The sequence below is a fragment of the Manihot esculenta genome, chromosome 13 (genome assembly GCF_001659605.2).
Source record: "Manihot esculenta cultivar AM560-2 chromosome 13, M.esculenta_v8, whole genome shotgun sequence".
Lineage (NCBI taxonomy): Eukaryota > Viridiplantae > Streptophyta > Magnoliopsida > Malpighiales > Euphorbiaceae > Manihot > Manihot esculenta.
The window spans coordinates 32,462,652-32,534,740 of record NC_035173.2 but is presented as its reverse complement, the minus strand read 5'-3'; the positions used below and the strand labels follow the sequence as shown (position 1 = coordinate 32,534,740).

Genomic DNA, 72,089 nt, shown 5'->3' with positions numbered 1-72,089 from the left:
TCATCCGCAGGCCCAAGCCCAGTAAGGAGGAGGCCGGCCTAAGAAGGAGACATAGAGATAAATGGGCAAGTCCCGTCCTTTCGCAGTCCTATCCATATGCACACTGGGAGAAATTAAATGGTCGTCTGACATAGGTATGGCACCTGACAGTACGGGCCCACCTGACAGAGACATACGTCACTGTATTAGAAAGGCTGTCGAGCGCCACTAGCAAGCAAAAGGAAAAGAATAAAAGGGATGGAGGATCCCCGGAAAAGGGGAGAGGCTAATACACATACTAGAATCCTATTCTCTGGATCTCAGAATATCAATTGGCGTCGTCTGTGGGGACAAAGGAGATCTTTCAATCACCGGAGTTCCACCCTTGCTACACCCACTGAGATCCACGATAACTAACCACAATGAAGACCACACTACCAATGCTCCAAATGACCTAAACTCTGCTCAAGAAGGGTAGCAGTTCTCTTTCTCTAGCCCCACAAATCAACCACCGATACTGTTTAATCCCTCGCCGAGCTCGGCAGGGAATGCACCCGTAGCCACTATGTCTAACCAAGACCTTCAAACTATTGCCCTTCAGCTACAAAGCACTGCCCAATGGCTAGGACAAATAATACAGCACAGGAGCCTCAATACCCCGTCAAACGTGTCACCTATAGTAGACAAATAATACAGCAAAGGGGCCTTAATACCCCGTCAAACGTGTCACCTATAGTCGAAGGGATTCAAACCAATGAATCTCAGCCAACTTTCAACCAACCAATCCATCAGCAAAATAGTAGAGAGACGGGAGAAAGAGATAGAAGAGTCGATAGGGAAGAAGAACCGATTGCCAGAGCTCATGGAAGAAGGGTGAAAGAGCTTATAGAACACGATGAAGCAGAAAGCTATTTTACGGGAGCAACCGGAAAAACCAGAAGTGAAGAATGGAGGGAAGAATACTGCCAAGAGAAGAGGCCAAGGCAAGAAGAGGAAGACGTGGACCGAAAGTTCCACGAGATGAGAAAACAACTCTTGGCTGAGCTGGGAGCGAAAGACCAGAGCCAGACCCTTTTCCCACTTCCTCATCTTTCTTGGGGTGGATCCAACAAGAAATAATTCCCAAAAAGTTCATAATGCCTTCCATGGCGGCGTATGATGGAACAGGAAACCCGAGGGAGCACATTCTCAACTACAAAACATTTATGGAGCTGCAAACCCTATCCAACGCCTTGATGTGCAAAGTATTCCCTACTACACTTACGGGACCAGCGAGAGCCTGGTTTAATGGTCTGGAAGCCGGAAGCATCAGGAGTTTTGGCGACCTCGCCAATGTTTTCATTAGTCGGTTTATAGCAGGAGTACCGGCTGACAGGAAAACCAGTTACTTGGAAATAGTGAGGCAAAGAAGGAAAGAGTCTCTAAGAGAATATGTGGCCCGTTTCAATACGGAGACCCTACAGATCCCTGAACTAAATGAAAACAGGGTAGTGGAAGCCATGCAGAAAGGAACTACCTCCCTCGAGTTCTTTGGCTTGTTGTGCAGAAAGCCTCCTACCACTCTGGCGGAGCTGATGAAAAGGGTAGAAAAATACATAAGGCAAGATGATGCCTTGATGACAAGTAGATTCGCCAAGGAGGCAACAGACAGGGGAAAATCCCCGGAAGAAAGGAGGTCGGAGAGATATGAAAAGAGGCAGAACAAAAAACCTGAGATGTACAGACAGCCCTGGGACCGGAGGGAGCAAAGACCATTTTCACCTCGGGTGTAACAGCCCGGAAACCGGTACCCTACCGTAACGGCCCGAACCATCACCGGCGCTAGGATCCAGATCGGCTTAAGGCCGCCGGGACCCGTAGCAAGCCAAACATACCTCCTATCACCTGGTCAAATCCCATACATGAACAAAACTTAAACATAAAAACTGAAACATCTGATGTAAATACCGAGCCTGACCTGTATGCGACATAACTGAAAACATAAAAGGAACCCCCTACTAGAGCCCTCATCACAACTCTAGCTGGGTCAACATAACATACATCAAACTGGTATTACATCCAAGAAACTAGAACCTAACCTGTGCATGCATCAAACCACAAACATCAGACCTCCACTAGGGTCCTCATCCATAACATAACGTGGTAAACAACACATACCACAAGATTAGTTCAGACATAACTCAACATCTAGCATAACATACATCATGTATTAAACAGGGACTAACCAAGTCTCAGGGCCAAGCACAGTACTAATCCATGAACATAACTCTGCTCTACTTTACATTACATTCTCTTACAAATCATTATCTCAATTTATAATACATGTTCACACTAAAAGTGCTAATCTAAAACTATTACATAAGCTTAACCTTTACTCTTGAGACTTCCCGATCAGCCTCGAACCTGCAACACTGGGGTTAGGGGAGAGGGGTGAGCTAAAAAGCCCAGTGAGTAGAAACATAGAAAACAGTTCATTAATTACATGCTCTCATGAAATGCGTCATAACACAAAGAAATCACATAACTGTAGCTTGTCCGTCTCAGGGTTCATGCAAATAAATATTCCCCACGGACTGTTTTTGAGAGTTCCTTTTTGCTAGCATCCTTTACTCTCAAGGATCGGACATGACCTTAAAATTCCCTCTGTCGGTGCCCGGCTCCCCCAAAGGAGCTCACACAGGACTTTCACATACATGACGGGGTACCTAGTCCACAGAGAGCTCACAGGGATTTTCCTACATGTACTCGTCCGGCTCTCAAAGGACTTACCCAAGACTCAATGACAGAAATGGGCTATTGAAGTCGCCTTGATCCAAACCTCCTGAATCAACATCAAATAATGCAATGCGCCATATTCGTGAAACTAGTGCAATCAACCTATTACATATAAACATGATGCATGGACATGCTTTAGGCATTTGATTTCATAAAATAAAGGATTAAGTTTAGTTCTACTCACCTCCTGGCAGACGCTGACTGACTCTGCAATTGCTAGCACTACTGGCCTCCTCGGTCTCTCGGGTCCGATCCTACACAGGTGGACTCGAATGAGGTGCCAACACACTCTAAACAACTCATAAACAACTCTCAAAAAAAAATCCCCTAGAACATCACATAAACATGCATAGAAAACAACCTTGAAAAGGCTGGACAGGGCACTTTCGGCGGCACCTTCGGCGGCCGAACCCTCCCTCCAGAGACGAAACTCGGGCACTTTCGGCGGCACCTTCGGCGGCCGAAAGTCCCACTCCAGAGATGAAAGTCAGGCGCTTTCGGCGGTCGAACCTTCCTTCGGCGGCCGAAAGTCTGCTTTCAAGCCAAAACTCAACTTTCAGGGGCAAGGTTAGGCGGCCAATCCATGCATCCAAAGGCAGGTTCGGCGGCCGAAACCACCTTCGGCGGCCGAACCTGAGTTCTTCCCAGAAGGGCAGAACTCAGCTTCACATGCATTGAAGCCTCCCAAACCTTCCAACACCCCAAAACAAACACCCAACCTTACCAAAACATGCATAAACACTTAACCATGCATAAAGGAGCTTAACAACTAGATTAAACTCCAAAAACAACATCAAAACATACCTAGATAGTTTATGACCCACATAGGCCAAAACCATCAAAACAACCCAAATCCTCACATACTCTCTTCCCATCATGCATACACTCTCCCTCAAGCTTAGACCTCCAACATAGCATCATATAAACATACATTGGGCATAAAACCCACATAAAGCCTAACATGCATACCTACCCAAACACATACATCAAAACCTTCATAAAACTTCATAAAAACACTAGGGAAGCAAGGATCTACACTTACCTCTTGAAGATCGAGGGTGGTGTAATCCCTAACTCGGAGGTGTGGAGGATCCAAGCTCCAAAAGCTCCAAGCTCCCAAAACTCCTTTTAAGCTTTAAATCTTCAAACACAAGGGTAGAAATCATGAAAAACTTGAGAGATGGGTAGAGAAAACACGAAAACGACCAAAGGAAGGCATAAACTCACCTGAGCTCGAGAATGGGGAGAAAACTCACCCATTTCCGATCTGAGGGCCCTTTATAGGCGGCCAGCTAAACCTCCTTCGGCAGCCTAACGTGCCCCCTAAACTCATGCAAGTTCGGCGGCCGAACTTGACTTTCGGCGGCCGAACATTGGCTCGTTCAAACAAGACTTTCGGAGGCCAAAGGCGCTCCCGAAGCCTTTCCATGTTCGGCGGCCGAACTTCACTTTCGGCGGCCGAACCTGGCAAATGCCTCCTTGGTCTTTTTCTTTTCAAACTCAATTCATTTTCATTTAAAACCATGAAATCAGTAAAAACATTTTAGAAGACACATTTTACCCTTCTAGAGAGGTCCAACACCCTAGATTCCGCCGGAAGGCAGGAATCCCGATGCCGGATTCTAGCCGGGTATTACATCGGGTCCCTGAAACCCTGACCTCTCTCAATGCCTCTCGAGCTGAAGTGCTCATAGCTGTCCAAGACAAGGAGTTCCTCCAATGGCCCAAACCCATGAGAACCGAAGCGAGCCAGAGAGACCCTGACAAATACTGTCAGTACCACTGCACACATGGCCATGACACCATAATTGTTACCAGCTGATCAGTGAAATTGAAAGGTTGATAAAAAGAGGGCATCTCCGAAACTTCGTAAAGAAACTGGAAGGGGAGAGGCCCCCATCGCGATAGAGAGGCCTCAAAGATTGGGGGCAGGACCAGTTAATGATGGTTCCAGTGGAACCATCAATATGATTGTCGGAGGGACCGGAGGCAGGATGAGCAGAAGGGGAAAGAAAAGAAGCCGGGAGGGAGAGGGAAGCAGCAGCAAAGTTCTGCAGGTGATAGAACACTCCTCAACCAGCATCTCTTTCTCTCTGGAGGACGCCCACGGCATCCAGATGTCGCATGATGATGCCTTGGTCATCGAAGCTATCATTCACAACTTCCGAGTTCGAAAAATCCTGGTTGATGATGGAAGCAAGGTGAATCTGCTGCCGTATATGGTCTTCCAGCAAATGGGGATACCGGAAGAACAACTAGTAAGGGATCAGGCTCCAGTGAAAGGAATAGGGGGAACTCCAGTTGTAGTAGAAAAGAAGATAAAAATGGCCTTGACTGTGGGCGAGCCACCCCTATGTCGAACTCACTACGCAGTGTTCTTGATAATGAAGCTCCCTTTGAACTACAATGCGATATTAGGAAGGCCTATGCTGTACGACTTCGAGGTAGTGACCAGCATTAGGTACTTGACCATGAAATTCCCGACCGAAGCAGGAGTGGGAGTAGTTCGAGGGTGTCAAGAAGAAGTCAGGGCAGTATACTTAGCCACGGTAACAGAGCCGAGCTCAGCGAGTGAAGGAATCGACTCAAAAATCATGGAAGTCAGAGATGAGAAGAAGGAGGCGAGAACAAAGCCTGTGGGAGAACTAGAGACTTTCCCCTTGTCGGAAGAAGAAGCAGACAAATGTAATACCCGGCTAGACTTCGGCGTTGGAGTTCCAATCTTCCGACGGAATCTCCGTTGGGATCTGGAATCTCGGATACTGAAACCTCTAGAAGGGTAAAATATATTTTTACAAAATGATTTTCATGGTTTTATTGTTTGGTTTTGAGTTAAAAGTTTTAAAGAAGAAAAGAAAAGAGATTGAGGGAAAGGCCTAGGTTCGGCCGCCGAACCTCATGTTCGGCCGTCGAACCTCATGTTCGGCCGTCGAACATGGGGCGGTTTCGGAAGCTCCTTTGGCCCCCGAAGGTGGTCTGGCCAGCCACCAGTAAAAGGCCCCCTGTCCGAAAATGGGCGAGTTTTCTCTCTCCATTTTTGGGCAAGGTGAGTCTCCGCCACCCCTTGATGATCTTGTGTTTTTCCTTCAAATCTCTCAAGATTTTTATGAGTTTTTATCTTGTTTTTGAAGTTTTTAAGCTTAAATCAAAGTTTTGAAGTTTTGGAGACCGTTTGACTCATCTCCACGTTGGGGTTGTTGTCACTCCTAGATCTCCAAGAGGTAAGCCTTAATCCTTGCCTCTCTCATATTTTTAATTAAGTTTTGTGAAGGTTTAAGGGGTTATAATGCATGTTTTGGTTAGATCCATGTTTTAGGATTTATGTTAGCTTTATGCTAAATGTATGCCCTTGTGATGTTTTTGTTGATTGTTTGTTGGGGCTTAAATTAATTTTGTGCCCCCTTATGCATGTGGGTGTGAGAATGTATGTTGTAGGAAGTTGAGTGTAAGTTTCAGGAGTTTTGAGTGGCTGGTTATGTGAGGCAGAACCGGGTTCTACCCTTCGGGAGAACCCAGGTTCGGCCGTCGAAGCCAGTTTCGGCCACTGAACCTGCCTGGGGAGGCAGCCTTTGGCCGCCTAAACTGCCCCCAAAAGCATGGACTTTCAGCTCTGGAGGGGAGTTTCGGCCGCCGAATCTGCCTCCGAAGGTTAGTGACTTTCGGGTCTGTGAAGGCTTTCGGCCGCCGAACCTTGCCCCCGAAAGTGCCTAACTTTCGGATCTGTAGGGACTTTCGACCACCGAACCTACCGCCGAAAGTCCTCTGCCCAGCCTTCTTTTGCCTGTTTTCAATGCATGTCTTATGATGTTTTGAGGGGTTTTTGGGGAGATGTTTAAAGTCCTTATAGAGTATGTTTGGTCCCTCATTTGAGTCTACCTGTGTAGGATCGGACCTGAGAGACCGGAGAGACCGAAGAGACCAGCAGTGAGTCAGCTACTTCAGAGTCAGTCAAGCGTCAGCCAGAGGTGAGTAGAACTGAACTATGTTTTAAAGTAACTAAACTTTTAAGCATGTTCATGCACCACGATTGCCATGTTTATAGGTTGTTGCATTAGAATTCACGAATATGATGCATTGCATATTTTACTGTTGATGTGGATGGATATTGGATGACCCATTAGCCCTCGATATGACATGATACGATATGATATGATATGGAAGTCCAGGATTGCCCATTCTACGCCCCTGGCATGATGTAAGGGAAAGACCAAGGTTGCCAATTCTATGCCCCTAGCACAGTTGGACATGTTATGTTATGTTTAAGAGGAAGTCCTGAGGAGCTCCGTCGAGGGCCGGGCATTATTTGGATATGTAGAGGGTTACTGGTGACAAGTCCATCCTTGATGTGTATTGTTTGTGTTGTGATGCATTTCATATGAGCACAATTTATTAAACTGTTTTTACTGTTCTGCTCACTAGGCTCTTGTAGCTTACCCCTTTCCCCTAACCCCCAGGTTTGCAGGTCAGAGATAGCACGGAAAGTCGGCAAGGGTGATATTTATGTTTTTGGTAATAGTTAGTAGTGGACATGTAATATGTAATGGATTAGAATTGTGCTTTGCCCTAGTTTATGTTGTAAATCCCAGTGAACATGTTTTTATGTAAAAGTTTTAATGATGAGATATGTTGAACCAAGCTTGATGTTTATGATGTTGACCCTACTGGAGCATTTGATGAGGGCTCTAGTATGGAGTTTTTATGTATACAGTTATGATGTATGTACAGGTCAAGCTTGGTATATGAAAAGTTTAAATTTTTTATGAAAATGTATGTTCATGTTTGGGATTTTATCAGGTATACAGGATGCATAGTAGGCTTGCTACGGGTTCCGGCGACCTTAAGTCGATCTGAACCTTAGCGCCGGTAGCGGTCCGGTTTCTAGGTCGTTACAATAAAGTTTTCAACCTTAACACTGGCTAGACTGGAGAACAGAAAATGACAGCGATGGCTTTAATCCGAGGCCATGCCTCTAGCTTCGCCTGGAAGCCATCAGACATGCAGGGAATAGACCCCAAAGTAATGACTCATAAACTAAATGTCCTCCCCGAAGCCAAACCAATCAAACAGAAGAAGAGGGTAGTAGGAAAAGAAAAGCAATAGGCCACCAGGGAGGAGGTTCGAAAGCTAGAAGAAGCAGGGTTCATTAGGAAGGTCATGTACCCACAATGGTTAGCAAATCCTATACTAGTGAAAAAAACCAATGGCGAGTATAGGATGTGTATAGACTTCACAGACCTGAATCATGCTTGTCCCAAAGATTGTTATCCCCTCCCCGACATTAATAAAATGGTCGATTCCATGGCCGGCTTTGATTATATGTCATCTTTAGATGCTATGTCTGGTTACCACCAAATACCCATGGACAGGTTAGACGAGGAGAAGACCTCGTTCATAACGGAAGATGGGACTTATTGTTATAGGGCTATGCCTGTAACGACTCGAAAATCGGACCGCTACCGGTGCTAGGATCCGGGTCGACTTAAGGCCGCCGGGACCCGTAGCAAGCCTAACATACATCCTGTGAACCTGCTTAATCCCATACATGATCAACAACATATATAAAAATTAAAACTTTTCTTTCATACATTCTATCATACGCCAAACTCAACCTGTGCATGCACTAAACATATACATAATCATATCTTGATCCCTCTGTGGGATCTCATCAATGCCCCCAATGGGTGGCATAACATGTATTGAGTTGGCTAAACATAGTTATCAATAAACCTCTAGGATCATGTAATAAAAAGGGATTACAACATTCATAGGGTCAAGCACAACTTCTAATCCTCAATATCATTATACATAACATAACTACTTAACTTTACATCATTACACAATTTACCATGTCCACTATCTATCTATTACAAACATAAGACTTCAAGACTCTCGCTGACCTCCTGGTCTACCCTGTACCTGCAAGCCTGGGGGTTAAGGGAGAGGGGTGAGCTACTAGAGCCCAGTGAGCAGAATAGTAAAGCATTTAAAACATATGATAACATGAAATGCATCACATCACAACTAATCATATCAAGGATGAATTTGTCACCAATAGTCCTCTACATGGGCCAACTGTGCCAGGGGCGTAGAATGGGCCTCACTGGTCTTTCTCTTTCATAACATAACATAACATTCCATAATGCCAGGGGCGTAGAATGGGCCTCACTGGTCTTTCTCTTACATAGTGCCAGGGGCGTAGAATGGGCCTCACTGGTCTTCCGTACCGTATCATCATCATATCATAACATATGAGGACTAAAGGATCATTCAACATTCATCCACATCATCAACATATTATGCAATGCAACATATTCGTGAGTTCTAATGCAAGCACCCTATTATATCTCATGGCATTCATGATGCGTGAATCATGCTCAAACGGGTTTATTTATTTAAAAGCATAAGAGTTATTCCACTCACCTCTGGGTAGCTCTGACTAGACTGGAGCAGCTGAACTCACTGCTGGGGTCCTCGGTTCCTCAGGTCCGAACCTACACAGGTGGACTCAAATGAGGGACCAAACAACTAGAACATAACTCTAAAAACATCCCCCAAAAACCCCCTGAAACATCTCAAAACATCCATGCAAAACATGCAAGAAAAGGCTGGACAGGGCACTTTCGGCGGCAGGTTCGGCGGCCGAAAGTCCCTCCAGAGCCGAAAGTCAGGCAGGTTCGGCGGCACCTTCGGCGGCCGAAACTCCCAGACAGAGGCGAAACTCATGCATGTTCGGCGGCACTTTCGGCTGCCGAAACTCCCAAACAGAGACGAAAGTCTCCTTTCGGGGGCAAGCTTCGGCAGCCGAAGGCTGCCTCCACAAGAGGGTTCGGCGGCCGAAAGTCCCTTCGGCTGCCGAACCTGGTTTCTCCCAAAAGGGCAGAAACTTGGTTCAAACATGCACAAAACCCTCAAACTCATACCATCCTGCATTTAGCTCAACCAAAACATGCACACAAGCTCCTAGGGGTCTCAAACTAACTTAAACCCCAACTACAACACACATACACAAGCATTTGCAAGCCACATTGTTCATGAATATACATTTATACCCATAAACATAACTAAAATCTAAACAGGCATTCTACCCCCATGAACTTCATAAAACTTGCTTAAAACAAAATATAAGCTAGAGATCGACTCTTACCTCTTGAAGATCGAGAGTAGAGGCGACCAAACTTGGGGTTGGGAGAGATTTGAGTTCTTGAACCTCAAAGCTCCAAAACTTTTGCTCAAAAGCTCAAATCTTCAAAACAAAATTAAAACAAGTGAAAAACTTGAAGGATCTAGAGGAAAAGCATCAAAGATCGGTGAGGGGCGGCGGAGAGCTCACCTTGGCCGAAAATGGGGAAAAACTCGCCCGTTTTCGGCTAAGGGACCCTTTTATAGTGGCTGGCCAGGCCACGTTCGGGGGCCGAATGTGCCTCCGCATGCATGCCATGTTCGGCGGCCGAACTTGAGGTTCGGCGGCCGAACCTGGACTTCCCTCACTTATGCTTTCGGGGGCCTAAAGCACACCCGCAACGCATGCATGTTCGGCGGCCGAACCTGAGCTTTCCTCCAAGGTTGTTTTTATTCAAAAACTCATTTCCTTCTTACTTAAAATCATCAAAAACATTAAAACATTTCATGAAAACATGGTTTTACCCCTCTAGAGATCTCCGACATCCGAGATTCCACCGGACGGTAGGAATTCCGATACCGGAGTCTAGCCGGGTATTACAATGCCCTTTGGGCTAAAAAATGCTAGAGCAACATATCAAAAGCTGATGGATAAGATCTTCAAGGGGCAGATAGGAAGAAATGTGGAGGTATATGTGGAGGTATATGTGGATGATATGGTGGTAAAAAGCTAGACCTTTCAGCAGCACGTGGCAGATTTAAAAGAAGTATTCGGAATATTGATGCAGTATAGAATAAAGTTAAACCCGACTAAATGCGCTTTCTTCATCAGAGGGGGAAAATTCCTGGGATACATGGTCAACAGAAAGGGAATCAAGCCAAATCCGGAGAAGGTAGAAGCCATATTAAAAATTCCTGAACCGACCTACGTAAGAGATGTGCAGAGATTTACAGGAAGAGTGGTAGCACTTAACAGATTTATGTCAAAATCCACAGAAAGGTGCCTGCCATTCTTCAAGAAGCTGAGAAAAGTCCCAAACTTCGAGTAGACTGAGGACTGCCAGCAAGCCTTCAAAGAGCTTAAGCAGTACCTTAGTTTGCCACACCTACTCAGTAGTCCACTAGCCGGGGAAGAACTCTTAATCTATTTGTCAGCCTTAGAGCAAGCCGTCAGCGCCGTGTTAGTAAGAGAAGAAGGGGGAGAGCAGAAGCCGATATTCTACGTTAGCAAAGTGCTTAAAGACGCTGAGGTCAGGTATTTAAACATAGAAAAGTTAGCATATGTTTTATTATTAGCAGTAAGAAAATTCAGAGTATATCTCGAGAGCCATCAAGGAGTAGTGATGAAGGACCAGGCTCTAAAGAGGATCCTCCATAGACCCGAAACTTCAGGATGGATGCTGGCCTAGTCTGTTGAGATCGGCCCCTATTGTCTGGAATACCGACCTCGAACAACCATCAAAGCACAGGCCCTTGCCGACTTTATAGCGGAATGCTCCTTTAACAAAGAACAGGCAGAGCTCAACGAAAAACCCTCAGGAGCAATGGAGGAAAAAAGCGAACAGCAGCCCCTGCGAGAATTCAGTTGGAAGCTATATGTGGACGGAGCATCAAGCACTGCGGGTAGTGGTGCAGGACTAATGTTGAAGGGACCAGAAGGGTTCAAAGTTTATTATGCCTTGCGATTAGAGTTCGGTGCGTCCAATAATATAGCGGAGTACGAAGCCCTGATAAACGGAATGTTGATAGCAATGAAAATAGGAGCAACCGACCTCGGAATAAACAGTGATTCTCAGTTGGTGGTCAACCAAATAACGAAGGCATACCAAGTGAGAGACCCTATTATGCAGAAATACCTAGCAAAAGTAAAGGCCATCAAAGCAGAACTCAGCAAGCAGGGAGTCATTGTAAAATATCAGAAAATACCTCGAGAAGAAAATGAAGAAGCAGACCTGCTTAGCCGATTATCTGAAGAGGAGTTGGAACAACTCCCAAACGAGGTATACATACAACATATTAATACTCCCGCCTTTGACAAAATGGGTGCCATAATGCAGGTTGAAGAAGGACAAAGTTGGATGACCCCGTACCTGGAATACTTAGAGAAGGGAAGGCTTCCAGAAGACAAAGCTGAAGCAAAGAAAATAGCAGCCACACTATACAGAAGGGGGAAATCTAGCCCGTGGCTCTGATGTGTAGGGCCAGAAGAAGTAACCAGAGTTATGGAGGAAATTCATCAGGGAATATGCGGGGCCCATGAAGGAGCAGGAACGCTGGCGAATAAAATCTTTAGGCAAGGATACTACTGGCCTACGGTCAAGAAGGAGACAGAAGAATTTGTTAGAAGATGTGATGTGTGTCAAAGGTTTACCAAGGCAATCAACATTCCAGCCACCCCTCAATCCAGCATATCCAGCCCGTGGCCATTCTCCCAATGGGGCATAGACATCCTGGGACCTTTTCCTAAAACCACGGGCCAAAAGAAGTTCGTAATAGTAGCTGTGGAATATTTCTCTAAGTGGCCAGAAGCTGAAGTCGTCCCCACCATCACAGCAAGAAAAATGATAGATTTCGTTTGGGAGAACATTATCTACAGAATTAGAATACCGAGGGTGCTTATATCAAACAACGGCAAGCAATTTGACTACAAAACCTTTAAAGAATTCACGAAAAACATGGGCATCTGGCACAAGTTCTCCTCAGTAGCCCACCCTCAAACCAACAGCCAGACAGAGATAACAAACCGAGCCATTCTCCAGGGATTGAAAAAGAGACTAGATGGGGCAAACAAGAATTGGACAGATGAACTTAATAGCATCTTGTGGGCATTCCGGACCACTCCCCGAATGCTCACAAAAGAAACACCTTTTACATTGGCATTTGACACTGAAGCCGTGGTCCCCGTGGAGTTACAAGTTCCCAGTCACCGAGTTCAATTTAATAGCGAAAATACCAGCGATGATAAGCTGAGGAGCAACCTAGATGCCTTAGAGGAAGTCAGAGAAGAAGCTCAACTCCGCACCACCGCTTATCAACAAAGGGCAGCTCGCTACTACAATCAAAGAGTCAGAGAAAGGAGCTTGAAGATAGGAGACCTGGCGCTAAGAAAGCTGAAAGCCATGGAAAAAAGAGCTGCAATAAGGAAGTTAGCAACTACCTGGGAGGGCCCTTTCAGAATAATTAAAGTGATCAGACCAGACGTATATTGAATTGAAGACATGCAAGGGAATCTAGAGCCTCACGCGTGGAACATTTAGCACTTAAAGAGGTACTTCCTTTAGAAAATAAATAATGTAAATACAAACACTTGTATTTTGAAACGATATGAATGAAGTAGACCATGCAAATTCAAATCAAACAATGTTGTTTTATGGCTTGCCTTATTTCCCCTTGAGGTAGGTGACCGGGCTCCCCAAGAGACCCCGGCACCACAAAACCGGCTGGGATGATGAAGCGCCAGTAAGGCCAAAGAGCCTGAATCTTGTTCAAGTTGGGATGATAAAGCGCCAGTAAGGCCAAAGAGCCTGAATCTTGTTCAAGACCTCAGTGAGGTAAGTGACCGGGCTCCCCAAGTGACCCCGGCACCACAAAACCGGCTGGAATGATGAAGCGCCAGTAAGGCCAAAGAGCCTGAATCTTGTTCAAGACCTCAGTGAGGTAGGTGACCGGGCTCTCCAAGTGACCCCGGCACCACAAAACCGGCTGGGATGATGAAGCGCTAGTAAGGCCAAAGAGCCTGAATCTTGTTCAAGACCTCAATGAGGTAGGTGACCGGGCTCCCCAAGTGACCCCAGCACCACAAAACCGGCTGGGATGATGAAGCGCCAGTAAGGCTAAAGAGCCTGAATCTTGTTCAAGACCTCAGTGAGGTAGGTGACCGGGCTCCCCAAGTGACCCTGGCACCATAAAACCGGCTGGGATGATGAAGCGCTAGTAAGGCCAAAGGCCAAAGGTCAACCTGCCAAGACAGCTCGGGATACCCTTTTAGCTCCACCACAACGAACCCCTCTGCGCAGCCTTTGATTGAGTCCTTATGACCCGAGAAAATGGACAGCCCTCCTCGGGGGGCAAAATAGTAAAAACCTTGTACCGCCCGGACCAGCCGGAAGAAGGTGACGAACAAGCGAGCTGTGGGCGAGATACCCCAACTCAGAGTGACAGACTCAAAGGAGCACATAAAAAGAATCAAATTGGGAGCAAGCATCCGAAGAGTTAGTCCAAAATACCGGAAAACCTCGATGAAAAAAGGTGAAAAAGGGAAGATTAAACCATATTCACGTTGTTTGACAAAGAAAACCAAACTACGGTCCTTTTGAGGGTCAATTAAACCAGAAGGAGGAGGATCGGGAAGAACGATCTTCTTATTACGAAAGGGAGCCCGGATATGGAAAAGAGGAGTATCCAGGTACTCTCGGGAGAACAAATTTCTCAAGGTAGAAGGAGTGACATTAGACTCAAGGTTCATTACATCAGGAAGCTTCGAGCTATCCATGGCAATATAAGAAGCGTATCTTAAAGGTGATTGGGGCAGAAAGGCAGAATGAACGGAGCACGCAGAAAGCAGACGGAGATTAAGGGTTCTGTGAAGATGGGGAAGATTTGAATTTTGAGAATAATAAAGTAAAGAAAAGACATTTTGATGGGAACTGTCCTCGGACCGCGTAGTCATAATGGGTCCTCGGTATTTACCCCCTCATCACTCATGCAATAACTGTTGAGGAGGTAAAGGGGCATTTGATAATTGACTGGCCTCGTGCCCCCTTTGGGCTAAATCAGGGCCCACAGGAGCAGATCCGGCCCTGAGCTCGGAGTGCCCCTAAGCCGACCTACCCAGTAGTTTCGACCCAGCGTGAACGATAGATCGGGTCGTCCGCGGGCCCAAGCCTAGTAAGGAGGAGGCCAGCCCAAGAAGGAGACATAAAGAGAAATGGGCAGGTTCCGTCCTTTCGCAGCCCTATCTGCATGCGCACTGGGAGAAATTAAATGGCTGCCTGACATAAGTATGACACTTGACAGTACGGGCCCACCTGACAGAAACAGACGTCACTGTATCAGAAAGGCTGTCGAGCTCCACTGGCAAGCAAAAGGAAAAGAATAAAAGGGATGGAGGACCCCCGGAAAAGGGGAGATGCTAATACACATGCTAGAATCCTATTCTCTAAATCTCAGAATATCATAATCTATTAGCTAATTGACATATTTCGTTGTGCAGATTAATGTGTAAATAAATTTATCTCACTAGTGTTCAAATCAAGTGTCCCACATACTCGAATAAGTGTCAAGTCTGAGCTGCTGGTATTTCCATTAATAATTAATAGCTATTAAAATAATTAAAACAATTAACTGTGGTATTTCCATTAATAATTAATGGCTATTAAAATAATTAACTGCTAATCAAATTGAGGCTGGGAGTGAGAATAGGACACAGCTCAAAATTAAAAGTAAAATTTTAATTTAGGCAGATGTTGCAAATCATTGGCCTTTTCTAGATGCGTAATGCTCATCAAGTGGTGGGAAAGAAAATAAATGGTTTCCCAAGGGGAAAAAAAAAAAAAACACACAGAATATATTAATGTTGATACCCCACTATGTGGCCCTGGCTTTTACGTTAGTAAAGCTCAATTATGCAGAATGCAAATGTTATAGCTTATTGGCTTAATTAATATGTTGTCTAATCTTGTCTCCCCCAACAATTTCTTGAGAAAATCGTTACAAATTCAGATATTAAATTCAATACGAGTGAATAGATAATGTTATAAGGTTGTTTTGTCCTTTTCAACAATTTCTAGGAACTGAATTTATGACCTTGCTTTAAAAATATCTGAACATGATAATCAAGGATTGCTTAGTATCCTTCTCGTGATTGGTGGGGCATTATATATATTCTCTACTTTTGTCTCAGGGAATCATCCCCAAATTGCAATGACTTAAATAGTCACCTCACCTAATCAAACACCCACTTTATCAAACAACAGCAAAGAAAATTTCATATGGGCTTGTGAAGTGCAAGACCACTAAGAAAAGAGCAGATGCTTGCTGTGAAACAAGAGAACAATTTTCTTGAGGCAGCATGTGAATGCCACACGATGTTTTAAAAGAATCTATTCTTCAGGCTTTTGCACAAAGGTTTACAATCCTTTCCTTGGATTGAAGCAAAGGAGCTAGGATAGTGATTAATTCTAATTTAGGATTTTAGTAAAAATAAAAATTCAATTTAAATAAACTGGAACTCATTAAAATTTTATTTAAGCAAATAAATAAAAAAATCAACCATCTAATTATTTGTTTGTAAATATGGAGAGCTAAAAATAAAAATATATTAAAAAAAAACTTATATTCAATATACATTCATTTAAAATAAAACTTATATTCAATATACATTCATTTAAAATAAAATTTCAGGAAAAATGAAATTAAATTTTGATTTTTCTATTTTTAGAAATACAGTCGCTTTTAAATTATGGTATATATTTAATATATATTATTAAAAGAAAGTAAAGTTTTCAACATATAAAAAATATACAGTATAAATATTTTAATATATATTATTTATATGTGATATTTTATATAATATAAATTTATTTGTAATAAATATTTATTTAATATAATATATTTAATATTATATAAAATATAATTAATTTCAATATAGAATATAACTTAAGAATTATATGTTTTATTAGTAATATAAAATTCTAAAAACAATATTATAATTTATTCATTAACTTTTTTAAATTTAATTTAATTTAAAAAAAAATTATTTTATTCTCTAAAATTTAAAATTTAAAATATTAAATATAAATATAAACTATCATAAATATTTAAATTTTTTATCCAATCTCTTTTAAATATACTGGTTAAACAATATTTAAAATACTGTGTTTTTAAATTAAAATTTTAATTTAATATATATATATATATATATATATTCCATGAGGCTTAAATAAATAATTTTTTTTTTAAAAAAAAGCAAAAAATTTTCTTTACCATTGGAGCGGAGGTAGACTTCTGGGTGTATGGGCCATCTTCACTGGGCCGGATAATAACTCAGAAATAGTGCATGAACCGGGTGTCAAAGCTCCAGGATCTATAGGCTCCGACTCGTTGGTATACCAATTTTTTTAAAAAAGAAAAACTTAAAATATGTAGTTTAATTTATATTAAAATATTTTAAATTTTTTATAATTTATGATTGAATTTATATTAAAATAATATTTAATAGTATTATACTGTTAATAAAAACTTAAAATATTTTGATACAATTTCATATCACAAAATACTAATTTTAATATAAAATTAAAAAAATCATAAATTACTTTTTTTTATATATTTTTTTTAAGAGATAAAAGAATTTTCATTAGAAAATTGAATTCAAATACATTCCGTAAAGACAAGCCCAGCCACAGCTGAGAATACGATAAGTCCAAACTAATAGTCTAGTTATTTTTCCCCAAAAGCCTTAGCGACATATGAATTGGAAATCAAACACCCAAGGCAATCTAATAACATAGAATATGATCTACCGCTTCCAATAATCCACGAAGATGACACGCCAATGAAGCATAGGAGAGCAAATCGCCACAACTGAGACAGTTCTCATTCAAAGCATCTCCGAGAAAAAGCACCCGAAAAAAAAAACATAGATCAAACACTAGACAGGAAGGATATAATACATTCATTGTACATTTTAATATAAGTTAATTTCTACATATACTTTACTCAATTATATTCTCCTTATACTAATATGTGTGATAATCGTTGAATTTCTAATAACTGAACTGATATTGAATCTTTTTTAAAAAAAAAAGTTTAAAATCCAGTAGATTCTATCAAGTAGACTGACTCATTAGTGCGTCATTCAGCTGGTAACTGAAACAGACCGATCTGATCCAAGACTTGAATCCATCAGTAAAAAGTCTAGCACATGTGATGGAATGAGGAGTTGAAAGAAAGGAATGAGGAGTAGAAAAGCATGTCTGACTACAACATAACCCTATTAGCATGAACGCCGAAGGAGAATTAAATAGTCGCCTAACGAAAAGAAATAAACGGATATTTCTATATATACGAATTTACGTGATAAAAACTGATGGTACTGTAAAAGGATGCGTCAAGAGAACAAGGAAAAGGAAAAGGGGAATAGAGGGAAATAAGTTCTCTTTCTGGATCTTTAACTATGCAAACTACACATTTTAAACGGATGATGCAATGCCATAATCACTTTGGTATTTTGGGTTAACTAAAAATCATGGCACAGTGTCACAAAGTGGGATATGACATATCTAGAAAATGATCTCGTAACATATTTTTCTAATGAATTAGATAAAGATTTGGTTTAAATCAAGTCGCAAAGCAAATGCTAAGGTAAAACAAGAGGAGTGGGACAGAATGGATAGTGTCGTCTAATAATATAGTTGTCGTTTTATGTGTTAGGAGCAGTGTTGCCTAGGGCTTCATACTGGCACTAGCGCGACAAGAACTCCTCAGTATTCAAGTGTGTTAGGTTAATTATTATTGCTTTTTGTCTCTAATTGGCCATTGCTTTTATTTAGTGCTTCACATTTCAACTACATCATGTCTTACTCCATTTTGTTTTTTCTTTCCTAATTATCATACTTTTTCTTCAATTTCTTTTAATTTTGAAAGTCGACAAGATAAGTTTAAAGGTTTTAAGATATTACAATTGACAATTTTGGATAAATTCTACAAACAAATCTATAAGTTGCATATATAACTATTCTCTACCCTATATTTTAAAAGTTAATGGCCAGATCTTAACACTTTCTATGATAGAGTTCTGAGACGGTCCACTCGGTCGATAATAAAAAATAAGAAGTATTTAAATTAAATATGTTGATATGTTTATTCTGCAGCATTTATTCGTTATTTTTTTAATAATAGTTATTTACTTATTCATATTTGGTGTTAACAAATCATGGCTAAAATCTCTCATGAGTGCCGTTTGTGGCCATTAAGTTAGGAATAAGTTGTTGAGTCTTTTCCTATTTAAATTCTTTGTAGCTACAGCAGTAAAAATAAAAAAAAAATCAAAAACTTCTTATTCTTGATGATCGACCGAGTGGACCGCTTCAGGGTCTATCATCCTATAAACATATAGACTTATAAAACCAAAAGAATCAAATATCTAAAAGCTATTCACACACTAATATTGAGTGGAAAGGGTAAGCCCACAATCAGGCCAGAAAGGACTATGAGCCTCTTTGCTTAACAGGAGCAAGAGAGACGTAGAAGAAACAGTAACATGAGCAAGACAATGGAAAATTTTCTCTAAAATTGAACCCATGTTACTTTATTTTCCCACAACTTGAGGATTACAATAGACAAAAAGATGAAAAATCAAATGAAACCAAGTTGCAAGTTGTAAGAATCCAAATCCTATTTCTCCTTGTTTTACTTGTATGATTTGTAAACTTTGTAGTCACCCATTAATTAGTTAGAGGTCAAATGAGGTCAATTTAAGTGGCCTTCCTTGCTTCATTCTTTATTCATTGTTCTTCCTTATCTAGCCCTACCTAGCTTCTCACTTTTAATTTATCTCCATCTTTGACTTGGTCAACCACTTCACCGATATAATCACATCTTCGTCCATTAAATCACATCAGTTTGAAATAAAATTTTAAAAAAAATTACCTATTTTTTCTTAAATTAAAATGAAAAAAAAATAAAAAGAAAAGAAGAAAGAAAGGAGAGAGAGAGATGGCGGCCAGAAACAAACAAGAAAGAACAACCCTCACAGATGTAGACCCTACATTATGATGAAAAAGGCAAAGCAAAGAAGACTGAAAAGAAGATAATTGCAAAAATTCAGTGTGTTCACATTCCATGAATGCAAATGCAGATGCAGTATATATAGGCAAATTTAAAGCACACCCCACAAGACCACACCTTCACCTACCTTCCATTAATTCAGTTTTGAAATCATCAGCAACAAGTTAGGTACTGTTAGGAATTGGAAGGAAGACAGACAAGATTCTTTACTCTAATTTCCGTTATTTTCTCCTTTTTCACTTTGGTTTCCTGGAAAACTACAGGTTCATCACAAAGGAAAGAAAATTATTCCCACATGTATGGTCTTGTTGAATCATGTCACCTTCAAATTTTGCTATTAGGTCAGGCAAATTCTCAATTCAATTAGGTATCCCCTTTTATCAGTGCATCAAAATTATGTCTTTCACTTTATATGATTCTAAAATAGATGTATCATTACATATTCACATTAATAAAATTGCTATTTATATTTAATGATTAAAAAAATTTTTAAAGCGTCAGAAATATTTTAATATATTTTTTAAAATTAAAAAATTAATTAAAATTTTTTTTATATTATAGTGATTAATTAAGTAATTTTTTTAAATTTTTAAGGAGAATGAAAAAATCTGGTGTATATGTAAAGGAATAGGCATATTTGTAAGAAGAATATCCAGCTGGGATTATGATATGATTTATGACTGCTTTCAAAGGGTTATTATTTGGATTACCTTAGTACTAACTCTAAATTGATTTGCCCAAATTAAGCTTTCAAAGCTCTAACAGAAAATGACCCCTCACCTAACCACACCCCCATATCAAAGTGCGACAAAGGGCTCCATCACTTTGACAAAAATCCCAAGTCATTGGGTGGCTATGGTCTATGGAGAGGTAAAATTCTTTAAAATTCCAGAAAATGGGTCCATTTAGAAAATGATATAATTTTTTCTTTTTTAAAAAAAAAAAATAATAATTATCATATAACTTCTGAAATGATTTTGTATTATTGTTCATCTCTAGTTTGCATTTATCTTGGGTTTGGAGGACAATCATTGATGACCCATACACAAACTTTCTAAGGCCAAGCATATGATTTCTTTTGGTTGTTTCATATCCACTAACTCATGCCAGTTCATGGAAAGGACATGTCCACTACCCTTTTGCTGTTTCTAATTTTGTCTTTTAATGTCTCATGGATGGCTAAATTTATCATGAAATATATTTATATATATTTAAAGTTAAATATAATAAATTCTAATTTTTAATTTAAATTTGATATTGTGAAATTTAAAAAAAAAATAGAATTTTTGTGTATAAAAAAGTTTAATCCGAAGAGATCACATAATAAAAAAACTGATTAGACTCCATCAAGAATGTTAACCAATATCATTTGGTTAAAACGATATAAGAGAAACGATAAGTTAGGAATCGAAAAATTTTATTAAAATTTTTTAGAGATGGAAAAGTGAGTTCCAAATAGAAAAGAAAGACTATTTATAATAAAAACAAATTTAATATGTAAAATTATAAAAATATTCAAAAAAAATAAAATATAAAATTAATTCTCTAAAGAGTGAAATTTTTATCTTGAATTTTGTGATAGGTTTCTGGCTCTCGTCACATTTTTGAAAGTCGTGCATCTCGAAATTTCTTTTTTAAAAAGTTATTGTGGGTCTTCATCGGACGTCGGCAGCAAAAATTAGGTCCGGTCCAAGTCTATTATAAAATCTAAGACTAGTTGCTCCGTGTCATCACGTTTCCCTCTTTTATTCATTTTTTCTCTTACTCTCTAGTGACACATGCTATCATTCTACAGTATCACATATCTCTGTCACGTAGAGTCGTACGTATGGGTGTACCTGCCTTTTATTTCTTTTTTTCTCTTGTTTTCTAGTGACGCATAACTGCCACCCTACTACTGTACCACATATCTCTGTCACGCAGAACTGTACGTACGGACGTACCTGCCTGTCCATCCTTATCAGGAGGTCATTTAATTTTTTTCCAGTGTGTGTTAATAGTCGCATCATAGCTGAGTCTACTCTTCTACTCCCCATCATTTCAAACGAGTTAGACTCTTTTCTAGTAGGTTTGAACTCTCGGTCAGCTCGGCCTAGTTTAGTCGCAAGTTGAATGGTGTGTCGATGGATCGGTTTGATTAGTGAGTTCTAATAAGTTTTGAGTCTATCTCTTTTTTCAAAACTCAATCTCAATTCGAACACCAGAAGTTCAGCGGTGATTGAAATTTATTTTTAAATTATTAAAATATCAAATAAACTTGAGATGTGATAGTAATTCTTTCAATTTTAGTATAAATAGAGAAGTCATTGGCTTGCATAGTATATTAGAGATTAAAAACAAAAAAACTAGTAGTCTTTAGTTGAAAGTTTGTTTACTTAATTTGCAAGAGGGAACACATGGGCACAAGGTTTGATTTGGAAGTAAAGAAGAAAAGATAAAAAATTTGACAAAAAGAGTATTCTTAATAAATTATTATTATTATCCTATTTTAAATCACAAGAATATTACTTTACTTTTGCTAAGTGTGTATTATATTCATCACCCACTTAACTAAATCAAAAGCTTTGCAATAGTAACCTTGAAAAAGAAAGCACAAAGCCAAAAAAGACTGACTGCGCCCTCAAATTCTTCTTTGAGTGGATAATACATAAGCTGCATGCGTTATTTATTTTATAATAAAATAAAATATTTAAAAATAAAATAAAATAAAATAATCTTATTCCTCAATGTTAGACAAAGTACCACAGTAATTTTTTTTATTAATTTATAATTTTTTTTCAATTTAATTGTTAATAATCGCCTTATGAAAAATGATACCATTAATCTATTTTAAATTAGTAAAAAAATTAACTTTGTCTTAAAATTATGGCATGAGTTAAAAATATTAAATGTTATTTTTTTATTTAAATTTACTTTAAAAATTATTATAAAACATTAAGACAATGTCCAAAAATATATGTATGAGATAAATTATTAAAGTTTTTGAAAAGTTAGTGCATGGAGTAATCAAAGAAAAATGTCTAATCCATTTAGCTATATATCTCATCCCATTTACCAAAAACTAATTTCACTAATCATAGTGATGGGATTAATTATATAAAATCAAAATGGGTGTTTGAAAAATTTTCACAAACAAGAGATTAGGGTTAGGGTTAGGGTTAGGGTTTTCTCTATAATTTCACATACTGGCAAGAGTAGGTAATGTTTTGGTGCACAAGGTATTTGATGTGATTGGAGAAAGCTTTGAGAATAATTCTCCTTTCTATTCTCAGTAAATTAATTGCATTTTTTCTCTTTTTGAGTTGGTTAATGTATTCACTATTTATCGCTTATAATTCACCGTATTTTAAAGTATTCATTGCATCTTCATATTAAAAACAGTTTTAATTTGGTGATAAATATATCTAAATAAATTTAAAAGTTTTTATATTTTATTAATTTAATTTTTAATTTTTATTAAAAAAAATAATACTCTCTTTATTTGTAAAAAAATAATTTATGTCTGTAAAAAATATTTTTAATAAAAATACTAACAATGGGAAAGAATAATATTCTGCATAAAACATTAAAGAAATATCTTTTGATAGTTGACATAAAACATGGTGATATATATCTCAAAAGGACAAAAAAAAAAGTGAAAAGAAAAAGAAGAGAAAATAAAAGAAAAGAGGAGTTAGGTAGGAAAAAATCAAAGCAACTCTTTGATTTAAACAATAGCCTCTTATTTCATGTCCCCATTTCTTTTGATTGTCAGTTGGCTGATGGCCGTCAGTTTCTAATTAATTAAAACGTCTTTTTCCATTTCATCTCTAAGAGAAAATTCTCAGACACTTAATTAATAAATCAATTATAAATATAATAAATTTTATAATATAATATAAATATAATCTAAAAAGCTTAATAATTAATTTGGAGTCATACACTATTCATATTAACTATAAATTATATTCAATTTATAATTAGTATTTAATGTAAATTATAATAAAATTTATATATAAATTAAATACATACAAAAATTTTCCCTCTTTTAGAATTGAATTTCTCCACATATTAAAATGATGAAACTAATCTTATGAGTGCCTTGCTCAGCACGCTTTGAATCATAATGTCCATCAGAGTGTTTTTATAAATTTAACATCCACAAACAAACAAATCCCTATTTATGCGCGATAGCTGGCTATACGCCCCATGACGTGGCATCCTTTTTTATTTTTTTCCTCGTTCATCTTATCCCATCCACGGTTCTAAAAAACTTAAACATATAAGAACCCAATTAGAAATATAATTAAATAGAGTATCGCAAAAATTAAATTATTTAAATTTAATTTTGAATTAATAATATTTAAATTTATCATAAATTTTATTTAAATTTAATTATTATTATTTTAATAAAATTTAAATTCGTTTAATTTTAAATACTTTAATTAATAATTTATATAAAAAATATTTTTTATTAAATAATTTTTATTTTAAAATTTTAATATTTCTTAAAAGTATTTAAATTTTATTTTTTAAATTAAAAAATATAAAAAATTTATAAATATTATCAAAACGTATAATTTTTTATATTAAATTAATTATTTATGTAAACAGATACAAATAATAAATACTTATAAATAAAATTAAAATTTAATTTCAATCCACAATAAATAATATTTTTTAAATTTAAATTTATTCTAAACCCGATTATAATAATTTAAATTTATTTTATTAGAATTTAGTCGGATCGAATACTCATAAATATTTATCTCTTTATTATTCTTAAATCCAATTAATTTATATTTTACCAATTGAATAAATATTATTTTTTAAATTTAAATCAATCTTAAACTCGATTATAACCATTTAAATATTTAATTTTAAATATTTTTTTATATTTTTTAAAAATTTTATCAGGTTATTTTTAACTTAACTTTTATTTTTTATTACAGACTTGTAATATTTTTTTAAAAATAAAAAAGTCAAAATATTTTATTGCCAATAATAAATTTCTTTAACTTTTTATTATTATAAATGTTTTTTATTTCCACTTTTAATATTTTTATTTATTATTAATTTCTTTTAAATCCAACAATCAAGGTAGAAAGAAATTCACATATCGAAAAAAATTCACATATCGAAAAAAAATATTATATAACCAAATATTAATAACTAAACATATTTTTAAAGGTATGAAAATTAAATAATTAATTTTGATATAATTATTTTTTTTAAATGCCAAGGCATGATAACTGCTAATGGCCCTCCAGCTTTGGACATCTGATGACGTGGTCTACAAAACTAGACACTGGACATGAGAGAAAAATAGGGACGCGTGTGTTGATTTCTTAGGTTGAACTATCAACTCTAGTGTCAACGTGGCATCTTTGTTCATTTAACACGTGTTCACTTATCTTCTTTTAGAACAACTGTCATCTTTGTCTCGACGCGGTGCCTAATAAATCTCGTTTTCCATGTGACTAAAATTGCTGTACTAATAATTCAGGAGAAAGGAGAACTTTTTGGACGGTGAAAATTTTGGGACTCGCATGTTCTAATGTTCATTGAATTCTGTGGTCAATTTATCTCTTTTTTTTTATGTAACGAATAACTCCAATAAAATGTAAAAACAATGTGTAAAAATAATTTTAACTTTTATTCCACACGTTATACTTATTGCTCAACGAGTATTTACCGAAAAAATGAAGGCATAATTATTTTATTTAATTTTAATATTGTTCTTTAATTATTGGAGCAATAAAATTACTGGTTTCGAATTAATTTAAAATTGAATTGTGAATTTAATTTGATTTTATTAATAATTATTTTATTAATAAAAATATACAAAATAAAAATATAATAATATTATATAAAAATAAATTTAATAACTGAAAGTATAGTTAAAATAATATATTATTATACTCTTAGAGTGTGGAGGTTAGGTTAATGACACTACAAAAGACAGTGGGAAAATAATAATAATAATAAAAAGAAGGAAAGCAGCCTGTCACGTGAGACGTGCAAGATATGGAACCGACAGGCGACGGTATAGCAAATCAGCAGATTCTAAAACCTTGTCTAGACCCAGTATGTATTTTATTTACGTATACTCCCAATTTTGTCGCTTCCAAAATTTGTTTTTTTTTTCTTAGTAATTAAAGTTTTTTTTGTTTCAGCTGAGGATGCAACTCACACGTGTGTCTCCTTCATGAGATGTCTCACCACGTGATAAAGTCATGCGTGCACGTGCATTTCCTATCATGTTACCCTCTCACTGGTCTGCAAGAAATCAAATTAACCCAAAAAGGAAATTAAGATCGAGTTCTTTTGAGTGCTTGCTTGTCGAGGTTAGTTTGGATTCTCTTGCTCTTAGTTTTCCTTATCCCGTGTGGAGATATATTACAAAATACAATATATACTTTATTATTTTTAATTAGATTAATTATATTTTTCTATTCTATATAAAATAAATTTATATTTACAGCACTAATGGAAAATTCTAAGTTTATTAAAAAAATATATGTATACTGTGAATTATTATTTTATCTTTTTATTTAATTTATCTATTCATATTAAACAAAAATAATTCTAAAAACAGCTCACATACCGACACCGTGACCATGAGACATGAGTATTAGGTAACAGGTACGATGTACGAGTAACAGAAACGGGATACGGATCTCTATTCCCATATCTCCACTCAAAATCTTCTCATTTTCCTTTTTTTTAAATCCAAGTGTACGTGTACCTCCCTCACCTAATTAATTTCTAATACTTCTGTATATATTCTATATAGTCACCGCCTCACCGGCTCCGTACCAACGCAGTAACCGGAAGACAGTGTTGGGAGGACTGACAGCTGCCGGTCGGAAGCTGACAAATGCTAAATAGGCCGTTAAAAAATGGTGGTCGTGGTGGTGACTGCTGGCGGGTTTACAGGCTGGCCTACACAGGAAATTGCAGTTATGGTTTTTTTTCTTATTCCGCGATCAATTTTGTCGTTTTCTGCCAGCTCAGCAGTTTCTGTAGCCATGCCTTTTTTTTTTTTTTAATTTGAAATTGTTGTTTATATATTTGGGAAGAAAAATAAATAAAAATTATATGGGGGAAAATGAAAATGGTGTACAACCTGGCATCCTCGGTCAATGTTCAAAGTTCATAAAGGCTGAGGTTTTGATACTCGCGGTTCGGTCCGGTTTTAAAGGGAAAGAGCTACTTGAAAAATATTTTATAATATAAAAAAAATAAAATTTAATTTACTTTCTTTATTTTATAATTTGTATTTTTTACATATTAAAAAAACTATTTTTTATAATTTTTCAATTATATTTATTTTTAAAAAATAAAATAATATTAAATAAAAGTATAATAATTAATTTATATATTATTATAGTGTAAAAAAATAATAATTTTAAGATAATTAAAATTTATAGAATGCAGAGAATATTTATTTTATATTATATAAAAATTTAAATAAAAATAATTAAGTGATTTTTAATGGAGATAAAAATATAAAAATTTGAATTTAAATGAATAAATTAAGTGTTATATCATTAACGGATATTGTATAAAATTCGCTTAAAATAGATAATACGTTATTGTTATCAAATAAGATTAAATCAATATATGAATTTGTCTGTATGAAAGAAGATTAGGTTAGTTTTCGTCTTCTTAATTTTAGGGCGAGATTCAATAAAAAAATTACCATTAATCGTTATATTTTAATAAATCTCCTCTACGTTTGTAATTATAGGATTTCACCAATTAATTAATAAAAATCCTTTATCGACTAGTCGTTCATATTATTATCGAACCATTAAAAAATATTATATTTATTTTTTTAAAGCGAAAATACTATATTTATTTTTATTTTATTATATTATAAAAAAATAATAATAGAGATAAATATTTATTATTCTCTCACATCACTATTTTTTAATTTTAAAAATTATATCCATTCTTTTCTCCGCTTTATTAATTTAAATATCGGATTGACTGCTATAAACGTTAATTATCTTACGTTCTTGTTTTATAGGTGATCCAATTATAATATAATTCTATTGAACTAATCAATACATAACTCTATTTTAACTATATCATCAATTTAATTTCAGCAATATCACTACCTTGTTAATCAACCTAAACTCATCATAACTTACTAACTATTTTAAACAAAACAAAATAAATTAAAATATAATATATTCAAATTTACTTTTTAAAATATTCGATTAATAAAAAAATTTCCTTAAGAATTAATTAAATATTTTCAAATTCAATTCTTTATGTTAAATATAATAATATAATAATAATAAAACTTATTTAAAATTTTGAAGTGATATTTTTATAAGAAAAAGTTATAATTGTCAATTATTTACATCAATAAAAAAATTTCATACACTTAATATTTAGAACTAATTAAATCATATAAAAATATGTTTTTTAAAAAGTAAAAAATATATCAAATAATTTAAATTAACACATTTAGTAAACAAACAAACAAAAAATAATTTTCATTAATTATTCAAAGTTAGTGAAGAAAATATGGACTTTTTTATAACTGTGCTTGATTCGATTATGTGATAATTATATTAAGGCGTTAATTCGTTTTTTTTTTTTCATTTTTTTAAGCAATTAAAAGAAATTACTAATTGGTTTAATAATTTTTAATTACTAATTGGTTTAATATTTTTTTTTCTTTAAAATGGATAGGATTGGTGAAAAGTTATTTTTTTTAAATTAAATTTACCGGTTCGATCCGGTTTGAAAAAATATATTTAAAAAAAAAAACCTTACCCAACCGTTACATCTTTATCCAAAGATATTATTAAGATCGCGTCCAAATTTTATCGTCATATAATTATGGTTATCAGCCTTCTGTTTGTCTGTATAACTTCCAAAACAGTAAACAACAATTATAGAAATTTTATCTTCTATTCAAAAACTTCCTGCTTTTTTCCTACGCTTTCTTCTAGAGCGTATCTTTCACTCTCCTCACTTTGGATATTTCCGTTTCAAAATCAAAAGAGAGTGCAAAAGACGCGCGTGAGCGTGAGAGAGAGAGAGAGTTGAGTGCTAAAGAAAGTCTACAGCAAGAAAAGCAAAGCAGAGATGTTTAAGAGTGACTTATGTAAACCAGTGCTAATAGAAGGTGACGCGTGTCCGTAGCCAGCTGTATCCCAAGACCCAACCTCCCTCCTATTGCCTCGAACCATCGGTGCTCCATAACTCATATCTCCTTCTTCAACCAACCGGCTGTTTCGGTTCCCGGTTTCCCTCCCTTATATGTCTTCCCTTTCTCTTCTTTCTATCTTATAAATCCACCTCACGCAACCCCCACGGCTCCTAGTCCTGGGTCCTTCTCCTCAAACAACAAACCTATAATAACACCTCAGGCTTCCATTTTATGCTCACTGCTCCAACGATTTTTAACTTCTATGGCTGTCACCGGCAAGGATGTGGATCGGATCAAGGGCCCATGGAGCCCCGAGGAAGACGAAGCGTTACAGAAGCTCGTCCAGAAGCACGGCCCCAGAAACTGGTCATTGATTAGCAAATCTATTCCCGGCCGATCCGGCAAGTCTTGTCGTCTCCGGTGGTGCAACCAGCTTTCTCCTCAGGTCGAGCACCGCGCGTTTAGTCCTGAAGAGGATGAGACTATCATCCGTGCTCATACTCGCTTCGGCAACAAGTGGGCCACTATCGCTCGGCTTCTCAACGGTCGGACTGATAACGCTATTAAGAACCACTGGAACTCTACTCTGAAGCGGAAGTGCTTGTCTTCGGCTGTGGACGACGGGAGTTTTGGTAGCCGCGACGGTTATGATGGTAATTTGGGCGGTAACTGTCAGCCGTTGAAGAGATCTGTGAGTGCGGGTTCTGGTATGCCTGTGTCCACGGGGCTTTATATGAATCCAGGTAGCCCATCCCAATCTGACGTCAGCGATTCTAGTGTTCCTGTTTTGTCTTCCTCGCATGTGTATAGACCCGTGGCTAGAGCAGGACCTGTTTTTCCTCCGACGGAAACGACATCGTCTTGCAATACCAATGACCCTCCCACGTCACTCAGCCTGTCCTTGCCTGGTGCTGACTCATCTGAGGTCTCCAATCGAGTAGCCGAGTCAACTCCACCAACAAATACAATCTCTTTGATGCCGGCGACAACTCAAGTTCCGCCTCCGGCAACGGCAACGGCAACGGCACAGGCGCAGGTGGCGGCAGCTGCGGTAGCAGCGGGTATGCAGCAGCAGGCAGCGGTAAATGGAGTAGGGGGAGGATTTGTTGGGTTCACTGCAGATTTTATGGCGGTGATGCATGAGATGATAAGAAGGGAGGTGAGGAATTACATGATGGAGCAGAGTAGTAGGGGCGGCGGCGGAGGCGGCAATGGAGGCGGTGTTGGTATGTGTTTTCAAGCAGCTGGTGGGGAAGGATTTAGGAATGTGGCCATGAATCGAATTGGGGTTAGTAAGATTGAGTAGAAAGTAGGCAGTGGAATGAGCCTGGATAAATTGAACAGAGTAGGGAGAGAAAAGAACTGGGCATTCGTTTTTTTCTCTTTTGTTTAGGGAATAATTTTGGTCATTGTACAGAGGAGAAGGGAGAGAGAGATGGGTAAAAGTGAAAAGAAAACCAAAAATCTTAAGCAGGAAATGAAGAATGTTTTGATAAAGGCAAAAAATAATTTAAGAAAAGGGGTGAAATTGAAAAGATTAGAAATTTACCCATTTCCTTGTGGCCCTGGATCTTATCAGGGAACTTGAAAAACTTGCAACAAGTAAAGAATCTGAAGCAAAAAATGAAAGCAGGAAATTAAATTTTAATCTCTGGCTGTGTGGTTTCTTACTGTTTCCTTCTAAATTTTATTTTATTCTTGGAAATTTGTGAATTTTGGAACTATCAGAATCACGGTGCAAACGGTACAGGACAAGCAACTTTTTGTGTGGTTTCGTTTTCACATAGCACGCTAAAAATGGTTTTCACCCTTGGATTGAAGGTAGTGGATTTTTATTTGTAAGCTGGAGGAAAGGGGGCTCCTTTTTTACTTTAGAAAGATTGAGCAAACCCCAAACAAGATGCATTTGATTTTTTGTGTTGGAATTTTACAGACATGAAAATTTTGGTGGATGTTTTTGTTTCCAGGCACTTTATAGTTGCTTCTGCAGTTACCAGTTGGGGATGATGATGCAGTTAAGGCACACCATTACTTGGACTTTTATAACCATTAGCATTAAATTGCTTCTAAACTTACCCTAAACTAAGTAATTAAGGGCTAAAGAAAGAAGATTAATACTCTCCTCAATAATTTTGTTCGGCCATAAAGAAGCAAGATGATTATTGAAGAGAAGATGAGAAGGCATGTAATACTGAACCCGTTTCTTTAAAAGAATAGAATACTGTTTCAGGAGCTATTTTCATGACAATGCCAGCAATAGTTTCCCCATAACATGAACAATGGTGAAGGAACACAGATTCTCATCTTACAGGTGAAATCAAAGGCCAGATTTCGCTTGTCTTGAATCAACATGTGGGCGAAAAGAATAAGTCAATAGCAAATTCCAAGAAGATAACTACAAGGGAGAGTACCATGGGAATTGTTGGGTGGAACTAGAGAATATAGAATGGGACACCAGATACAGAGTTTGCTGGACAACAGGACAATCTGCAACGTCTGTAGCAGTTTCAGTTGCACAGTACTGCTCATAGCCTACCTAACATAGCTGGACCTTCACCTGCCAAAAAAAAAAAACCCTCAAATTCCTTCAGGTAAGCACAGTAGGCTGGAAATTTATATAGATTTGATTAGAAATAAGCTACTTCAGATCGATTGTCAAGGGATTGCTTGAATCATGTGTGATGGGTCGCAGAATAGATAAATAAAAAGGCACCAAGAATACCCTTTATTTTTTTTTGCTTTGTTGAGCTTCTGAAGTCTTAGCACAAGGAGTTCCAAATTCATCTAGGCAAGAAGATCTAATGATGGTAATTCTCAAGAAGCCACAGCTGCACATCAATATGTATAATTACATGGGTGACGTTGACTGTATGGCGTTGTAGACTGTTCACTGATGTGAGTCTGCATAAAACATGTGTAAGACTTGCATTGATAATGGTCGACCACCATGATTTTTGTTTAGACAGGAGATCCTGCAAAATGGGAAACAGATCATTTGTAATCGTTGCTTCTTTCATGCAATTGGTGTTTATAGCTGCTAGACATTGGTCCGTTTGGGTTTAGACCGGTATCGGCCCGAGTCAATTGAGAACAGTTATATCTGACTTTGATGAAAGCCGGGATAATTTTGGCGGGTTAGGTTGATTTCACGTCAAAAATAAGATTTTTCACTTTTTTTTTTTAAAAAAAAATTATCTGCGGAGGGATTATTGTATTTTATAGAACATGTCTCCTCAGTGCTTTAATCCCCAGTGCTTTTCAAAATCATGAATACAAAATAATACTTCCTTGCATGAACCAGGATTTAGAGAAATGTTGATGATCGCTTGGTTGTTAGGAACGGTATTCAGTTAAGATCATTACAGAATAGTCCCAAGTAAATTACACTTCTTAGCAAAAGCTTTTATTCAATGAACTCTATACAATTTCAAGGAAAAGGTTTGTCAATCGTCACCTACTGCTGATTATTATGTTTTCTCTTCACACGGCTATTTGGATCTCAGAAATGCTATTTGTAATCAACTTTGGCAGGATTTTTCTATAAAGGAAAGGGAAAAGGAAAAAAAAAAAGATAATAAAAGAGCGAGGGTTATAAAGGTGCAGCCTGCATTTTGCTTGAGCTTGTATTGTCTGTCTTCAATGATGTCAATCTAGATTTGAATTCTTTTATAGCATGCAACAAGTCCTCCCCCCAGGACCATTTGGGGTCATTTAGAGCTCGTATAGAATTGATGCATACGAGAAGAGTACCACCTTCATGTAAAAGAACCTGCACATGATCAAGGAAAATTTATCATGACATGCACCATAAAATTGAAACTGAAGCAACCGACCTGAAAATTATACACAAAACAGCATACTCTTGTATAACTCCTGTTTTCATAAAAGAACAGGGTGAATGGATGATGATTGATGAGGATAAGTTTATTGGTCAATCAATGTAACAGATTTTTCATAAAAGTTTATCTGTAGAGACACCACATGGCTTAGAATTCTTCTTCATGTAAGGTCTGGAAAATTAGCAGTCACACATATTGTTTATGGCACATCAACACGGAAATTCATTTCAATTATATAGTTTGAAATAAAATTTAAAAATCATGATGTTCAAGAAAAAAGTGGTTCTGCTATAGAGGGAGGAAAGGGAACATGGTTTAGGAGTTATTTCCAAGATAATGCTGCACGGTAAAACCTAAATGACACGGGTCATCAGAAGTAAAAGAAGTGACAAAGACATGAACCCATACCGTCAACCACAGAGGAAGAAACCCCAAAACAGATGGAAGAGAGGCCAGAATTATACAAGTTAAAGCAAGGGCCACATTTTGCTTGACCTGCAACATCGGCATTACATAAAAAATCAAGAAATTGATATTCAGAAAATAACATTATAAGTAAGAAAAATAGCTTCTAGCAAGTACCAGTGAAGTTGTTTGGCGGGACTTTGCAATACAGAATGGAACACCAGATATATTGTCTCGCAGCAACAGGACATCCGCAACTGCTATGGCAGTTGCACTTGCACGTTGAGCAAGAACAATACCAACAGTTGCAGCAGCAAGTGCTGGTGCATCATTGATACCTTCACCAACCATAATCAGACCTCCCCCTGTAATAAAATCCCCAAATCTGTTCAGCTCACCCCAGTAGCAACACCAGATATATTTTCATACTATTATTTGCATTATGTATGAATTTAATGATGAATGGTTATACGGAATTAAGGGTAAAACACTTGCATTTGCCAAATACTAGCTCAGGCTATAATGTTTAATGCAAGCCAAGCATGGGCTTAGAAATGCAGTGATTACATCAACTCATGCAAAATTGACACCAGTGCAAGTGCTCCCCAAATCTAAGATATAAATGTAATAATATGATTTTTGAAAACTGATTATAGGTCTCACCCATATCCCGCGCAATACCCTTCACATGGTTGAGCTTGTCCTCAGGCTTCAGGCTGCAGTGAACTTCAGTAATACCCACAGCTTTTGCAACTCTCCAAGCACTTGATTCATGATCACCAGTTAGCATCATAACACGCAGCCTTGCTTGCTCCTGTAATTCCATTATGACATTTGAAACCCCAGCTCGAAGTCTGTCCTCCAGGTGAATTAGTGTTACCTGCACAGTGGCTTGATATTTAAAACCATGAAACCATAGTTGAACTACATTCTGCCCTACCTCAATTGCCAGAGGAAAAGAAAATAAGAGATGGAATTATTTAGAGATAGGCAGGACCATGATATGTCACTGGTAATTTATTATGTTGGGATAGGAATTAATATTTGCAGGCTTTGGTATTTTATATTTTGCAGGCTTTTTCCTATTTGCATTCTGAGTCTAACCAGGAAAAAACAGAAAAGAACAAGGGTAGTTGTGCAATAGGTTTCTCCAACAACACAGTATGCACTTTAGGATTTCTCAGTCAATCCATTTTCTGATTGAGAATAAGTTTCTGCAGTGGCTTTAGGCCATTTTGTTAGTCATTGATCAACAAACATAGTGATAATCTATAGGAAAATATAAACAATCCAAAGATCTTGCAGAAACTATAAACAATTAAAGAGAGAATGAACAAGTAGAAAGAAGTATTGCACAATGTGATATGAGATATGTGCAACTTCTGCTTCACAGATAAAAGAACTTGCTCCAAGTTTGTGGTTCAAGTGACCCAGTGCGAGGACTTCTTTAATTGCAGAGACAAGCCATCCATGGGCAAAGATGCCTTCTTTATCTCAGATAGGCCCAGGTGCTTGTTCTTGGTTATAGAAACCAATGGAACTATCATTAACAGCATTTGAAGGATCACAATAGCATGCTTCTTATAATAAAGTCAATACTCAATAGTAGTTTTCACTTTGACGATTAGGATGATAGTGCTCTCTATAAAATTGAGAGAGTGCAACAAAATAAGCTGTGGAGAGTTGCATCTAGTGTATGAACACAAAGAAAGCAAGACATACAAAGTGAATCAAGAACTTTACATTTCCAGGTAGTGGACAGATCAGGTTACATTTTAAGCTACAGCTACTTGGATATTCGGCTAGAAATTGACTATATCTATTTCCATTTCCTTTCTCACTAAAAATCATGCAAATTCCAGGTTTGACCTCAAGATATCCCAAGTGTTTCCAGTTTCACTGTTCTCTTTAAGCACCCCCGCTTTTATCCAAAATTTAAGGAAAACCAAATGCTCTTCTATGTTATTTCAATTTTTAGGGGTTAGAGAGTAACACCTAAATCAGCATAATGGAGAAAGGATCACCTTTTCTTCTATAGAAAGGGCAGCATGAACAAAGTCACTTCCATAAGGAGATGCATTAACTGCTTCCTTGATCTTTCTTGATTTATCTTCGGATTTACAAAGTGAAGTGATGAACTCTATGGAACCAAGTGATGCCTTCAACAACTTTACTCTTCCAGCTCCTGCCTATAAGAAATAAATATGACTATAAATCCAACCAAAGAAAAGGAGGAATGACAGTAAATTCACCTTGCATAGACAATCCAAAAGACACTAGTTATTACCATGTAACAGTCACTGGTCAATCTCTGCAGGATTCACAGATCGAAAAACAAACCCAAAACTTCTTCAAATATAATTTAGATTCAGACAACATGAATTCAGTGTTTTTTAATCAAAATTAAAATATACTTCCTGAAAGCCTGTACCTCCATGTTATTAAGTGTCGCAGTAAGACCTCTACCAGGAAAGTATTCAAAGCTTTCTACAGAAACAGAAGGCAGATCTTTGTCAATGCAATGATCTACAACAGCTCTGCAAAAAGCAAAGAATGACCTTTAGTACTTGAAGAACAAAGGCTAGATATATTGATTCAAGACAATGAAATGATTGATGAAGAAACTAAAACAATAGTGGAGCCGACTATAATCCTATCAAACATGAATTACATTCTAAAAATAATCTGCTTTTCAAGGCTTTATAAGGAGAGAGAAACTGTCAGAGCTTAACAAGTTGGAACCAACCAATATGCCATATTGAAATTTCCTAATGGGGCATTTCAAGTTGAACTATCTGATCCTCAAAAAGTATAAAGCCCCTGTCAGATAGTTTATAGATATGCATCCCATGGAAGTATATGACCTTTCACTAGACAAGAAACTCTCCAATTCATTGGATACTGAAATATAAAAAGAACTTCAATTATTGCCATTAGACTTTGTTAGATCCATAGTACAATAAACAAGAAATTACATTCTCTGCATATGGACACAGGTGAAGAGGATGGAATGAGGTTGGCATGTGTGATGGATAACAGTAAAACACAGCTAATTCCCCCAGTTTTTCCTAGAAATGAAGCATATGCCAATAAAAAGATATTCTACCAAGTACAGACGTTCAAGAACATTACTTTACGACAAGAATAAAAGCCCTTCTGATACATCGCGCTATTAACCAATATGTAAAGCTTTTCTCAATCTTATAAGTGTCTCAGAATCAACCTAATTGTTTATGTTGAAAAGCAATGAATAGGAAGTATATATATTCAAGAGCATTACCTTCCAATAGGGTGAGTAGTACCCTTTTCCATGGCAGCTGCTACAGCAAGAGCTTCTTTCTCACAGCTGGGAGTGCAACAGGAAGTGAAATTTATTTTCTTGTTTCCTACCAGATGTCCATAAATTGGTTCAATTGCTTTAAACATAAGCCCTCCGGTTGTCAATGTCCCAGTTTTGTCAAATGCAATTGTGTGGCAGGCAGCTAGAGCATCTAAAACCTGGCCTCCTTTAAGCAATATTCCCTTTAGACAAAGATTACTATGGCTGTCAAATGGGTTCCACTCCATACATGAAAATTTTAAGCTCTAATTTGAGAAGGATAAATAATTCTCTGCCCATTAATATATATAAACATTCTCGTTTTTCAACATATGCTGATGTCGCATTTTTTATGCTTTAGTTATTCATAAATCATACATGTACAACCTAGTCATGCTTGATGGATATTGACTGCCAGTGTGGCTCTATTCCCCTAAAACAGGATTCTCAAACTGAGGTACTGAATAGTTGTATGGGTGCTAAGTTAAGAGGAGGATCATGAGAGAAATATTTATCAGTATCCAGACATGAAGAATCACTTTATTTTTGTTTCAATATTTAATTACTAAGTTTGACAAATACAAATGCTTTATATAATTAAGAAGACTGAACAAATACAAATTGCTCCATACAATTAAGAAGACTGAACATATTTTATTTGAATCCATAGCTCGCAGGTACCTTTCTAGCACAGGAACTAATAGCAGTAACATATGCCAATGGAGCTACAGCCAAGGCACATGGTGATGCTGCCACCATCAGCCCCAGTGCTCTGTAAACTGATCCTCTGCAGACTGCATCAGTATAACCAAGCATCAGACAAGACAGAAGTTCAAAGTGAATATTGCATCGGAGATTTATCAAAACCTCATAGGAAAAATTCAATAGAAAACACAAGGAAGAACACAGTATTTTACAAACATTTCTTAGGAGTCTTAAAAAGCACAAGGATAATTTGTTGTATTTTGTATCTTCAACAAGGCATTCTCCCTCTAACAGATTGGTAGCTGATAACGTATAAAAAAATAGGACCTCAAAGCTCGTGACACATGTACACATAAATCGAAAGTCTTTCCACCTGGTCGGACCGGGCAGTAAAAAGCCCAACCTATTAAGTACAAAGAATCATACTAGCAATACTCTTGAGCTTACCAAAACCCGAAACGGACAGAACGATCTCCTCAAAGATCGAAGAGGACGGACAGATCAACCTTCTCAAAAGCCCATATTACAACAAGGCTTTGAATGCCGACATAGCCAACCTCAGTAGCCAAAAGAAGCTTATTTCTATATAGGTCGGATGAGCTTGACACGAGCTGATGAAGTCAGAGTAAAGATGCCAACCTCCTATGAGCTGGTCACCTCCTTAGTACAGAACAAAGATCATAAGTGTGCATGTAGAGGGTACAAATCGGCCAGTTTCGCATTTATTATCATATACCCCATCATTACTGTATTGTCTGACACACCTACACAAAAGTATCCCTGCCCCCATCAGAAGGGAACACGACACCGAGGCATCAACTTTATTCAAAGATATTTATACACTGAACTAACCCTAAAAAAAGATCTCTCATTCTCTGAAAAAGGACCTATCTCTCTCTCTCTCTCTCTCTCTCTCTCCGTAACCCAGAGGGAACCTGAAACCACTATTCTCTTCTCTTCTCTTCTCAGTTTTATTTACTTTAACTTCACTAGGTTCCCAGATCTGACTTGAGCGTCGGAAGGTCTCCACCAGAAACTCTCCCAGTGGACCCCTAACCATTTTCTTAATCTCACAGGACCCCTTCCTCAAAGCCAAGCATGGAGAGACCCAACAGACCGATCACAGATTGATAATCAACCTAGCAAATCAAAAATCTGCCTAGGTGCTCTCATTTGGACGCCCTACCGGATCTCAGCATTATCAAGTTGGCGCCGTCTGTGGTAATGAAGGAGACTATTTTGTGGCTGGAGTTTCCAAATAAAACCCGTTGAGATTCACATAGCAAATAAAGAAAAGCTAATAGCCAAAAAGGACCAAAGGGAAGAAAGATGGTGAAAGACCCAAGAATAGCTAATGACATCTGAAAAACCACAAACCACATGGAGAAAGTCAGAAAAAGGCCGAAGCCGATGTGAGAAGGGAATGCAACATAAGAGCAATCCGCTAGCGTGAAAGAGAGGTGACATGCGCGAGTTAACACAGTTATCTTTAGTTCAAAATATTTTTGTCATCATGACTAGCTTCAAACAATAATCCTTCTAAATATATGTTTGTGCATGACAGTATTTTAGAAACAGTTTAAAAAGTTTTCATTATTGATTAATATTGAATTCCTTAAAAAGGGTATTATTTGCTTAAACATGCTGCTATGAGAATTAAAAGTTGTAAGATGATTCATATTTCAGAAATATTATTTATTAGATTCTTTAAAATTATATGAGATATAATTGGACAAAATTAATATTTTGCATTTAATTGAAATATGAAGCTAAATATCTTCTTGTTCAAATTAACAATAAGCATTCTTGTTACATATACTCTGTGCAAACTTTTATTTTGCAGATAAATTTTAAAAGCAAGAACAAGGCTAATAAACCTGAAAGTCCCGGCCATGAAACCAAAAGGTCTCAATGAAGTAGGTGACTGGTTTCAGAAACAAGACCGTTGGCATCACAAAATCGGTTGAAGAGATGAAGAACTCAATGAAGTAGGTGACCGGTCTCAGAAATAAGACTGTCGGCACTATAAAACCGGTTGAGGAGATGAAGACCTCAATAAGATGGGTGATCAGTTTCGGAAAGAAATTGACCTTCGACACCAAAAAGCCAAGTTAAGGAAAAAAAAGTCCAGAAGCAGATTAGCAAGCCAAAGAGCTTGGATGACAAAGAGCAAAAGCGCTCGGATGAGATCCAGTACCAAGTATCATAAGGTCCTCTCCAAAAAAAGTATGGATTTGACAACACACAATGACAAGGGTTGAGCATGCCCCACAAAAAACACAAGAAAAAGTCCAAAATGCTCGAACTAAGATAAGGGGCAAAAAGCCCAGAATCCTTAAGAGCAAATAGCTCAGAATGAAGAATTAGGGCTTTGAGTTCCAAAATGCTTAAGGGCAGATAACCCGGAGGAGCAAAAATGCTCAAAAGAAGCTTGAGGGCAAATAGCTCGAAAGAAGCTTGAGAGCAAATAGCTCGGAAAGCGAATAAAGGCGAAAATAGCTCAGAAAGCGCTTGAGGGCAAAAATGTTCGGAAGTTATGAAAAGCTAAAGAGCTCGAAAGAAATAATTAGTGCTAAAAAACCCAAAGTATCATATAGAGAACAAAAAAAGTTCGGGTGAAAAATCAAGGTTAAAGAGTTCGAAAAAGAGCTAAAACGCTCATAAAAATAGTTAAGAGTTAGAGAGTCCGGAATGATATAGAAAACCAAAGAGTTCGGACGAACGTTCAGGGTTACAGAGCCCAACAAAGAGCCAAATCGTTCGTGAAACCAATCAGCAGAGACGCTTATTAAAAGACTCAAGTCTTAAAGCACGGAAGACGCCTCAAAGTAAAATGCTCAGAAGAAGACTCAAAAGGGCAAACTATTAAGGTAAGGTCAAAAAGACAAGGCTAGAAAGGCAGAGCACTCAAATCGGACCTCTACCAAGGTCAGACTTTCTATGAAAAAAAACCACCAAAATCAAATCTCCCTTCGGGACTGATTATCAAGATATAAAATTTGCTCTCTCTGTTAAGTCTATGTTAAAATTGACCAATTCCATTGATTGCACTTCTCTTCGAAATTCATAAGCGTTAACCATGACCAAACAAATAGGTGGCATCGAATCAGCAGGACGGGTTCCCTTCTCTGACAGTCATAAATAATCATCAGAGAAGCGAAAGAACAACATAACGTATAAAAAATAGGATCCTCTAAGATCATAACACGTGTACACGAGTCGAAAATCTTTCCATCTGGTCTAACCAGACAGTAAAAAGCCCAAACTATTGAGTACAAAGAATCAGACCAACAACACTCTTGAGTTTACTAAAATCCGAAACGGATAGAATGACCTCTTCAAAGATCGGAGAGGACGGACAGACCGACCTCCTCAAAAGCCCGCTATAATAAAGCTTTGAACGCCGACATGGCCGATCTCAATAACCGAAAGGAGCTCATTTCTATGTAGGTCGGATGAGCCCGACACGACCTGATGAAGCAAGGGTAAAAATGCCGACCTCCTATAGCTGGTCACCTCCTTAGTACAACACAGGAATTGTAAGCGTGCATGTAGAGGGTACGAACCGGCCAATTCTGCATTTATTGTCTTATAGCTCATCATTAATGTACTATCTGAGACACCTGCACAAAAGCATTTCTATCCCATCAGAAGGGGATACGATACCAGAGGCATCAACTTTATTTAAAGATATTTATACACTGAACCAACCCTAAAAAAAAGGATCTCTCCTTCTTTGAAAAATGACCAATCTCTCTCTCTCCGTGATAGAGAAGAAACCCGAAACCATTATTCTCTTTTCTTTTCAGTTTTACGTCCTTTAACTCCACTAAGTTCCTAGATCTGACTCGAGTGTCGAAGGGTCTCCACCGGAAACTCCTCCGGTGAACCCTTGACCGTCTTCTTCATCTTACAGGACCCCTTCCTCAAAGCCAAGCATGGACAGACCCAACGGACCGATCACAGATTGATGATCAACCCAGCGAATCAAACATCTGCCTAGGTGTCCTCATTTGAACGCCCCGCCGGATCTCAACATTATTAGTAGCCGAAGGTACTACATTCCTAAAAGAAGGCAAATTTCAATTTTCCCCAAGTATGAACAAATTTGAAACATATAGCAAGTACAAGCTCAAGACATTTTCTCCCCAAGCAAAACTATTAACATATATTCATCAATCCCTAATCAAGTTCAGGGGCATGTGCAAAGCAAGCATAGATGATGATCAGGTGTCATCAATAGAAATCAGTTGTAAACATCATTAATTGCCCAGGTTGTTCAACACAAATAGTAAGAATGATTTTTCTAAGACTAGAAGCATTTTTTCTACATCCAAGTTACCTGATGTGCTAATGAATGGCCATTTGAAAAGAAAAGGCCCAAGTAGAGCAACAGCAACAGACAACCCTACAACCACTTTGCTATAACGCTCACCAAATTCGTCCAGCCACCTTTGAAGCTTTGGTTTATTTAGTTGTGCTTCTTCAGTCAATTGTACTATCCTGTTCAGTGTTGACTCTTTCCACATCTTTGTGGCCTGAATCAAATTTAGAAAGAAACATCAAGAAATCAATGTAAAAGAAAACAAAGAAATGTAAAGCATGAGAAAAATAGGAATCCAGTCAGAGCTCATAACCTTTTATTTGAAGGAGTTCAGAATATATCAATATGGCGTATCAGGAAGAAAAAATGCCAACTTCCATCTGGCACCAACTTCTTAAAGAATTTAATTGCAACCAAATGAATAACATACCTTTATAATCATTCTACCATCCAAATTCCTTGCACCACCAGGAATCCTGTCTCCAACATTTGCCTCTATTGGTTTGATTTCACCCGTCAAATGTTCAATAATAATTGTTGCATTGCCTTGAAAAACTTCACAATCTACAGGCACTGCCTAAGCATAATAACAGCCCCAGTTACTAGTGGTTCCAACATATTGTACGCTAACACTAGTAAATGCCAAATTTCATAAAAGATCAAGAAACACTGAACATTAACATGAAGAGAATCTTGGCTCAAGATCTAACACAACTTTATTAGTAATATTATAAAACTAAAATTAAAAAGAAAAACCTAAAATATGGCAGCAGGCTGCTGAATAAATTTTAATCATCTAAACGCACCCACCTTTATAGTGGAATTCAAAGCAGCATTCAAAGAATGAAAATGAAATTTTCAGATGTTCATTGACATTAAAATTTTAATTAATCTAGAGCCATTTTCCAAATATTTCAGACTCAATGACACCTTGGGCACGCATGTCTTAACAGCATAAAAATCTTGGACAAGCACAGTCAATATTGATGCATCACTTTCCCTGAGTGAAATTTCAATTTATCATCAATATTGTTGACTAAAATCAAATATTCCCAAATGACAATTTTGACATAACATTGTACTATCACAGACCTCACCAGTTCCAACCAAAATATATGATCCCACTTTCACATCATGTACAGGTACACTTTTGTATGACAAATCAGAGAGATCCGGTAGCTTATCATCATGTACGTCTAACACAAGAGCAGAATCTGGATGACTTTCCTTCAACTCCTTAACATCTACCATTGAGCAGCTGGTGAAGAACTCTTCAGCTGGAAATGATAAAGCATGTTAGCCCATGGACTTCAGAATGGCACTGAAAAATAACTGTTGCTTGATACACTAGTTTTAAATACTCACCAATATGAGCCAGATTGAACATTGCAAGAAGTAATCCTCCTTCCAAGGCATTGCCCATAAATAGTGATGCAAAGGCTGCAAGAGCCATTAACACGTGAATGTTTACCTTCCCACCAGTAATATCAGTAAGTGCATCAAGGGATGCTGAAACCTGACAAATGGTTTTAAATATTCATTAGCAAAACAGGTTAGCACAATTCTATGGAATGACCAAAAATGATTACTCATTGATGAAATCAGGTTCACAAATAAAAAAGATTTTATGCTTCATGCCTAAATTACTGAGTCTAAATGATGGCAAAGGGGTAACAGTAGCAGTCGTATATATATGCATCATATAGTCTAAGGACAGTTTGGTTCACCATGGGAAATTGTCGGATTGAATAGAATGAGAAGCGAAAAGCAACCTACTCCAAGATTTCCACTCCAATTTCAAATGCAATAGTAATTTGAAAACTATACACGGAATTAATATTTATTTTTGCTTATATTGAAGAGAATCGTATAAAATATTACTAAAACATACAGGTTCCTGGCATACCAGAATATGGAATGGAATTCAAATCCGGGATTCGCGTTCTAATTCCATTTCCAATTCCAGGAAGGCCGACCAAACAGTCCATAACAATAATTCCTATTGTAGAATCAACTATATCAAGAATAAGAAACCTGAAAATGAAAATTATACCCCAACGAGAGGGAAGGCGATAATCATGAAAGCATTTTGAAGAGGCTTGACTACCGGATTGGGCATAACATAAGGACAAGCAGCAGCGGCCACAAACAAGGCTGCGGAGCAGCAGCAGAGCTGCAAGTGCTCCCTCAACAAATTGGCCAGGTCCACCCACCCTACAGCCTTCGCAAACCTTATAAAAGCCTTTTGAGGCTCAGTGAGCTCCTCACAATCTCCATGGTAGTGGTGGTGGTGATGATGATGGTGATGGTGATGTTGGTGGTCATCGTAGTGGTGGTGGTGGTCATGATCGTGGTGATTATTGGCAACAGCGACACAACGAACAGTCTGGTTGGGAATATTGGGGAATTTGAGAGGAGCGGAAAGGGATTTGAGGTGAAAATGGGAAGGAAGAGAAGTTGGACAAAAAATGGGATTGAGTGAGTCGAGACGCCGTGGTCTTGTGGGGCGAGTGAGCAAGCGGGAGTCGATGACGCTGAGTGAGCGGTGGACGGCGGCGGTTTCCATGGTGAAGGGAATTGACTGGAGGAGGGGTGGAATTCAGGACATTAGTCAGTAGCTCCGGTTCAGATCAGAAGTGGAAAGGATTCAGATTTCAGAGGCAGGGTCACTGGGTCAGAATGGCGAGCTGAAAGAGCTGTGTAATGACTTCCACGCCATGTGCTCATCTTTCTTTTAAAAAAAAAAAAACGAAAAAGAAAAAACGAATCACCACCGTCCATCACCCTCTCGAAAATCAGTTTCGGTTCAATCGAATGGATTTCTCTGGCTTAAACCGGTCATCATGTATCCATTAAACAATCACTTGAATTTTATAATATTTTATCTGTAAAAATATATATGTTATTATATTATCTCATGCACATGTTTCATATTATCATTATAATTTTATTGAGAAATTTATTTTTCACAATATTAATTAAAAATTTAGAATGCTATATTTTTTATTTTTAATAGAATGAAATTTTAATTATTTTAATCAACATTTTGCTTAAAAATAGTTTTGAATAGCAAATTTTAATTTTAAACTAAATGTATATTTTGAATAGGTGGTTTAATGCATAATTTTCTTTTGAATATAATTAATTGGGTTAACTGAATTTTTTTTAAATGAAGATTAAAAATATAAAATTTGATTTATTATCAGATTAAATTTGTGAATGCGGTGAATTAAGTTTTAATATTTTTATATTTTTAATTTATAATCGGTTTCATATGATTATTTTTAACTGTTCTGTGTATTTTATAATTTTTATTTATTTATATTTTTATATTGTATTAAAAAAATAATTTTTTATTAATTTTTTAATTATATTCATATTAAAAATATTAAAATTTATTAAATATTAAAAAATATTTAAATTTTTTAAAAAAATAATATAATATTAAATATTATTATGATAGTAAATTATTATAATATAAAAAGTGATAATAATTTTAAAATAATTTTAAAAAAATAAAAAATTTATAAAACCGATAAAATACAATAAGCTATTTGTCAATATTTTTATTGAAATATCATTTTCTAAACTTGTTCTTCAGTAAATATTTGTGACTTGTCGATATGCTATAATTCAATCACAATTTATTATGAGTTAAGTTAAGAAAATTATGAGCAACTTTCTGAAGATTTCCTTCACGTTAGGTTGAAATCGAAAATCGCAGGAATAGAATTAATTTAAATTTTTAATTTAAATTTTTATTTATTTTAATTTAATTTAATTTTTAATTTTAAAAATTTTAATTATTTTAATTTAATTCAGTTTTAATAAAAAATTAAACCAAACCGATTAATAATAATATATTATTTTTTATAATATAAAAATTAAATTATAATAAAAATTGAAATATTTAATTAAAATTTTAAAATATAAAAAATAAAATATAAAAAATAAAAAATATATTAAAAATTCAATGATCAAATTAAATAAAAAAAAATTAGATTGATTTAATTTATTTTGATTTTTATTTAAAATTAATTTAATTTTTATAAATATTAAAATTTTAATTTTTAATTTATTTAATTTAATTTAATATCAAATCAAGGAATGCTCTATTGTTCACATATTGTATACATGCTCAGAAAGTTTGGAAGTATTTCCTTTCTTTGAAATAAAAGGAATTTCCTTTGAGGAAAAAATAAATAAATTCCTACTTCTTTAAAAGAAAAATGAAAGGATCAATTAAATTTTACGGGAAGCTCTCCTTAAATTCATTTTTCGTTTTCAATAAATTCTAATTAATTTGCTCAGTTTAATTTACATTATTTTTTTGGTAGGGTTTAATTTTACATTATTAAAAGTTTGATTGTTTTATTTAAAAAAATTACTTAAAAAAATTAAATTTTATATAGTAAAATTCTTATTAACATTTTTATATATAAATTTTATTTTTTTAAATAAAAATTAAATAATTAAAAATAATTTATTTTTTTATGAAAAATTATTTTTTATAAAATAAATTTTAAATATAAAATTATTACCCTAAATTATATATAAAAAAAAAATCAGTAAATCACACGGGTACGGATCCATATTGGTGCTAACGGACCCTCTGAAAAATTTCAAATTATACAGAGATATTTATATAGTTTTATTTAGAAAAAATTATTATAAAATTATTATATATTTAAAAAATTTATTAATTAGTTCTTATTTTAAAATTACTCAATTAATTATAGCTTATAAAATTAAATTTTTTAATCGTTATTCGCTTTTAATAATATTTAGTTTATTTCAAAAAAAAACTATTTAGTTTATTTAATTTTAATTATTTATTTTATTTTTTCCTTCTCATTCTCTATTTTTTCAATTTAAAAAAATAATTTTTTACTTTTAAAATTTTAATTCCAATATGTAAATATTTTTTTAAAAATTATTTATTTATTACCTAATTTAATTTTATACGTTATTTTTATTATTAAAAAGTAATTATTTCTCTTAATTAATTTTTAATTTATTTATATAACTAAAATTATTTGTTAAATTATTTAAATATAGAAAAATAAATTTTAAATTTTTATAAGTAAAAGTATTTATGAGTAAGGTGTTATTAATGAATGAGTATTGTAAATTATTTAAATTTAAAAAATAATTTAATTTCAAAAAATATAATTTTAACAGATAACATGTTAGATGATTTATATTTAAAATATTTAAATATAAATCAAGTATTATTTTTAAAAATAATATGTTAAATTATTCAAATTGAGAAAAAAATGAAATGGAAAGATTGTTTTTATAACTAATGAGTTAAATAATTTAATTTTTTTTAAAAATAATTTTTATAATAAATATTATATTAAATTATTATATTATTCTAACAGTATTATTATTTTTGTATAAATTTATATGTCACGGTATAATAAATATATCAATTTCTTAATAAAATAAAAGATGAATTATTAATATATTGATTGTTAAGAAAAATATAATTTTAAACTCTTGTTTGAAAATTGATTCAAAAAAACTCTTGTTTGAAAAACATTCAATTTCATTCTACCAATTTAGTGAATCTAGAAGAATTTCTAAATATTTTAAAAAATCTTTTATTTTTTCTAAACAATAAAAAAATATTAAAATTTACAAATCATTAAAAACTTTACTTTGTAAGATCATATTTTAAAAAATCTTAATTTACTCTGCTTTCTCTCAGATAGAGTATTAAGTGCTTGATGGATCTACTATAATTTGAAATTAGATTTGGGCTTAGAAGAAAGGTTATTTGAACTTTAAAAACTAAAGTGCAATTACTCTTCTCCATTGGACCTAAATAAATGGGCTTGAACAAAGGAAATCTCCAAATGTTAATGTTAGGAAGATTGCCTTAATGGGCTAGGAAGGAAGAAGTTTGGACTTCATGGGCCAAATGGGCTTGGCCTAAGACGTAAGTCTATGTACTTGAAAAAACTTAATGGGCTTGAATGGCTCAACCCATGATCCAAGGCACATAGCTTGATGATGGTTCAAGCCAAGCTTTGTGAGCTATATGTGTATCATGGCCCATGTAGACATGGCACTATTCATGTGAAGAGAAGGAGAAGCGTTTTGCTTGGATGTCAGCCCATTTTCATACATTAAGTGGAGAATTTCTCAACTAGATGGAGATGTTCACCTAATTTCTTTTTGAAAATTAACTCTACCTTAGTGGCCAAATTTGAAAGGAACAAGAAGGGGTGTAAATGAACCAAACCGTTCGTGAGCTATTTGAGGTTCGATTCGATAAAAACTCGATCGAGCTCGACTCAATTTCTAAACGAGCCAAGCTCGAGCTTAATTTTTAGGCTCGTTTGGTAAACGAGCCAAGTTTGAACTCCATAGTATTCGACTCGTTAAGGCTCATGAGCTCGGCTCATTTCTGAGTTCATGAGCAGTGTAACAGCCCGGAAACCGAACTGCCACCGGCACTAGGATCCAGATCGACTTAAGGTCGCCGGGACCCGTAGTAAGCCTGCTATCCTGTCTGTATACCTGTGAAATCCCATACATGATCATACATTTTCTGTAAAAACATAAAACTTTTCTTTATTCCAAGGCTTAATCTGTGCATGCACTCTCTCTGTGCTCTACCAATCCCTACTAGAGCTCCTCATGGCTCTAGGCGGATCAATCTCATAATGTTAAGCCCGGTTTTGCTCATAAACATACAACAATAAAGAAACATACATAAACTGATCATGTGACTCCATCAAGGGATTACAATTCTTATAGTCAAGCACCATTCTATACACTATACATAAACCTTATCTCTTTACATTTACATGTCCACACTAGCTATTACACCACTCTGTACTCTTCCTGTACCCTGCTGAGTTCTCTCTGATCTCTGAACCTGCACAACTGAAATTAGGGGAGAGGAATGAGCTACGATAGCCCAGTGAGTAGAATAGGCAAATACAGGTGATAAAACATGCTCTCATGGAATGCAACACATAATCACATAACCTCGGCCGGACGGATCAAAACTCCCTCTATCTCATCTGGGGTACCTAAGTACCATGTGCCTGGTCCCCGTAGGGCTGTTCCAGGTCTTTATATATGTGCCTGGTCCCCGTAGGGCTGTTCCAGGTCTTTCCTCTGAGGGCTAATGAATCCTCACGAAGTCCGTGCCGTCTCACATAAGCAATGTACAAGGAGCAATGCCAAGTACAAGGATAAATGCAATGCATCATCTTTGTGTACACTAATGCACTCACCCTATAGCATATTCATGATGCATGAAGCATGATAAAATATTCAGTTCTCAGATTAAAACATTAAGTTAAATTCCACTCACCTGTAGTTCTCTCTGAACGGACTCTGCAGGTTCTGACTCTGGACTCACTGCTGAGTTCCCTGATTTCTCTGGTCCGTACCTACACAGGTGGACTCAAATGAGGGACTAAACTCACTCAAGAATATCTCTAAGAAACTCCCCAAAACCCCTCTAAACAATCCTCAAACCATCACATAAAACATGCAAAAGAAAGCTGGACAGGGCATTTTCGGCGGCAGGTTCGGCGGCCGAAACCCCACTCCAGAGACGAAACTCATGCATGTTCGGCGGCATCTTCGGCGGCCGAAGGTCTCGTCCAGAGACGAAACTCACACACTTTCGGCGGCCGAACTCCCTCTTTCGGCGACCGAAAGTCTCTGTCTAAACCGAAAGCCTAGCTTTCGGGGGCAACCTTTGGCAGCCGAACTGCCTCCACAAAGGGTTCGGCGGCCGAACCTTCCTTCGGCGGCCGAACCTGGTTTTTGCCCGAAGGGCAGAACCCTGCTCTGTTTCATGCAAACTTTGCCCAAAAACCTACAAACATGCATCTCAACTACTCCCAACTAGCATCTACACATATATATGCACAAAGGGGTCTAAAACTACCCTAAAACCCCAAACAAACATAGCACATAACACTTAAACATGTTTGAACACCACAAATCACCAAAAACCTCACCTAAACCTAAACATGCATACTACCCATACAAACTTCATAAAACCTTTCAAAATCATCAAAGAAGCTCAGGATCGTCACTTACCTCTTACACAACTTGAGGATGAAGGATCCTAACGTGGAGATATGAAGAAAAGCTCTTCCAAAGCTCCAAACTTCAAAACTTGGTTCTTTTGCTTAAAACCTTCATAAATCACCAAAACTCTTAAAACTCTTGAAAGATTTGATGAAAATCATGGAAAACATGAAAGTCAACGTAGGAGAGGCTGAAACTCACCTCTGGCTGCAAGTGGAGGAGAAATAACCTCCTTCCACCGACCCTTGGCCCTTTTATAGGTGGCTGGCCAGACCACCTTCGGCAGCCGAACGTGAAGCCGCAACCATGCAATGTTCGGCGGCCGAAAGTGACCTTCGGCGGCCGAACCTTTGCATTTCTCCCTTGTTGCTTTTCTTTCAAAACTCAAGTCTTTTAACCCTTCAAAACATGAAAACCAGTGAAAATACCTTGAAAAACATATGCATTACCCTTTTCGAGGGTTCCGACACCCGAAATTCCACCGGACTACAGGAATTCCGATGCCGGACTCGAGCCGGGTATTACAAGCAGGCTCGCGAATAGGCTCGTGAACAGTCCCGTTAAGTAAACTGAAATTACTATCATAAAAGAAATAAACTCAAACCCTGCATATACTTTCATGAGCCAAATCTAAATTTCCTAAAATTCAGCTCTATATAGTATAGTTACACTCTTAAACTTACATATATTTGGATCATTAAGATTTAAAAACTCATTTTTATAAGTTTACATGCTAATTTGTAGATATACTTATTTAACTAAAACTATTTTAGTTTTAAATTTATTAGTTTTAAACTAAAACTCATTATACATGTAAATAAATTAAACTACTCGTGAACTATTCGAGACTAAACTCGATAAAAACTCGACTCAGCTCGATAAAAATTCGACTCAGCTCGATAAAAATTCGACTTGTCTAAACTCGTTTGCTAAACGAGCCAACCTTGAGTTTCTTAATACTCGGTTCGAGTTCGAAATGAGTAAAACTCGAATTCGACTTGAGCTCGAAAAAATTTTAACAAACCAAATTTGAGCTTTTCAAATCTCGGTTCGTCTCGGTTCATTTACACCCCTAGAAACAAGTAGAGTTCAATAGCTTTTATTTCTCAAACAATAAGTTCAAATTTCAAGTATATGACAATTATATTTAATACAAAAATTATTTTCTTAGATAATTATTTTAAACTGTAATTTAAAAATTATATATTAATTAATCAAATATTTCCCTTAATTGCTTTTTCAAACTTCATTAATTATGTTATGGATGGAAAAAAAACGCTTCCATCAACTTCCTTCTTCTTTCTCTTGATCTCTTCTCTACTTATTCTCCTCCGATTCTGATCACTTCAGCTTCCACTCGCCCCCAAGAATATTTCATCAGCTGTAGTTCAGACACCACTATATCCACTGTCGGCCGGATCTTCATCGCCGGAGGATATGAGTTCCAAATTAGTAGCTCTGGTACTAATCTGGTGCACACTTCTTTGCTTTCTCATCCTCCAATAATCTCTCCGCAACTCATTTCAATGTTTCGGCTTGTGGATTTTCATTGTTCAAAAATTTTACTCTGAAGAACAGTAGCAACACTCCTTTAGTGGAGGATTTCTTTCTTAGCATCAGTATAGGCAAATTCAGAACAAATTTCATGCCTCGAGGATCATCACTATCTTTTGCATTTGTTAATGCTTTGAAGTGTTGCTTGCCCCAGACGATTTCGCTCCAAATAATGCTTCCGGTCATCAGTAGTAATAGTAATTATGAGGGCACACGCTGAGGCATTACAAACTATTCATGGGATCAATGTCGGTGGGAGCAAATTGGGTTCCAGATGATAGTTACTACCATCTATGGCAGTGTGCATTAGTGCAGCAAAGGGCCTTCACTTCTGCAAGGCACTTTGTTCGGCTTCACTTCTGCGATATAATTGGTACGCTTTAGTCTCTTTATCTATGGCAAGTTCGGTATTGCCATTGATCCCCTTGACAAAACTGGCCTCCTTTTTATATTGATTTTGTTGTGGATTCTGATGATTCTGCTTTTGTGGGCATAGGCCCTTGAACTGATTCTGGAGGAAAAACTAAAGACTGCCATTTGAATGGCTGGAAAATTTTCAGATATTTGGAGAATCGGGTTTAGTATCAAGTACACATAAGCCGCAAGACTCGTATATTTATTTTTGTTGGTTCAATTATTGTATGTTTAGGACTTATTTGCATTTTGTCAGCTGTTGTGTGCTCAAGATGCAGGAAAACAAAAACAGTAGAAAATTGTGAGTGTTCACCTCTGCCTGTACATAAGAGGGGAAGTTCTCACAACAGATGCCCAAGGGAAGCGTAATAGGATTCTGAGTGCCTGACTTAAACCTCGGATAAATGATAACTTTTGCTGATATTCAGTTTGCTTTGATACAAAAATGATAGTTGACGAGGTTCTGCTAAGGGCTTGAAATTTGCAGTAGTGCAGCAAAGGGCCTCCTGATCAAACCCATGTAAGCACAGGTGATAAAGGCACTTTTTGGTTATGTTGTTCATGATTATTACAGGGCCCAATGATAAACAGAAAAATCTGATGTCTACTCCTGTGGTGTGGTGCTCTTGAGGCTCTTTGTGCGACACTAGCTATCATGATCTTGCTTTCAAGGGAACAAGTAAATGCAGCTGAGTGGGGAAATGATCTGCAAGAACAAAGGGACACTTGAACAGATTGTAGATCCTTCAACAAAGAGTCAGATCAATCCCAACTCTTAAGAAAATTTGCTGAGATAGCAGATAAATATCTGCAAGAAAATGGTGCTGATAAGCCTGATGTGCTGTGGTACTTGGATTATGCACTGCAACAAAAATCTATGCAAAGAGAGGACAGTGCAACTGATGCTTCAACCTTGTTACCCATTCCTAATATTCAACGTTTTGCATCTCTCAGCATGTTAGTGGAAAAGGATTATATCCCCATGTTAAGGGAGGACAGTACAAACATGTGGGCAATGGCAAGTGAAGTTCTTCCAATTGAGAGTTGATGATGCAAGATAATAGATATATATCATAGAGGTAAACGTACTTAAAAGCTTAGTTATCTTCTCCATAATCTGTAAATTTTTCCTTTTATCTGTATTTTTCTTTTGATCTTCTAAATTTTCTCTTGAAACCTATCTTAGCTTGGATAAAAACTGCTCGTGTTTGTAATAGCAGAATTGTACCATAAGCCATAAGTTCTATAATGTCAGAGCTTTTTTTTTTTCCTCCAGCAAAATATGCTTACTTTCCATGCCTTCGGACAATGCTTAAAATACATCAGAAGATAATTTCTCTGCTCAGGAAAATGTTGAGTTTCTTTCATGATCAAAAATGGATTGCTATAGAAAGGAATAAAGAATATATTCAAGATAGATAAATGCCGATAATTGAGTCTTCTTTTGAGAGAATATGAATTCCACCCACTAGCATTTCATTATCAGTCAAAAAATAAGGGCCTTCGTATCCTGAGAACTCTGTCAAAAGCAATACACACTAGTCTCTAGATGGCCTTAGCAAGTACACTTCTTCACCAATGGCGTGGGAGTATATTTTGCCCAATGATAAGGGGAAGAAAGTAACTTTATTTCTCTTTTTTCCATCATTGATAAGCTTATTCATGCCCCTTGCCACCTGTAGCCTGACTTAACTCCAAGCATACTTTCCCCTATTTAATTTATGCAAAGAAAATATCACCATCAAGTCAAGTGGCCTCTTGTAATCAAGCTTTTACTGAAAAGACAAAATCCATCTTCATCTACTGGAGGAAGTGAAGTGCATAAAGGAACGGCTACTGATTTTTTGGCTTATGACTATACTTTCTTTTTTAAGAACTATAGGCTTAGCTTATTGGTAGGGTGATTATTTGTTGTTGTTTACAAGTTCCTGTACTTGCCAAATTGATGAAAAATTATTACATGGAATCGTTGTATGTATAACAGCACACTAAATGTATGAGTTGTTGCCAAGTAGGAACAAAGTCCACTGGTATGATTATTCGGGGCTTGTTTTGCAGAAGCCTAGTCTCAACTCTGGATTAGCTTCAGCTTAATCCAATCTATCCTGAATTTTTTAGCTTTTCCAAATAGTTATTCTCTTTTCTTCTTTTGTAGTATTAGGTGACATAGAATTTGCTATTGGCTGTGACTAGAACCATTTCCATATCCATCAATTCTCAAATAATTAATATTGAAGCTGCTTGGTTGAAATGGATAAGTGGCAGGTCCCAAAATACTGGAAATTAGAAGGAATCGGCAATGAAAGCAGTCTTGCTAAGTTATTTCATGTACATATATAAGGAAATGTAAAATTACAAGATGAATCTGTCTGTACTACTTCCAGCTCAGATATAGCTAAACATACAATCTGAAAATTTCTCATCATCAAATGAAATAAGAGTTTCTTCTATTTGCTTTGATGATTTCTTGGAACATAATTCTGTTTATATGTTATATGTATGTATGTATTCGTTGAACAGCATCCACAGCTGATATGTGCACCATCTAACAAAATGAAAGAATTTCTCTGAAACATGCAATTAGCCTAAACCTCTGTATAGCTGCTAGATACACAAATTAGTTACATGTGTAAAACATTTCAGAGTCGACAACAAACCGGTGAAACACAGGAAGACAGAACCATGAATGCTTAGTGACCAGAGCCTTTCCTGCTAGGACCAGAAGCCATGGGGAACACTTGAGCCGATGCAGAAACTTGATGATCATCACTCAAATCCTTTGTAGACTTGGAAACAGAAGTTGCATCAACAGATACTGAACCGAGCCGAGCAGGAACAGGTTCCTGGTGGTGAGTATTTTTCTGACTTGGTGATGGTGATGATGATGATGAAAGGGGTCTGCCATTAGCAAGAGTTGGCTTTGAAAAGAGAAGCATCACCAGAACCACCATGAGAGCTATAGAGAAGCGACTCATTGTTGGTGTTGGTGGGATGTCTCTGCTTGACTCCAGCTCTTGTTAACTACCCTTGAAATATTCTTTTGTAGCAAAAAGAATGGAGGTGTTTTTTTTTCTTATTTTTCTTTTTTCTTTCTTTTGGCAAGCGCAAAGAATGGAGCAGAAAGAATTGATATGGAATCTCCAATTCATAAGGCACCGGCCTTTATGCAAGGGGATATAATAGTTTTGAATGGCAAAGAACGGAGAAGGGCTTTCGGAAAGTGGGACCTTTCAGAAGGAACATTTGACTAGAGAATTTTTTTTTTTTTTTAAATTGCTACGAGGTGTCTTCACAGCAAATTTTCACTTTCACATTGGGAGCTTTTCTTTTCTTTTCTTTTTTTTTTTTTTTTTCATTTATTTGATTATGCAAATGGCTTATTTACCCATTTTGGAAACCCTGTTTCCTGGAGCTTCAAGCTGAGACTTATGCTGCTTTCACATGTATCTACTAACCAGTTTTGTTTTGTTTTTAGTTTTTTTAAATTCTCTTCTTTGAAATAAAATAATTTATTTTTTTGAATTTATTGTGTAAATTAATGAAGCTATTAAAGGACAAAAATATAAAATATGTGTGCAAGAAAAATAAATAATTAGCCGCAAATCAAAGAGCACAATTAAACCTCTAGAGAGAAAAATTACGGCTAAATTCTAAATAGAAAATTCACTATTAAATTCTATATGCAAGTATAAACAAGAGATATTCAATGTTAGAAACAGAAATGGTGACCGTACAACACTATCTACCTTATTATTAATTGAAATATATACTAACTAATGATTAATTAAGTAGGAGAGAAAATAGTAATTAATATAACAAATACATTTCAATTAATATACCAAATACATTTCAATTAATAAAATGAATAATGTTGGACAATTACTAATCTAAGCGATTGTTATTAATATTTAGGGTGTAATCGAGCCGAGCCGAACCGAGTTTTGTAAAGCTCAAATTCGTTTATTAAAAAAGTTTGGAAGTTCGAGCTCGACTCGAACTCTAATATTTGATTCGAGTTCGGTTCGCGAATTAAATATTATAATCGAGCTCGACTCGTGAAAGACTCGTTCGATTTAATAACGAGTCTAATTCGAGTTCGAGCTCGAAAAGCTCGATTAAGAAGTTCGTTAATAAAACTCGAGCTCGAACTCGGAAAGCTCGATTAAGAAACTCGTTAAAAAAGCTCGAGACCGAGCTCAAAATTAAAAAGTTTGGTTTGAACTCAAGTTCAGGCTCGAGTTCGAATTAATAATTACATTTTAATCAGTTTTTAATCATCATTAATTTAAATAATATAAAAAAAAGAGAGTGTACATAAAAAAAATTACGTAACACAATTTATAACTAAAATAACACAAATAAATATAAATTTAATAACATAATAAAATTAGATTACACACAAAGTTTAATATCAAATGAATAAAGTTGATTCCAACTTTCAACAGTTGAAACAAGCTAATATAATTTAATTATCTTCATAATCATTTTCATGCTTGTTCAATTAGTTAAGTTGAATTTCAACTTCAACATCCATATAATTTTAATTAATTATTATTAATATACTTTGATAATTATTATCATCTTTTATATCGTATGTTTAATTATATACAAAAATTTTTTTATAATTATACTTTAATTTTAAAATGTATATAATTTTTACAACTCAATTTATCATGTAGTACTATAATTTTAAAGAATATTTATTATAATAATTAATATTAATTATTTGTGATTATACATTAATTTTATAGAATCTTATTATAATAATTATATACAAAAGATTGTTATAATTTAATTTTAAAAAATATTAATTATAATAATTAATCTTAATTATTTGTAATTTTCAATACTATAATTTTCAAGTATTTATAATAGTTTAAATTTTATAACTTTATAGTTATTTTTATTTTTTTAATAATATATGAACTTGTTCATAAATTTATTTAACGAATTGATTCATCAATTTATTTAAACAATATTACTCACGAGCCTATTTAACGAGTCTGCTCGTGAGCCTTCTCAACGAGCCAGCTCGCGAGCCTAAAAACGAGTCAGCTCGCGAGCCTTAACGAGCCGAATATTATGGAGTTCAAGCTCAGCTTGTTTAAGTGACGAGCCTCAAAATTGAGCTCGAGTTTGACTCGTTTAAAAAACGGGCCGAACTCGGTCGAGTTTTTATCGAGTCGAGTATCGAATAGCTCACGAATAGCTTGGCTCATTTACAGCCCTATTAATATTTCAAATACTAAAATATCCAAATGATTGTTAAGATATAAGATATAATAATATATTATGAATTATATACCGTATATTACATTTCACTGTTGAATTGACCTGGGTGTGGGGTGGGACCCCTCACTTGAAAGTGGGTTTGGAGTATATTCAATCCCCATAAAATTTTTTGAGTTTTTTTATTTTTTTTTATATTTTTAAGTATATAAATGTATAATATTTTTTTAATGTATTTTATTTTAAAAATCATACAAAAAGTTAATATGCGCAGAATTAAATTAGTAAATCACGTTAAAGTATTAATTTTTTTTTGTATTTATTTTTAAATTATGTGATTATTCGATTTTTAAGTATATAAATATATAATATTTTTTTAATGTATTATGTTTTAAAATTTACACAAAAAATTACAATCCACAGAATTAAATTAATAAATCACGGTAAATTTGTGTATTAATTTTTTTTTGTATTTATTTTTAAATTGTGTGATTGTTCGATTCTCAATAATTATTTCTCTCTCCATCCTTAATATAATAAAAAAAATAATTCTTCAAATATAAATATAAACACTAGTTAATTTCAATTGCAACAATCAAGAATAAGGAAATTACACCTTATTTTTTCCTTGCAACTTTTGTGTAAAAATTATCTGGAAAAAAAAAAGGCTTTTTAAAAGCTCTATACCCTCTCCCTCTTATATATCACATCCTCGAGCAAATAAATAAAAGATCAAGAGCTTGAGAAGTAAAATTTCATCCGCTTTTACTAGCTCCAACTAACACAAAGCAGTCTAACTCCTTTTATTGTATAATTATCACAATTCTAATATAGGTATATTAATAAAATATAATACCATTTGTGAATGGGGCATAGTATTCGTTAAAAAGAAACTGGGTTATTACGCTTGAAACTAATGGAGGGAGAACTTAAATATAATAACCCTAATTTAGAAAATATGTCCGTAACAAAAAAATATTAAATTTGAATTAGATCTAACTCACTTTAAAAAATTAACTAAGAAGAGAAGTGTCTCAAACTCTTATAAAGATACATTAATTCTAACAAAATAAAATAAAGCATAACTAATAAAAAAATTCAAAGAAAGTCGATGGGCGTACCACTTCGAATAACAAATTTGTTCTTGTTTTTGCAAGGAGAGAAGTGATAAAGATGAGTCATAACTGTCTTTTTACAAATGGGGAGGTGGAATTATTTCTATTCTTGATACCAATTTAATGGTAGGGAAGCAAGTAACATTAAATGTATTAAAAGAAATTAAAAAAAAAAAAATTCAATGGCCATTGCCTCATTGGAGATTATCAAACCTTCTCTTTAGATTCACACCTATCTCTCTTCCAAATTGTTTGCTGTGTATGGCAGCTATATATTATTCCATTTTCCTTCTTTTTGCAGTAATCTTTTCTCAATTTAATAACCCATACCAAAACCAACGGTGTCCCAAGCTAGATACTTAAAGGTAAGAGATCACAATATCTAAACAATGGGTATGAACCTTTTTCCTTGGAAACAAACAGGAATCTCAATTTTCTTGAATAAAAAGGAATTGCAAGAAAGAGTGGGAAAAGATCCATCTTTTGTGAATGGAATTGAACAAGGGCCAGTGGAAAGAATTCCTTGCAAAATAATAAAGAAATAAACAATGGTGTCTCAACTAATATAGAAAAATTATATAAAAGAGGGTGCGAGAGGCTCATGGCTTTGTTGACTTGCTGGATTCTTCTTGGTGTTTGTTTTGGGTTTTTGTGGATTTCAGTCAACTTCTCCACTCATCTCCCTGTCCGGAAAATAACATCTTTTCCGGCTGATCAGGTGGTTTGCATTTTAAGAGAAAATTACAATTTAATTCCTCTATTTTAAAATAATCTCATCTTCGTTATACTCTTATTTAAAAATTAAAATTTCAGAGAGACGATGATCCTTAGTCACCAGAGAATTTACAGACATACTTTGCCAACTAATTTAATGAGCAGTAGGCGATGTTGGATCTACTTGAAATGGGTATCTTTAGATGTTGGGTGAAGAGGAGATTTTCATGTTTAGGTGGAAGAAAATCTTGGACATGAGTTGCACATGGATGTGATGGTTACAAAAAACAAATAGTTTCAGCATATGGACAAGCTTCCAAAGATTCTACTTGTTTGGAAGCATTCACCTGCCTAATCTAAAGTCATTTTTTTAAGATACTTCTCGTGACCATCAATCTGCCAGCTCCAAGCTCTAGGTCTTGCTTTGAACTGCGAGGCACAGAGTGAGACTTATATGAGCTTTCTGGTCAATGATTCAAGCAGAAGTACTATAATTATAGAACAAGAACACTTATTGCCAGTCATAATTAAATCATGTCACTAATGCTATGACATATCAATCTTATCCATAATTATAAAATCTAAATTGGGTGGATTCATTTTAATTAAAAAAAATAATTTATTAATTGATTTAAATACTTTTAAGATTTTAAAAATAATTTTTTTAAAAAAATTTTGATGACTCGACAAACATATCAAGAGTAATATAAAAAGATATATATATTTTCAAGCGTATATATCAAACTAATGAATAAATGACATGTTAGTTAAATTATAGTAAATTTTGAAATAAAATTTAAATAAAAAAAATTCTATTGGATAAGTATGCAAATACTTTACAAGTAAGAAAGAATTTTCTGGCAAAAAATGACAGTTGATTAAAGGGTGGCGATCTCTTTAGCTTTCTAAAGCAAGAGGTTTCTCTTTTTTATTTTGCTTTTGAGTCATTCTCCTCTCATGTTTCCCTAGCAATTTTCCCACATCTATAGCTCTCCTCTTCACCCCATTCACCCCAAGTTTAGCTGTTGATGACTGCTGGGCCTCACGACTCCGGTACAAGGCCCAGCCCATGATAATGGTCCTAATCTAAAGGTTTTGGCGCCTCCTTCACAAGCCAGTCTGAACCCCCAGTTAGGAGGACGGGCCTCTTGCGGACCCCAATCCTTCCACACCAAGCCCGGCCCGGGACGTGACAGGAAAAAGGACAGTCGGTTCAGTCACCTCGCAGTCTTGTCTGCACGCGCGTCGAGGGGAATTAAATGGCCGTCTGCCATAGAGAAGGCATCTGACAGTTTCGTACATATGGACCTGTATGACAGAGACAAGTGACACTGTAGCAGAGAGACCGCTAGACATCACTAGTAGGCAAAAAGAAAGGAATAAAGAGGAGATGACACCTTCTCCTCAACCCAAGCTGATGCAACCATTATAAACCTTTTTTTTTTTTTATCTCAGATGATCAGTTGTTATATAATAATTTTCATATTTTTTTGTATTTTGTTTTGCAATTGGAAGTTTTTGAAGAGATGGTGGCTTTTGGGAGATATGTTGTTGTAGTTATTGTACATATTGGTCTTAAGAGAAATGAAGAGATGAGAAAAGGAAAAAAAAATATTTTTATATAATTTCTCTTTTAGACATTAAATTAATAGAGAAGAGAAAAAAAAAAAAAGATAGCCTAACCCTAAAATAATGCTCTCTTTAAGAAATTAGAGAGAGGCTTTTCTCTTATTCTTCGCCTCCGCTTTTAGGTTTTTTTTTTAATCTTACAATCTATTATAAAAGTCTGCATAACCAAATAGAGAAACGGTTTTTTTATCCAACGTTGGATGTTTATTCTTTCTTCGGGATGCTAATAATGCTGATTGATTGTTTGGGTTGCTCCAATCTCTAATCAGCTTTGCCATATTTTATTGTTTGTTTGGCTTGCTATGGTGTTTTGTGCTCACCTCTCTTCTTTACCCCTACTCTTTATTGGATCTTGGGTGGCTTAGAGAAGTTTATTCTTTTTTTACCTACTTGCAACCCTAATTTTGTGTAATAAAGCTTCTTTGGACGATTGAAAGGGGCTCGGCTGTATTGTGTTCTTTGCCAGGACCTTATTCCCTAATCATAAACGGATACTAGTTTTAAAATTTATTTTTCTTAGGTAATTGGATTGTACAGATTTGAGCTAGCTAGGGTCTTAAGACTTTTCTTACACCTTGTTTTGTAATTTTAAGTCTTTTTTTAGATTTTTTATGTAAAATATTTTTCTATAAATTAGCACAAACTACAGATAAATAAACATCGATTGCTCTAAAATACTTAGTAATGGATATTACTTAGTCACCATAACTCTTGATACAATTATTAGTTAGTGATATATTTTTTTTCTGAAATAATTAGTTTGTGGTAGTTGATAACTTTCTATAGCACAAAAATAAAATATGATTTTTTTGTTAATTTCCTAAAACGCAATGCCTATTTTCAACGTGTAAATCTAAATTCATATTTTTTATAAGGAAATTTATTATCGATTTTGAAAAACAACTAACTTTAAGTAATGTTAGTTGAGATTTCAGAATAAATTAAATAATTTTTTAAATAGAGAACAGAAGAGTTAAATTTTAAACCTTATCTATCCATTTCATTTAATCAAGTCAGATTATACAATTAAATAAGTTAATTAAACATTGAAAGTATGTTTTTTTTTTATACAAGCTAACATGCTAATATTAATTTTATAAAAATTTATAACTAAATAATATAAATCAATATTTATTAAAAATTATATATATTAATATTAAAATTTATATTTTCCCTTCCAAATAAAAACATTTTACAGTTATAATCATATTATTAAAAAAAATGTAGTTAATAAATTTTTGTTTTTTTCTTAATATATTAATTTTTAAAATTAATAATTTTTTATTTTTTCTAATATATATTAAATAGAGATATATTGGAAAAATAATAATTCATTGCTATTTAAAAAAGAAAAGTGGCTTATTGAAAGAAATGAAAATAGAAACTAAGTGTATCATTATGAAAAAAGACAGTAGACTCAGAGCTAAGTTATCCTCTGGCCCAACAATTCAGGTCTAAGGTCTTACTTCTCTCTTTTCATTGGCCCAACAAAAAGCTGCAAGGTCCTTATTTTTTTTATTTTTTTTTTCTATATGCTTTCGATAGTATATAAGGGTAAATATTACTTTATTTAAAAAAAATGAAAAACAAAAAGTATATGCATGTTAATTTGGCTACTACTGAAAAATGCATTATTATTATTGTAAAATGATTTCAGAATACTTATTTAGTTTTTTTATAAATAATTTATTATTTAAAATTTATTAATTTAATTAATTTAAATTTATATTGAATAAATTTATTAAAAAAATAAAATATTTTTAATTTTGAGAAAAGAGATTTTTATTATTCTATTTTATTTCGATATGAATATTCGGTCAGTTCAGTTTGAAATTAAAAATTAAAATTTTAATATTTATAAAAATCAAATTAAATTAATTTTAATTAAAAATTGAATTAAATCAAACTGATTTGATTCGATTCAATTTGATTCGATTTGATAAAATTTGAATTTTTAATTTTTATACTTTATTTTTAATATTTTAAAATTTAATTAAAATATTTTAAGCGATATAATCTCTTTATATTATTGAAAATAATATACTATTATGGTTTAATTTGATTTTTTAAAATTTTTTTTATTAAAATCGAACCGAATCAAAATAATTGAAAATTTTAAAATTAAAAATCAAAATGAACCGAAATAAATAAAAAATCAAACTAAAATTTTAAATTAATTTAATTCGATCGATTTTTTGATTTGAATCGTATGTTCCTGACCCTACATATATTTAATATAGTTTTTTAAATAAAAATTTCATGTTTTATAGCGTTACTATTTCATATTTAATGATTATTGGCGGAACTAAGTATATATTTATGCTATATATACTATTTTAATTTTTTGGGCCTATTACTTTAAATTTAAGACTGCTGCGGTTCTTTATTCTTTCATTTTCATTTTAATTAAAATCAATATATAATTGTTTTAAATATTTAAAATTTACAGAAATAATTATTTATTATTAAAAAATTAATATTATAATTCTTAGAATATATTTTGTTTTAAATATAAAGGCCGTACCTATTTAACTTTAAAAAAAATGAAATGAGTTTATTTGACTCAAATAAAAAGCATAGAGATAAATATAAATTTATTTTAAATACATAACTTTATAAAAAGATTATATCTATAGTTTAGAATCTAATACTTACGAAGTTCGTTTCTAGCGTCTTTCTTATTTTAAATAGAGAAATATTCTTTTTTTTTGCTATTAGGGCTCCGTCCCTCTAAATTTTTTTGTTGAAGTTGATATGGTCCTTCAAAGGCTAGAAAAGAGAAAAGTTCAAAGTTCGGCCATGCCTCTCTTTCTAGTCGACTATACATTGTTATGCTCTTTACATCTATTAGCTTGGATCTTTCTTCAATTTCCTTAGAGTTGCTGGGATGCTTTTGTTACTGAATCTCCTCATGCATGGCTGTACGTGTACCATCCGTTGCCTTCTTTTCCCTGGAAACTTAACTCGTGCTTTTTCCTAGCTGGACACGGGTCTGAATGATGGCAACGCGTCTTGCTTCTAATCTGTGCTAAAAATATATTTACTCATACGTAGATTTAGATTAAGAGAAGGTATGACTTCTGAATAAACAAAGATTTGTAGATGATTAGTAAAATGATAAATTTTATTTAAAAAAAAAAAGTAAAACGACAACTAAGCCTTAACACTGATATTTCTATGGAAAATTACCAGTACTACAACTTTCTTAAGCATTTTCATCATTTTCCTTCTCTTCCACTCCTTTCACACGTCGCAGGAAAATCTCGCTGATAAACTGAGTAATATTCTGATCAGAAGAACCACCATCCGCCACCACTTTCTTGGCCGCCTCCTTCAACTCCAACGCCCTTTTCTTCATCTCTTTTGCTTCTGCTCCATCAGTCACCTCAAAAATGCACCTTTCAACCTCTCCGGCGCTTGCAACCTCATCTTCGGCTTTCACCCTAATGCCAATCTTCAGAACATCAACCAAAAACTTAGCAACTGTTGGTTGATCTGTCCACCCCGGATAAGCAACGACAGGTACCCCTGCTACCACCGTCTCCAGCGCGGAGTTCCACCCACAATGTGTAATGAAGCAAGCCACAGCTTGGTGCAGTAACACCTTCTCTTGTGGGCACCATGTCACTACCAAGCCCTTCTCCTTGGTCTCCTCCTTGAACTTAGCCGGCAATTCACCACCTTTCTTCTCAGAATTTTTCTCTGCAGTCCTAATCACCCAAAGAAATGGTTTGTTGCTGTTTTTTAATCCCATGGCTAGGTCATCCATTTGTTTTTGTGACAACACGCTTATGCTGCCAAATGAAATGTAAATGACCGACGATGGTGGTTTCTTGTCAAGCCACTCTATGCAAGAATTTTCAGCATCCCATATATCAACACTGCCAATAGTCTTCTCTTCTTCTCCTAACAGAAATGGTGACACCAAAGGCCCAATGGGATAAATAGGATGGAGAACACCCATGAAACTCACTGCCTCCTTCTCCATTTCAGCAAAAGAATTCACCAAAACCCATTTTATTTTATCCAAATTTTGGAAAAAATGAGATAATGTTTCACGGAATATGGGAGGACTTGATGGCAAGATGAAGGAAGGAAGATCTTTTACCTGTAAAACTGACACTGCAGGCAACTCTAAAGATTTATCTGGGTTCTCATCAATGGCAGGAAACAAATTGAAATTCTTGAAGTAAAGATAGTAAACAGATAAGACAGTGCATGCTTGGATCCAAAGCACAGCACAAGGGATACCATATTCAGCAGCAATATCTGCGACCCATGGCATAAAAGGATTACAGATAATGCAAGAAAATTTATTGTCCTGTGCTATGAAATCAGCTACGAGAGTTGACAGAGTCTTGGCTCCTGTTGTCCTCAGCGACTTGATGAACGAATCAACGTCTTTGTTGCGATCAAATTCCAGACTGAGGCCATCAGAGAAGAACACAAGACTAATTCCAGGGGGTTTAGGAGCTGTGTTCTGGGCAGCAGCGGCAGCATGCAAATTGTTGGTGAAGGCTCTGGTCGACTTGAGCATCCGGTGGCTTGACACATGGTTGTTGGTGGCAATTGTGACATTAATGCCTTTTGAAACAAGGCGTTGAGCAAGCCTAAGCATAGGATTCAAGTGGCCCTGCAAGGTTACTGTAACCAGAAGAAAATGTTTTTTTTGAGCCACCATTTTCTCTTTTCCGATGATCTCTCGAGCTAGAAGAAAAAGAAAACTGTAAGGAAGTTACAACTGCTCAGAAGTCAGATTCCCTAGTGAGATTTATTGGCTATTTTAAAGTTGATTGCAGTTACTGTCTTCTAAAAGGACAACGCGATGATTTGGATTTTGTCCGTGGATATTCCTAGCTCTAAATCAAGACAAGTGCAGTTGATGAGAGCAGCTGCCTTCGTGTAATGCTTCCAACTGCACCTTCTGTTTTACAATTTTTTTCTTTTTTTAGCAATGAATTGATATCACGGAGACTCAAATCTGGATCTATCAGATAAATAATATTCCACATCAACTCAATGAGATGATACTCGATAATGTTCCTATTTAATTCTGATCCAGTGCTATAAAAATATCCCGAGCAGCATAGAATTGGGTAAATTAGTTTTCTTATTTAGAATAAAAAATTTTATTTATTTTTAAATTTACAAAAATTTGATTTTTTTTAAAAATAAAATTATATATATTACAAAAATTTATTTAAATTCTTTTTTTAAAAAATGAGCCATGCCAATTTGGACTGGGAATTTATTTTTATTATTATTATTCCAATTTGGACTGGGAATTTCCTTTTCTTTGTTCCCAGTTTTCTCCAATATTGTTTTTTTTTTTCTTTATTGCTTCTCCTTCAAGTCAAGAACCTCCCTGGTAGGTTCCTGCAGAATACACCTGAACTTTGCATGCGTGTCTTCATTTGGTCAAACAAAGATTATCTCTTTTGCAATTATAAATATCACACTCTAGCTAACTTCACCAAATCCAACCCATCTAACCTACTTCTCTCTCTCCCTGCTATTTTCTTTTTCTTCATATTTTCCCTTTCTCTCCATGGCAGACTTTCTCAGGAAATCTTTAATTTTCTTTCTGATTCTTGGGCTGTTAAATTCGGCGACCGAAGCTGGTCGTTCCATGAATACTTCGAAGACGAGAGACTCTGCCACCAGTAGAGTGATTAAAGGTTTCTTGGATGGATTCTCTTTGGGAGCAATTAAGCAGTCTGGGCCAAGTCCTGGGGTTGGACACAAGTACGTCGACAGCCAAACCCTCGGAGGAATCAAGAATTCGGGTCCCAGCTCTGGTGAAGGACACAACGCTGTTACTGGCACCCACCTGTGACCGCAGCCTATCTCCCAACTCTCCCTTCAATTTTTTCCCATCTCAACAGAAACACATTCCTTTTTTTTTTTTTTTTTTTTAATATAAATCGGATTTTACTTGTGCATTCTTTGATATATACAAGAAGATATACATGGAATATTAATTTATTTCATTTTTTTCTCTTGAATTTTTATGTAAGAACGACATTAAGCAGGTCTGTAATTTTTTTTCACTGGTTAATTTTTATATATTTTAGAGAAATTATAAAATTATAAATATTTAAAAATTATTTTTCGTGAAATAAAGAGATGTAATATACAAAATTGAATTAATAAATTACAGATGTAATGAATTTTATGTAATTTTAGATAGGGTCTATAATAATTTTATGTAATATAATTTCTTTTGATTAATTGCTATACCTTCGATAATGTGTAAGAAATTTCAGAATTGTTATATGATTATGCATACTACTCCTCTCACTATGCCATATACGGCAAAGATGACCCAACTAAAAATGGTAACTTAATTTGAAACGCAATTCGTCTGGAGGACTTCACGTCACGTTTCCTTGCATTTCTACAATTACTCTTGACTAAATTCGTTCATTTTCAAAGTCACGTGTTGGAATTGTGCAATTGAATTTCACATATTACATGCAAACCAAGACCCGGAATTGAAAAACACTGCCGGTTAGAATGTAAATCGGTGAAAATCGTCATATTTAAATTTATCAAACTCGATTATATATTATTTAAATTTATTTTATTAATAATAAATCGAATTAAATATCTAAAAATATTGAATTGGTTGCTCACCATATATAAAATAATTAAAAAGTTAGAAATTACGTTTAAGATTATAAGTGAGATATTATATTAAAATTAAATTTATATAATTATTAAATCAAATATTTATATCACTCGTTTATTTTTAATCGGATGAAAGTGACAATCTAATCTCCTTTAATAGTTGATTCCCTCGTTATGTACTTATCAATCGCCATTACAATTACTCTCTTTTTCATTGCAACACATATTTTCTAATTTTCTTTTACAATAATATTTAATTAATTGATAATTTTATTATTTAAAATTTGATTTTGAAGATAAGAGGATAATTTTATTATTTAAATTGATTTTATAGTTAGTTACAAAATATTAAAGGATATAATAAAAATATAATAAGATTACAATGATATAAATTAAAGGATAATTTTATTATTTCAATTACTGTTGAATTTTTCTAAGAAAAATGAAAAAAATGCTTAAATTAATCTAAATACAACTAAATTAATTTTAGAATAAAGATTCATTAAAATAACATGTTGAAATATTAGATAAATATAATATTAATTGAATTCATGCAATATAAGAAAATATAATATTAAATAAAAATAATAAATTTATTTGATGAAAAAGTAAGAGAGTAATTTATTTTATATGGTAATGCTATATTTTAATATATTGTGTATATTTATAATGTTTATTAGTGTATATAGTGTGCAAATATCAATCCAATTAATTAAAAAATTAGATTAAATTATCTCAATTTATATATAAGGCGGCTGAAATTAAACTGTGATGGATTATTCTGCACAAAAAAGAAGGTGAGGTGGCTGACATCTACAATAGTCACTTTGACTCTCAAGTTAATAAATTGAAAAAAATAATGAATATAAAAAATTGTTTACAATTCAAAAATAATTATATAAGAATTGCTTACTTTTGTCACTGCGATATACTATAAAAAGATGGAGTTAACTATAATATTTCATAAAAATCCGACTAATACCGATTAATTGATAAGTATACCCACGGCTAATTGATTAGAGATCCCATGATTATAGGTGTAATGAGAATATATTGGATTATATCCGCTAACGGTAACTTAATGTGAAGACTCGATCTGCTCAGGAATGGGCAAGTCTCGATAAAGAATCGAGTGCCACGGTGTTCAGGTCTTCTTTGCCACAGGTGAAACCGTGTATCAGCTTATAAGATCGGTGTCACGTGATCCTATCCTATGGTGATAATTCATGGCTTATTTTGGGTGATTGTCGTGTACATCAGAGGTCCTCGTTGGTCCTTGATTCTTCAAATTAGAAGGTGATATTTGTCTTTACGATCTGAGACACGTGGCTTATTTAGATTGCCTTCTATGCTCGCACCTCTTTGCCTGCTCCTGCCCATAAATAATAATTGCCTTGTAGCTATGAAATAAATTAAAAACTGAACTTGACACCTGATCATGATAACGACTTGAGAATCTTATTAATCAAGACTGATACCCTCCTAGTGGCCTGGTCGTGAGATGTGTCATGGTCCTAGAGTGTAAATCACACCAACTGTCCCAAATCGATTTGGAACCGTACAGCCTTTGTAATACCCGGCTAGATTCAGACATCGAAATTCCTACCGTCCGGTGGAATTCGAGAATGTCAGAGGTATCTATAAGGGTAAGAGAAAGGTTTGCTTAACTGTTTTAAGTATTTTAAACGTGTAGAATGGAAAAGGACTTGAGTTTTGAAGAGAAAAGACCAAGGGAACAAAGTGTGGGTTCGGCCGCCGAAGGTAAAGTTCGGCCGCCGAAAGTGCCTTAGGTTTGGCCCCCGAAACTCCATGTTCGGCCGCTGAACGTTGCATGATTTTGCATGCAGGTTTGGCCGCCGAAGCTGAGGCGGTCAGTCGCCTATAAGGACCCCTCAGTCGGTGAAATGGATCAGATTAGCTTCCTTTTCACTTCCAGAGGTGAGTTCATGTTCCCCTTGGAAGGTTTTCATGTTTTTTCATCAAATCTTTCAAAGTTAGTAAGTTTTATATTGTTTTTGGAAGGTTTTGTACTTTGAGCAAAGTTTGGGAAAGTTTGGAGCTTAGATCCTCCATAGCTTAGCCTTTGTTCTATAAGAGGTAAGGGTTGATCCTTCGTTTTTATGATGTTTTATATGAGTTTTATGAAGGGAAAAGAGAGTTTATGGGTAGATATGCATGTTTAGAGTTTTTTGGTGTTTTCTTGGTAAAAGCATGTATATGTGTTGTTTTGTAGTGTTTGTTGGGGTTTTAAGGTAGTTTTGGGCCCCTTTGTGCATATACTAGAGTATATGTATGGTAAGGAGTTGAGCTTTGCATGTTGTGAGAGTTTGGAGGATTGAGAGGTGAGGTTGTGCACGAAGCTGAGTTCTGGATGAACTCAGGTTCGGCAGCCGAAGGAGGATTCGGCCGCCGAACGTGCTGAGGAGGTGGCTTCGGCTGCCTAAGCTTGCTTGAGCTTGTCCCCGAAAGTTTGGACTTTCGGCTCTGGAGGAGAGGTTCGGCCGCCGAAGGTGCCGCCGAACATGCCCGACTTTCGTCTCTGGAGGAGACATTCGGCCGCCGAAGGTGCTGCCGAAGGTGCCCTGTCCAGCCTTCCTTTACTTGTTTTGCATGCATGTTTTGAGGTGTTCTAGAGGGATTTTGGGGAGTTGTGTATCAGTTGCATAGAGTATGTTTGGTGCCTCATTTGTGTCCTCCATTGTAGGATTGGACCCGAGGAACCGAGGTGTTTAGCAGTAGTAGCTGCGTCAGAGATAGAGGTAACCCAAAGTTAGCCAAGCAGTGGCTACAGGTGAGTGGAACTAAACTTGATATTTTAACTTGAGAAATGACACGGTTCTAGCATGATCCATGCATCATAAAATGCCATGTTATGTATTAGGTTGTGTTGCATTAGACTTCACGAATATGATGCATTGCATAAGATGATATTTGTGTGGATGAATGTTGGATGATCCTTAGCCCTTGATATGAGCAGAGATACTATGAGGTCAGATGAGATATGGCATGAGGTAGCCATACCAGGTCGCTCCTAGATAGTCCAGGTCGCTCCTGGTACTATGAGTTAGACAGTCAGCCTGTCAGATCAGATAGAGAAGTCCAGGTGAGGCCTAATCGCCCCTGGCACAGTTGGACAGGTCATGATATGAGTCAGTTAAGAGAAGTCCAGGTGAGGCCTAATCGCCCCTGGCGCAGTTGGACATACTACTATGTATGTAGAGGGCTGTGGTGACAAGTTCATCCTTGAGATGATATGTTTGTGATGTGATGCATTTCATGAAAACATGTAATTAATGAATTGTTTTATTGTTCCTCCTCACTGGGCTATAGAGCTCATCCCACTCTAACCCTAGTTTTGCAGGTTTCGAGATAGCTATGGGCAGTCAGAGTCAGCAAGAGTAAAGAGTACAGTTCTGCGTGAATGTATGTTTGTAATAGCGTAGTGGACATGATGTAATTAAAAGATTAGTTATAATATAATGTATAGATATGTACTGTCATTTACTGGATAGACCTGTGCTTTCCCTAGTGTCTTTGCTGTAGTGTGGTGTATGATTAATCCCTTGTACATGAATCCTGTTTTACGTTTCTTGATGAGAAATGTGTGTATCAGGCTTAATGTATGGCTTTGATGAGATACCAGTGGATTGTGTTACAGATTAAAAGGGTTTCAATCCCTTAACCCACAGCAGAGAGTAGTCACTGGTATAGGCCCTGAGGACCATTTTAGATTGGCATATCTGAGTAGCAGTAGTTAAGCCTGGAGAGTTTTACAGGATTGTTGAGTATTTTTGATCATGTATGGGATTTATCAGGTACACAGAGAGTATAGTCGGCTTGCTACGGGTCCCGGTGGCCTTAAGCCGATCTGGATCCTAGTGCCAGTGATGGTTCGGACTGTTACAGAGGGGTACCGGTTTCCGGACTGTTACAGCCTTAGTTCAGTCTGTTGAACTAAGTCAACTTCTATCCGGACTGAACGCACGCTATCCTTACTTTCTTCTTACTCGCCCTGCTGATTAGCCTAGTCTAAGATCTTATCCAGCGCTCGACCAAAATTGATTTGAGCGATATAGTAACCTCTTGGTGAGTTTCTGAGCTTTCTCTTGCCTCAACTAGCCCTTGTGAGTTTTCAGATATTTTTCAACTCTGGCGAGCTTTTGGACATTCTCTAACTCTGGCGAGCCCTGATAAGCTTTCGCCCCCTGACGAGCTTTCGGGCATTTTCTAGCACTAGCGAGCTTTCAGATATTTTCTCGCTCCAACAGCCCTGATAAGCTTCTGTGTATTTTCTCGCCTTAGCTAGCTCTAGCGAGCTTCTAGGTATTTCCTTTCTTGCAAACTTAACTTGCTCGTTTAGCAGCCCGTCCCGCCAGAGCCAACTTCTTAGCAGCTTGTCTTGCCTTTGCAAATCGTCAAAAAGTCTCGCCTGCCTATAATGGGCCTTTTGCAAGAAGCTTTGGATTTCTAGGGGTGATTATAAGAGTAGTGACAAATGCCTTGGAGACTTTTTGCAAAACGAGACCATAGTCGGTCGCATGGCTTAGATAACGCCCGCCTTGTGGTCTTCTAGAAAATGCCTTGTAAACTTTTTGTGAAGCAAGACTAATACCCATATTATGGCTTGACAGAACCTGCCTTGTAGCTTGGTATCAAATATCTTATATAGCAGGACTAACACCCAGATTAGGTATCTTGATAGATACTCGCTTTGTGGCCTTGTATAAGATATCTTATTTAGCGGGACTAATACTCAGATTAGGTGGCCTGACGGATACCCGCCTTGTGGCCTAATGTAATACCCGGCTAGACTCCGGTATCGAGATTCCTACCGTCCGGTGGAATCTCGAATGTCGGAAACCTCTAGAAGGGTAAAATCATGTTTTCATAAAATGTTTTAATGTATTTTATGGTTTTAAGCAAGAAAGAAATTGAGTTTTTAATGAAAAAGACTATGGAGGCATTCCCAGGTTCGGCCGCCGAACATTGGATAGTTTAGAGGGGCAAGTTAGGCTTCCAAAAGTAGCAAAGGTTCGGCCGCCGAACCTCATGTTCGACCGCCGAACTTGCATGAGTTTTGGAGGCACTTTAGGCTGCCGAAGGGTGGTCTGGCCAGCCCCTATATAAGGGCTCCATGGCCGAAACGGGCCAGCTTTCTCCCCATTTTCGGCCAACGGAGAGTCCATGCTCTCCCATGGTCGTTTCTGATGTTTTTTCTCTAATCTTTCGAGTTTTAACAAGTTTTATCTTGGTTTGAAGATATTTGAGCAAAAGGAGTGAAGTTGGTGACTTGGAGACCCAAGGAGCGAGATCTCCCCCATCTCCGAGTTGGATCGTC

The 72,089-nt window shown here is 35.6% G+C and overlaps 4 protein-coding genes and 1 pseudogene across 6 annotated transcripts; 3 read left to right on the top strand and 2 right to left on the bottom strand.

Annotated features, from left to right (window-relative positions):
- Positions 1-1,124: 1,124 nt before the first annotated feature.
- LOC122721521 lies at positions 1,125-1,751 on the top strand. The gene has a single exon (XM_043949376.1). It carries the CDS (start codon positions 1,125-1,127, stop codon positions 1,749-1,751), a length of 627 nt encoding a protein of 208 aa, XP_043805311.1.
- A 27,137-nt stretch (positions 1,752-28,888) lies between these two features.
- On the top strand, positions 28,889-30,458 carry LOC110630134 (transcription factor MYB44). Its single transcript, XM_021777461.2, has one exon. The coding sequence runs from the start codon at positions 29,073-29,075 to the stop codon at positions 30,114-30,116; it is 1,044 nt and encodes a 347-aa protein (XP_021633153.1). The 5' UTR covers positions 28,889-29,072; the 3' UTR covers positions 30,117-30,458.
- A 1,540-nt stretch (positions 30,459-31,998) lies between these two features.
- Positions 31,999-44,129, bottom strand: LOC110630133 (probable cadmium/zinc-transporting ATPase HMA1, chloroplastic). Of its 3 annotated transcripts, none has more exons than XM_021777459.2 (14): positions 43,456-44,129; positions 42,768-42,918; positions 42,500-42,679; positions 41,833-41,975; positions 41,421-41,616; positions 37,055-37,167; positions 36,335-36,576; positions 35,486-35,591; positions 35,342-35,365; positions 35,079-35,243; positions 33,718-33,934; positions 33,232-33,419; positions 33,058-33,144; positions 31,999-32,579 (listed from the first exon to the last, which is right to left on the bottom strand). In XM_021777459.2, the coding sequence occupies exons 1-14, from the start codon at positions 43,966-43,968 to the stop codon at positions 32,400-32,402; spliced, it is 2,505 nt and encodes an 834-aa protein (XP_021633151.1). In that variant the 5' UTR covers positions 43,969-44,129; the 3' UTR covers positions 31,999-32,399. The 3 variants fall into 3 exon arrangements, with proteins under 3 accessions (XP_021633151.1, XP_021633150.1, XP_021633152.1); XM_021777458.2 differs by having other exon boundaries at positions 41,833-41,979; positions 42,495-42,679; positions 43,456-44,128; XM_021777460.2 differs by lacking the exon at positions 35,342-35,365 and having other exon boundaries at positions 41,833-41,979; positions 42,495-42,679; positions 43,456-44,127.
- A 7,137-nt stretch (positions 44,130-51,266) lies between these two features.
- LOC110629423 lies at positions 51,267-54,954 on the top strand (annotated as a pseudogene).
- Positions 54,955-63,326: 8,372 nt separating this feature from the next.
- LOC110629284 (UDP-glycosyltransferase 84B2) lies at positions 63,327-65,053 on the bottom strand. The gene has a single exon (XM_021776192.2). It carries the CDS (start codon positions 64,800-64,802, stop codon positions 63,327-63,329), a length of 1,476 nt encoding a protein of 491 aa, XP_021631884.1. The 5' UTR covers positions 64,803-65,053.
- Positions 65,054-72,089: the final 7,036 nt, after the last annotated feature.

Excerpts from the sequence above, each read along its gene's own strand:
- LOC110630134 (XM_021777461.2), top strand. The coding sequence starts at position 29,073 with ATGGCTGTCACCGGCAAGGATGTGGATCGGATCAAGGGCCCATGGAGC.
- LOC110629284 (XM_021776192.2), bottom strand. The coding sequence starts at position 64,802 with ATGGTGGCTCAAAAAAAACATTTTCTTCTGGTTACAGTAACCTTGCAG.
- LOC122721521 (XM_043949376.1), top strand. The coding sequence starts at position 1,125 with ATGGCGGCGTATGATGGAACAGGAAACCCGAGGGAGCACATTCTCAAC.
- LOC110630133 (XM_021777458.2), bottom strand. The coding sequence starts at position 43,968 with ATGGAAACCGCCGCCGTCCACCGCTCACTCAGCGTCATCGACTCCCGC. Across the intron at positions 36,577-37,054 it reads TTAGTTCCTGTGCTAGAAAG|GGAATATTGCTTAAAGGAGG; the intron begins GTACCTGCGAGC and ends CTTTGTCTAAAG. Across the intron at positions 32,580-33,057 it reads TTCTTCCTCTGTGGTTGACG|GTTCTTTTACATGAAGGTGG; the intron begins GTATGGGTTCAT and ends GATCATGTGCAG.